Source organism: Cornus florida, unplaced genomic scaffold (assembly GCF_030987335.1).
Source record: "Cornus florida cultivar Cherokee Brave unplaced genomic scaffold, ASM3098733v1 CherokeeBrave_3.0.0_Hap2_Chr04, whole genome shotgun sequence".
NCBI classification, from domain to species: domain Eukaryota; kingdom Viridiplantae; phylum Streptophyta; class Magnoliopsida; order Cornales; family Cornaceae; genus Cornus; species Cornus florida.
This window is the reverse complement of record NW_026775574.1, coordinates 13901986-13974074: the sequence shown is the minus strand read 5'-3', so window position 1 is coordinate 13974074 and position 72089 is coordinate 13901986. Positions and strand designations below refer to the sequence as shown.

Sequence of the window (72089 nt, the reverse complement as noted above, 5' to 3'; positions counted from 1 at the left end):
AATGACATGAGGTATTTACTACAGAATCATGTTCCAACTATTTAAACTGCTAAACAAACCATAGCATTTAAATCTTCCACAAATAGCCCATACATTGATACAATTACAACGATTCAAGTAACAATTAAATCCCAACTAAGTATAGTTAATTTTAGTTAACTCACCATACATATAATACTGTGCAAATATGATTATATATTATTAAATCATATATAAAACCTTGCTAAGTTCCAGTACATAAAACTAGCAAAAACAGTGTGCAATAGTACTAGTTTCCTTAAACTGTATGTTACTCCATGTCTTAAATAAATTACAAATTAATGTTGCACTATTGTTTTAAAGGTTCACCACAGTCATATTCATCCTTTAAACCAAGTTAAACAAATTAAAAACACCCTACGAAGTCAAACAACACCCAAAAACCAAACTGGAAGACTGTAGGTGAGAGCAGGCTCATGAAAATTACAGAGCCTGCTCTTTCTTCAACAAGAGCCGGCTCCAAGACCCTTAGGAGCCGGCTCCTAGCATGCAAGAGCCGGCTCCACACTTTAGGAGCTGTCTCTAAGGGTAGGAGGAGCCGGCTCCTCCTCTTTTGGAACCTGCTCTTCTCCCCTTAGTTGCCGTCGTCCGTTCCTTCTTCATCCTCTTCGACTCCGGTGATTAACAGAGCCTCTATAGAGTTCCTAAATCCTTGTTCTAGGTTCAAACTCAGTCCTAGATAAATTTTACATCTCTTTGATTCAACCCTAACATATTTAGAATCTAAGTTTTAAAGCCACGAACACGAAACCTCTGTTAAAAATCTTTAAGCAAGTTTTAACAGATTGAAACCCATATTAATTTTTTTGAAATCAAATACTGTTGTGTTGACTTATTTTAGAGTCTAAACCCAATCCTAGATTTACTACAAGGCATCCAAACGTGCTACAATTCTCAGTTAAAGACAAGCTTAAATCATAAACTACAGAAAGAATAGATAGCAGAATTATTAACAAGTTTTGCAAAGCCGTTAATTCACGAGTACTAAACCAGATTTGTATACTCATAAAACATGTTGTTATGTTTATTTACAACTGTTTTAGCCTTTATTAAGTCCCTGGGGTCTAACTAGGCATTCACAGAACACGAATTAAAGGGAAAGAGTAAGAACAATACTTGCCTTTGAATTTCAGATTTGAAATTCTAGTTCACCATCTCTGTAAGCTATGTTCGTGTCCTATACTGCAAGTCTGCTCCTCCAATGCCTTGGTTCAACCCCAAAAACACCTCTCCTTCCTCCTTCTTGGTCCAATCTTGGTCTAAACCTCCTCTCTTTTCTCTCTCCGTATCTCACTATTCTTTGTAGAACTCTGTTACGTAAATAGGTTTTATTGAATTTTCTAAAACCCTAAACCCAAATGCGATTATATTTATAGACTTAAACATTAACCCTAATCCATAAATAACTTGGCCCATTGAATATTCTAGGTTTAAAACAGTATCGGCTAAACTAGAATCATAAAACCCTAAATTCAGATAAAGAAAATAAAATAATTAAATTAAAGCAAATAAATAATTAAATGCCCTAAAACAATTAAACCACACCAAAGAAATAAACAAATACAATTTAACCAATTGATTACATAAAATACAATTTAAATAATTAATTAAATAAAAATACTATTTAAATAATTTATTAAATTCCAGTACTGTCCCTTTTAAAATTACGGGTATTACATGATGGAACGTAGAAACATGCCTAGGATTCCTGAACATTAAATAAGGACTAGGTTTGGGTTTTAATAAATTTAAATAGACTCAATCATAATGATGCTTGCTATTGAATGTTTTAAACAAACGAATGGATTTAATCTTTTAAAATATTTTAGCAATTGAGATTAAATGTGTAGGATGAATTGGATATAGAGAATCCTTATTTAACGGTATAATAAAATATCATCATGTATAAGATTCAGTTAGTGTAGGACATATAATATAGAAAGTTTAAAGAAATAATAAGTCATTCCTATTATGTGATAACTTGATATCATATTTATCATAGTTATTTATGGAATGTTTGATGTATTTCCTTAATTGTTACATCAATTGTTGGATTGTGTGGTTTAAAGCACCGGTATGGGACGGTGGCATTTTAGGGATGGATTAACTTATCAGTTAAGTCCTACCTATTTTATATAAGGGAATGGATTAACTAAAATGTTAAGTCCTACTTATATTTAAGTCAGGTCAGCTAAACAAGTTGAATGACTTATGGAGGATTAATTTATTATATATGGGAATAGATTAACTAAAATGTTAAGTCATACTTATATTCAAGTCAGGTGAACAAGTTGAATGACTTATGGAGGATTAATTTATACTAGATAGGATGGTTACTAGATTTTATATATATAAGTATGGTGCCATGATATGAGCTTGAGTCTCAGGATCAATGGTTAGGGCGCGTATATCGCCAGGGATGTGTAACTAGATATAGTGTAGTTGTGTACCCTGGTAGGTCTAGGTACTCGTGCCCACTATATGTGCGTTTTACATGTTGCCTACTATTCAGGTTGAGACAACCCTATAGTCTAGTGAGGTTCGTTTAGTGTGTATATATATATATACGGACTACTAGTTACTGTTGGATTGACTAGGATATATATGTGTATCGGATCTCTGCTTGGACTGTAGTAGAGTAGAACTTGTTTGTGGGCCTGACCCACCATTATTTTTCAGGTGTTCATCACGAGTAAAGGTTGTTTGTGCTGAGCGGGGATCAGTCTACTTCATTCTTCCGATGCTACATAGGAGTTCCTTTATGATTCAGTTTCCTGTTTTAGATTACTGTCATTTGTTTAGTTTGGATTTTCTAGAGGTCCACACAGTATGAATTCCCGAGTTGTATTTTGGAGGATCAGTTGTATCAGAAGAGTTTATTAATTAATGGAAATATATTATGAGGTTTATTATTAGATTATCATTTTAGTTTCTTGTCAGCATTTTATTTATTCTTCTTTATTCTTTTGTACTCTGTGTTCGTTTATTATCAATTTGTTTTGATATCCTCGAGTATTCAGGCGTGGGCCTGGCCAACCCACATTCGAAAATTCGGGGGTATCACAGTTGGTATCAAAGCACTCCAGGTTCAAGTGTCCTTAGGAGTGTCTTTCGTTATGTGACTTCCGCGTTGCGTCTCTTAAAACTTAGAGCCCATATTAGGATTCGTTGTACTTTATTTACGGTTTGTTAGGAGGAGCTAATGTCAATTATATTTTGTAGTCATAGAATGGTTGGCACTAGAAAAAGGATGGGTTCAAGGCGAAAGCAATAAAGACCCAAAGGAGTAGAGGAGTATGTTATCGATTTCGTTGCCAGAAGGCAGAGTTAAGGATTGACGGTTTAGGTTTGTTTGGCGTTACTTTAAAAGTATAAGCCAATGAAGGATTTAGGTGTACGTGATAGGTCACCGCATATCGGGACCAACACGACTTCAGTTGATCTCAAAAAGGAGACAAGCAAGGAGTATGAGCCGAAGAGGATCCTAATGAAGGAGATTTATATGTATCCAATAGATAAGGTACTAAATCTTGAAGAGGGATGATTGCGCGAGGTGATCTAAATTGCTAGTAGTATAGCGAATGTTATTAGTAGAATTGGGGTTGATCAATCTACAAATAATTAAATCTTTCTTATCATCTCTAAAAGAGGTATATAAGAAGTATTGTTCAGAAGTTTGGGGATCGGATGTGTTCTTATCAGAACGAAATACATAATTTTTAAATCACATACAAAAAGGCATTGGTATTATGTTGTAACGTTCTAATTCGATTTATAAAGTCAAGGAAGACAGTTTACATTCCGCATATAAGGAGGATGAGGGTTAAGCCCTTGGTATTTGCTTAGGAAAACATTTGTGCTTTTAAGCGATGTTTTAAAGGATATGTTTCGAGGTTGAATGATTATTTACGAAACTATAAAAGGAAATTTTGAAACAATCTAGTAAGGTTGATTTCAAAGGAGATTTTCTTTTCTAGAAAGAACGATGTCCTAAGTAGGAGTATATTTTGTTCTATTGTGTTTATCATACGTGTTTTATTTTATTTTTTTGTTAATTACTCAGGATTTGATATGTGGTTTAGTTGGGGACATAAATGTGTGATCAACCAATTATTGTTTTAATAATATGGAGTCATAGCGCTATTTACGCTAAATTTGTGAGTATACGGTCATAGGATTTGGTAGATACACATAAATCTAACCAATCTATTGGACCTGGATATGTGTCATTATGGTGTGTTTTGGGATGAGATAATTAAACCATCACTACGAGTCAAACAATCTAGAACGATTAATTTGATATACTTTACGTTAGGTATGGATTCGTATCATATTACAACGCCATGATATTGGTGATTGTTAATATTTCGGTATGCGTGAGGTAGTAGTAAATAAAGATCACTAAAACGCCATGATGATATATCAGAGGTGTTGGATTTACTGAACATCTTCTTGAAAATTTCAGAAGTTGTTACCAAGTCAGAAGGAGGATTTAGTACTGGATTAAGTACTTATTGGAATGACACCGAGTGAGGATAGGAGACTGAATAAATATTCATCAGTAAATTCTTAATCAAGAATTTATTCAAGAGGGTGTGTCATTGGGAGGAATTTGCCGGTGTTGCACATGGAGGAGGAAACTAAGTCTCTTCATTTCCATAAATAATATGGAATTATTTTTTAGTCACAATTTGTAACAATTAGCTGTTGCAAGGAAATTGATGACTTATGTAGAGGATGGGAAGATTTCATATTCTTTTGAAGTTAGATAAAGAAGTTGGATTGTCATTAACTTGTCTTAAAGAAGCAGGGTGTGTCAAAGACAAGATGGTGAGACCAAATACTTATATAAAGATGAGGTGCATGGTATGTATGGAAATGTCGTAGTTTGTTGACTTTTGTTGAGTTAAAGTCATAGTTAACTATTGATAAATTGAATTACCGATTGATTTTTAATATCGACAAGTTTATCACGGATCAGTGGTGGATAGATTTAGTTACATAATTCGCTTTTGAAGATGCTCCAATTTAAACAATGGGTACAGACGAAAGCTGGTGGTACCAGACTAACGATACTTTCTGTAGACAAATTTGATGGAGGATGCAAGGATTGAGTTTCACAACTCTTAGTTCTTTATTCACCCTAGTAGAAACATGATGCTTCACAGTATGAAGCAGATGTTTGGAGGACAGGCAAGAAGAGGAATATAGTGTTTTTTCTCTAAGTCTAATATTTATTAAATAGTAGAGATGGACCATCAGAGATCACTGGATTCTTGCAGCTATTTTCTATACTGAAGTGGAAATGACAGAGCATTTTCACGGATTTAGTTGAGGGATTGCTGATTTGATGCAAGGGTTAGGATTCTAAATGGGATATTGGTTGACTGATAAAATTAAATCAGTTTCATTTTGTCTATTTTGATCGAGCTGGTAAGATATCAGTTCATATGAATATAACGGATCACGAGACGGCTTAGATGGATGCAAAGTGTGAATAATAACACTTGTTATTACCAAGGTAGTTCAGGAGGTCAGTTTTGAATATCGGAGCTGACTCTAGAGAAGGTGTTACCTTACTCAGATGGAGTTTAAGGTACTGGAGAAGGGGTTAGTAGTTTCTATAAATAGTGATATGACTGTCGGGCGACTGAGATGGAAATTTATAATTTTTCTTGGTACACCCAGACGGTTAGAAGGTACATCACGACATCAAATGTCAGTTTTGGTGAACAGGTACAGATAGGGATGTGTATATAATTGCCCTAAGTGTAAAACCTGCTACAAAGGTGGAAAGTTGATCATTAGATATCATAGGAATCTTTAGCCACTTCCTATAACAAATATGGAATTTGAACTAAACAGGAGTGATAATTGGTGGGAAGAATCGACATTGATTTGGAATTTCAATTTTCCATATGGAATCCGAGTGGTGGATTGAGAAAGATCGCTTGAGGACATAAATTTGAGTGATGCTTATTTTAGAACTTCATAGCAGTTATATAATTCAGTGATAGTGGTGTTATAGCATGTGGATGTCCATATTAGTGGATGCAAAGTGCTATTTCGAAGGAGCTTTATGAAGATTTTAGAGCAGCAGCTCTACTTCATATATATAGACGGAGGAATTAATCGAGAGATTAAATTAGACCATAAAGGATATGTTTGAGGCGTATATCCTAGATTTTCATGGACTGTTGGAAGTGTTTACTTCACTTGTCGGAATTTTGTCTGTGATATTGTTGGCACAAGGAAGTTAGTGTGACAACTTTAGAGGTTTTGTATCTTTCACAATGCATACCTCTCATTTGTTGGTTGGAAATGGAAGTAAGGGTTGTACAATCAGACCTCGACTTCATTTAAAAATATGTCGGAAATAGATACTTCCCTTTATATTGAACTGCGTGCGGTTGGGAGGCAACAGTAGGATGTTGTAAATAGTTAAACTCGTATACTAGAGTTTTTCTATCAGGGAGTAGTTTGCTCGTTCAGTTTTCTATGTAGGAAGAAATGCGATTTTTGGAGAAAGGTCAATTTTACTTATTACATTGACTTTTAGAAGATTGTGTTTCGCAATTGAGGCAGTCACCTCTGAATTAGCGTTACCAAATTATTAGCGCTGGGTGCATAGGAGTTTGTGCGTATATTCTATGGCACTTGGAGGTATGTAGATCATTCCCTTGTCGACATAGGAGGATTACGTTGTTATTTAATACAACCTACGCATTGTATGATTATTGTGTTTCTTAAAATATAGAAACTCTGTATACCACTTGGTATATTGGAGTTAAGTGGAGCCCTTATAGTGAGGTTGCGTCTATTTGGGAATATGAGGATGTTTTTCGCTCACAGTTTCCAAGCATAATGGAAGAAAGTAAGGGCGCATTCCGAGGACGGAATTCCTTTTATTAGGGGGGAAGAATGTAATACCCCTAATTTTAAAAGGATAGTCTCGGTATTTATTTATTTGTTTTAATTGTATTTTTTAATTATTTAATTAATTATTTGACTAATTGCTTATGTGTTTAATTAAATTAGGTATTACTTGATTATTTGATTATGTGTCTATGTATTATTTGTATTTATCTATGTGTTAATTGTTTAATTAGATTATGTGCTTAAATAGTGTTTTGATTAATTGTAAATTAAATGTTTTCTTTTCTTTTATTATTTTATTTTATTTTTCTTTTATGGTTATGGTTAGTAGTAATGGGCCAACCAATTGGATCCCGTGGACTACTTGGATAGGAGGTTAGATGTGTATAGATTATTACCCATGGATAATGTATGTATATATATGGATATATATTATATACATATATAAAAAGGAAAGTAATTTATTAATTATTTTTATGGTAACTTGGGTAGTAATATTTAATCTGATATATATGTTTTATATTTAAATAATAAAAATATACATAGATTTGATACGTGTTATGTTTTAAGTTACTTTATAATATTATGGTAACTTAAGTATTATTGGATAATCCATTAATAAATAATGGAATGTGTATAATTTATTTATTTAATAAACATATACATAAAGTATATACGTAACATATTTTGCTTACCTTTTTAATATTTTATTTTCATTTTTTTTTTAGTTGACTTGGATTGGGAAAAGGATTAGGGTTATTTTATTTAGCCTATAAATATATAGCTATAGGTTGTAAAAGAGAGTTAGAAATATTCACGTGATATATACTGGAGAGATAGTGTTAGAGAGAGAAGGAGGAAAAGGAAGGAATGAGGAGAAAAACCCTATAAAGAGAAGATCAAAGAAGAAGAAGTTTAACTTTCGATCCGAAAGTTTAAGGCAAGTTCTTCTTCTATCTCTTTCCCTTTGATTCGTGTTTCTGTACATGCCTAGGAAATTCCAGAATTTATTAAACACATAAAATTAAATAATTATGCATGTTTAATTGGGTTAGAACATAGGTTTTATGAAATTGATGCATATCTGTTCTTGTGTTATGAATTGATAAAATGCATGGTTTTGATTTGATTTCTTATGTGAATTTTTACATATTTAAATTATATATTTTTCATATCTGTGGAATGATGGAACGTAAAAACATGCCTAGGATTCCTGAACATTAAATAGGGACTAGGTTTGGGTTTTAATAAATTTAAATAGACTCAATCATAATGATGCTTGCTATTTGAATATTTTAAACAAACGAATAGATTTAATCTTTTAAAATATTTTAGCAATTGAGATTAAATGTGTGGGATGAATTGGATATAGAGAATCCTTATTTAACAGTATAATAAAATATCATCATGTATAAGATTCAGTTTGTGTAGGACATATGATATAGGAAGTTTAATGAAATAATAAGTCATTCCTATTATGTGATAACTTGATATCAAATTTATCATAGTTATTTATGGAATGTTTGATGTATTTCCTTAATTGTTACATCAATTGTTGGATTGTGTGGTTTAATGCACCGGTATGGGACGGTGGCATTTTAGGGATGGATTAACTTATCAGTTAAGTCCTACCTATTTTATATAAGGGAATGGATTAACTAAAATGTTAAGTCCTACTTATATTTAAGTCAGGTCAGGTGAACAAGTTGAATGACTTATGGAGGATTAATTTATACTGGATAGGATGGTTACTAGATTATATATATATAAGTATGGTGCCATGATATGAGCTTGAGTCTCAGGATCAATGGTTAGGGCGCGTATATCGCCAGGGATGTGTAGCTAGATATAGTGTAGTTGTGTACCCTGGTAGGTCTAGGTACTCATGCCCACTATATGTGCGTTTTGCATGTTGCCTACTATTCAGGTTGAGACAACCCTATAGTCTAGTGAGGTTCGTTTAGTGTGTATATATATATATACGGACTACTAGTTACTGTTGGATTGACTAGGATGTATACGTGTATCGGATCTCTGCTTGGACTGTAGTAGAGTAGAACTTGTTTGTGGGCCTGACCCACCATTATTTTTCAGGTGTTCGTCACGAGTAGAGGTTGTTCGTGCTGAGCGGGGATCAGTCTACTTCATTCTTCCGATGCTACATAGGAGTTCCTTTATGATTCAGTTTCCTGTTTTAGATTACTGTCATTTGTTTAGTTTGGATTTTCTAGAGGTCCACACAGTATGAATTCCCGAGTTGTATTTTGGAGGATCAGTTGTATCAGAAGAGTTTATTAATTAATGGAAATATATTATGAGGTTTATTATTAGATTATCATTTTAGTTTCTTGTCAGCATTTTATTTATTCTTCTTTATTCTTTTGTACTCTGTGTTCGTTTATTATCAATTTGTTTTGATATCCTCGGGTATTCGGGCGTGGGCCTGGCCAACCCGCATTCGGAAATTCGGGGGGTATCACACCTGCTATCTGTTCACTGGAAACGAAACTCTCCAACAAATCTCCTTCGCAAATTATGCTTCTTATCAATGGTCTACCACACATGGGAAGAACAGAATGATCCAATCTTCAAAGGGAAATCTTCTACCCAAAGAACGATTCTATCAAGAATTACCTCCACCATTACTGTTATTCTCAAATTGGATTTCCTTCGTGATTGCTCCTCCTCGAGACAAATTCTCTTCGACTAGAATCTTCCTCCCAATTGCCGTCGTCCTCCACCTAGACCACTGGACTGAGTATTGCTGGCGTCTTCCGGCGTCCTCCACTAGGGTTTAAACCGGATTGTCCTCTAATAACGTCCATTAATGGCCAAACAGGTCGTTAATTGCTGTTATTAGATTAGAAAGTTGATCCTGGGCTCTCCCCAGTTGGGCCTCCATTTAGGCTTGTTACCTTTTTGGGTTGTATTTAGCCAAAAGGCCCACCATTGTAATTATCCTTTTTTCTATTTATATATTTGCTTAAAATTCCAAAAAATATATATATATATACCACTTGGCTAAGCCCATTTTAGTATATTCTTTTACAGTTCAGATAAATTTATGCGCATGTATCATTTACAAAGCCACAGCATGGATTGGATTGTTGAAATAAGTAAATTAAGTTTTAAATTTTTTATATATAGCAGTACCTATATCTATATGCTATTTATACAGGGAGCCCAGATTCATTCGTACTTCCTTTTTCGATTATTAAATGCGCCTCACTTCACTCTTAAATTGAAATAATACTTGTGTACCTAATTCAAAACAAAAAAAAAAAAGGTGCATTATGAATTAAGTACATTTATCATATCTGTATGTATATGTCTCTATATATATAAATGCGTGTCTATATACAGAGAGACAGAGAGAGAGAGAGAGAGAGAGAGACATTGTGTGAGCTGACATGGTGACCTGTGTAAGCATGGTTCTGTTTGGTCTGTAATTTGCATTGCTTAACCAGCAAAATTGGGACTATAAAAATGTGTAAGAAGAAAACTGACGTACCATGAATTTCAGGGTCACGTGATCACACTAGCATACACGAAGCGTGCTGCAACATGGTACGGAGTTACCATCCTGTGTGCAACAGACCCGCCCTAACCCTTGCACCTATTTTTTTGGTCCCACTTGCTTCTTTCATTGTCTCTAATGGCTCTTACAAGATTCCAATGGGTGCTTTGTGTTTTTACCTCTTCAACCACTGAACGATGTAGGATTGGGGTTGTTTTGATTATTTGTCATTGTGATATATATATATATATATATATTATTTGTGATTTTGAAAGCATGTTCAATAATGTAAATTTTATTGTAATATTTTTGGATTAAAAACATTGAAAAATATAAGGCTTGTTTAAAATGTAACTAAGAAAATAGTTTTTTGTTTTCGAAAAATTCAAAACAAAAAAATGTACAAAAAAAATTCTGTTTGATTTAGTTTTTTGAACACTGTTTTTAAAAAACTCAGTTATAAAAAGTGTTGGCCTAAGGATTTTATCTAAAGGTCAATCTTATGTTTTGATGATTACCAACCATTAATGATGTTTAAGTACTAATGTTTTCATTGAGTGATATATAGTTGATCAATATTCAATCCTCAATGTTGAGCTAAAAGATCCATTCCAAACATTCCAAATACTCAAGTTATGGATTCAAGGAAGCCTTAAAAGTTGCAAGAGATCAAAGGCATATTCAATCAAAGAAAAACTCGAACTTCAAAGATCATTCAAGCATTTCAAAGATAGAAAACAAGTCTTCATCAAGCCTAAACGATCATGATCAAGAATGAAGAAAAGGGGTAGATAAGATGGTGAGAGCTTAAGATTTAATGTCAAAGTATTTTTGAATTCATTTGAAGCTCATCTCTATAGGACCATACATATCATACATCATATGCTCCTACATCATTAGCAATAGACTTTGAACTTCAATACACATATTTAACATATGAAGTCTTTGCTAAGAATGAGTTAGTTCAAGCTTGCATAAGCTTTGAAAGAACTCAACTTAAGATAGAAATGCTAGGACCGTGCACATTAATCACAATACTTATTTTGGTCTCTAGAAAGAAAAGGAAAAGGCATTGAATTTTATATTTCATCTTTAAAGCTTTTATTGCCATAATTTGGTAAATGACTCTAGGACACAATGCACTTGAAATTTAACATCTTCATATGTCCCTAGACTCCTAGAAACAGGCCTTGAACTAAATTGAATCATTCATCAAAGTCCTAGGTGCTAGAAAAATGAATATCGCAAAAGAAGCAATTTTCAGCCTAGAAAATTTCCAGACCAGCTTGCACTCAAAATGCTATAACTATTTGTGTAGTTGGAATGTTTACATAAGGCCAGTGGAATTAGAAAGCTGACTTCGAGCTCTTGAGTTTAGACTCAAATTTTACCTAAAAAGGATTTGAATTGAGAGAGATATAACCATCACAAGATGACTGATTCTGCTCTGCGAAAATTCTGACCAGGTTGCACTAAAATGGCCATAAACATTTCTGTGTTTAGAATTTTTGAGCAAGGCTAGTGGCATTAGAAAGCTTACTTCAAGGTAATAAATTTAGACTCAAATTTCACCTCATTTGGAGTTTCATGGACTGAGTATGTCCATCTGAAGTCATGAACTTTTTCTGTCCAAACCAATTCAGCAGCAGCCTTCATGAAGCAAGAGCCACCTCTATAAGAAATAGAGCCAGCTCTCTCAAGGCTAATAGAGCCTGCTCAATGAAATTTAGAGAAGGCTCAATGGGAATTAGAGAAGGCTCAAAGAATAGAGAAGGCTCCATGAAAAATTAGAGAAGGCTCAATGAGATGGAGAAGGCTCCATGAAATAAAAGAGAAGGCTCTTTTCAATTCCAGTAGGCTTTTTAACGAAGGACTAATGTTTCCAACCAAAGAGCAGGCTCCAAAGAAATATAGAGCAGGCTCTCAAAGCTAGGGAGCCGCCTCTCTTGTTTTACAAAGCAAGCTCTTTCTAAGGGAAAAATGATTCTTCAAAATAAAAAGACGGCTCACTTGTTTATAAGAGACGGCTCTTTCTAAGGGAAAAATGATTCTTCAAAATAAAGAGACGGCTCACTTGTTTACAAGAGACGGCTCTTTCTAAGGAATAAATGAACAAAGAGACGGCTCACTTGTTTTAAGAGCAGGCTCTTTCTGGGTTTTGAACTGCAACGGAATTATTTTCATTAAATGTTTCCCAACAACCTGTAACAGCTATATTGAGTCTCAAAATTCTATAAATACAGAGGGCTAGCATGATAAATAAACTACCATTGTTGAGAGACATTATATTGCATCAAAGAGAGCTGTTGTTCTCATATCTTCTCTTCTTCTCTCTCATTTCACGCTTATTCTATTTTGAGAGATTCAATCAAGCATTCAAAGGGCTTTTGCTCTTATTTGAATCCTTATAGAGTTTGTGCTTTATTATTCACTTGAGAGATTATCAGAACTTATTTTCTTCACATATTTCATCTTCTCTCATTCATTTCATTCATAGAGTTTGAGCTTCATTTATATTCATCAATACTCTAGTTGTGAGCAAAAAAAAATTGTACTACTGTCTTTAAGAGATTCATTGTACACTTCATTTCTATTACAAGTTATTGTAAAGGGTTGGTGTGACCCAAAAGGAAGCCTAGGAGAAGGGTGTTCTCCTACTAAGAAAGAGAAGCAAAGTCTTGCTTCAATTGAAGGTTTGCTCTCCACCATTAAGGAGAAGCTCTAAGGAATTTGGGAAGTCTCAAGAGAGATCTTGAGCCGAGGAGTAGGAGTTTCCGAACCTCGCAAAAATCGCCTTGTTATTGTTTGCAATTTCTCTTCCCTTATCTCTTTTACAATTGTGTTAAATTGATTACTTTCATATCTTGATTATTACATAATTGATTATATTGTTGATTAGAAATTGTATTTCTATAATTTGCAAAAATTGACCATTGACTCTATTCACCCCCCTTCTAGAGTCAATTCTTGGGTAACAATTGGTATCAGAGCCTAACTCTATTTAAATGACTTAATCGTCTTAGAGTACGATCATGGCCAACAATGGTAGTATCACACACTTAAAAGGACAATCCAATGATCAACCTCCTTGTTTTGATGGAAATGATTATATCTATTGGAAAATTAGAATGAAAGCCTTTCTAAAAAGTATTGATATTGATTAATGGAAAGTTATTGAAATTGGTGATCATATCCTAACCAAAGTTATTGAAGGGAATGAAAATCCTAAATCAAAAAGTGAATGGGATGAAAATGATCATAGATTAGTTCAATGTAATGCTTTAGCCACATGTTATCTTTATTGTGCATTGAGCAAAAATGAGTTCAACAAAATTATCTTTTGTAAAACGGCTAAAGAAATTTGGAACTCACTTGAATTAGCATATGGAGGATCAATTAGTGGTAAGGAATCATATATGCCTATGCTTATTGAAAAAGATGTGTCTTCCATCATAAATGAAAATGAATCAAGTAGTGAGATGCATTCTAGTTCTACTAACATTACTAATCATTTGAACTTTCTTAGTAGAACTTACTCTTATTCCTATAGTGAAGAAAATGAAGCAATGCAAAAGAAGAGTATAGACCTCCAAGCTTCTAGCAAATAAGTAAGTAGCATAAAAGAGGTGGTTAATCTTTGTCTCATGGCCGACAAAGATGAGGTAAATTCTAACCATGATGATTTTGATATAAATATTTCCTATAATGAGTTAGTGGATGAGCACAATGAATTACTTGATGCATTTAAAGAATTACAAGGTGTACTAGAAAACATGCTTATGAAATGTGATTCCTTTAAAAAGGAAAACCATGATCTCCTTCAAAGACATGAAAAGTTCAAATGGAAAATGACTTTTTAAAAAAGGAAAATCAATATCTTGTGCAAAAATTAGAAAAGATTCAAATTGAAAATGAGTCATTAAAAAATGAAATGAAATGTGTATTTTCTAAAGAATCTTCATCAATTGATCTTATTCCCGAAAATGAGTCTTTAAAGAAAATAATTCATGATCAAAATGATATCTTAGCAAAGCTTACCAAAGAAAAGGAGAATTTGAGTACTATACTTAGAAATCAAAGAGATGTCTTTTTCAAAAATGAGATACAATATGATCCTCACACTAAAGATGCATGCTTGTTAAGAATAAAAAGGCCTTTGTATGATAATTTGTCAAGAGTGGTACCCAAACCTCTAAATGCAATTATTGTAAAAGATTAGGACATGTGATTCATGATTGTTTATATAGAAAGAAATTGAGGTCAAAGAAGATTTGGGTTCCAAAAGGAACTTATGTTCCATTGCCTAACTCATATGGACCTAGGAAACTTTGGGTACCAAAAGAAGAATATGCAACCCTTTCTTATAGGGTTAATTGAGGGCATCAATTAAGGATTATGAAGGAAGCATCACTCTTGGGAACAATTTCAAGGGCAAGGACAAGTGGATTCTCAAGTTGGTGCCTAGAGCACAAAAGAAATATCATGCCAAGAATTTCTCAATCACAAAATGGAAAGGATGCATCACTTTAAGAAACTACCACCAAGCTAATGAAGTTAGTACCATGGGTAAGTAATTCCTTTCTCATTAATATGCTTTTATATGAAGAATTCAATCATGAAATTCTAAGCATGATGCTCTTGATATGCTACTTGTTCCTAATAGATGTAAAAATGTCTATGTTTTGATATTTTGCATAAAAGTAATTTGTTTTGGCATATAAGTTATGAACATGCTAATATAAAATGATTCTCTATCTTTCAAATGATCTTTAGATTAACTTTGCCCAATCTTTGTGAAAGATTTATTGGAAGATATGCCATCAAATAAAAGCATACATTATCTAATGTAGACCATCAATGTTATTTCATGTGAACCTTATCAAATGTATTAAAGTAGCAATGTTTTAAAAAGTCTTCTATATGCTTTTGTGATCTTAAATGTTTTATCTATACTTAATTGTGTCACTTCCATGCATATAGAAAATGATGTTGTTCAACTTGAGGAACAAATCTCATTGGAAGAGAGCCATCTCATTAAAATGAAGAATGAGAATTTATATTGCTTTCCTAAAGGTTGGAAGTGTGTGTGTTCTATATAAAGGCTATTATAGCAAATTGAAAGGATGAGCCTCAAAGTAAAAAAAAAAAAAAAAAAAAAAAAAACCCTAGAAAAGAAAGCTAAATGAGAGTGTCTCGAGAGGCCATTTGAACACATGATTTCCTGTATTCTTAATAAAGAGTGAAAGTTGGATACATTCTCAGAAATTAGTGAGCAAGTGTAAAATACATTGAAGTGTTGATGAAGGCCTAATAAACTGAAAATCTGGTGCAAAAGGTAACTAAAAAGACTTAAATTTGCTGGAATCACTATCTTCGCTTGAAGAAGGTTTAAACAAGCTCTTATATCATGTTTACATCTGGAGAAGGTGATCACTTGAACAAAGTTGAGTTGAAGTAAATTTTTGATATCCCTAACCCTCATTTAAGCTTATTTTCTGGTTTAGCCTCTGATTTGTGTAAGGAAGTGTTAATATCTTGCTGTGATTCATCTGTCAATCATTCTAGCAAGTGCATTTAGTTGAATAGAGGCTAGTGAAGTTCAAAATTTTCATCAAAACTGACCAACTTGAAGTTTGGCCTTGTAAACCTAAGTTGTTAAGGTTTAAGGCCTGAAAATTTGGGATTTAAACTGTGAAAATTGTATACCATGCTTATCTTATTGTAACTTCTGCCTTAGCAAGTGTATTAACATGAAATATAACTGAGGGCTTCGAATTCAAGGTAGTGTTGCAGTGATTTTATAAGTTTTGTCCCTGAGTGCAGAGTTTCTACAGAAACTAGTCTATAACTGATTTTGAGGCTGAAATTAAATTGTGAAATGAATTACTTAACCTCTGAGCTCTTGTGAGAAGATGAACCAAATGTGTGAGAGTGTATTCTAGGCTTGAGACCTTATAGAATACCATTTATGCCCTTGATTCAGAGGCATCACAATGGCTACAAAACTAATTCTGAGCTAAACTGTTTTATTACTGATTATGTGCTAAAGCTAGCAACAGCAGAGCCAGCTCCATTTAGAGGAGAGACGTCTCTTTGAAGAAAAGGAAAGCCATCTCTACACAAAGCAGAGCAGGCTCCACAGATGATCTTAAAGTGCTTGCTCTCGGGATCTCTTGATTTTTAAAGAGAGAGCCAACTCCCTTTATATAAGAGCAGACTCTGCAAACTGAGAGAGCAGGCTCTATAAAAATAAGAGACGGCTCCTAACCTGGACCAAAACCTGCATACATTTTAGTTGCTCTCGGGATCTCATGCAGAGTTTAGTAAGAGCTGGCTCTAATTCATTAAGAGCCGGCTCCATGAAAGGCTCTAAGAAGTGCAACTCTCAGCATCTCCTTTGAAGTATACAAGAGCCGACTCTAAATTTACTAAGAGCCAGCTCCAAAAATATTTGCAGAGCCAGCTCCAACATTTCTTGAGGCGGCTCACACATGCTATCAAAAGCTCTAAAAGCCTAACTCTCGGCATCTCAAAGCAGACATCAGAAAATGCTAAGAGCCGGCTCTATAAATTTCTAAGAGCCGGCTCTATAAATTTCTAAGAGCCGGCTCCATTAAATAACATAGAGCCGGCTCAATATATCATGAGAGCCGGCTCCATTAATGGATATCCTCTCCCTGATTTTGGGTCATCCAATTTAGTGCACTGTAGGATGATATATGTATACTTATTCTAGGCATCTTCACAAGTAAGGTTCCTTCATCAAATTCTCTTTAAAATTCATATATTCTTGCTGTTTAAATGAAATTTCAATGATAATTTCTAAATTCACTCTCTTTGATTCTTCATTCCATGAAACCCTTGATTGGACTGTAGCTTTCTCTTTACTTGTAAAAGACTTATTCTAGTAAGAATTGCTTAGTCTATAGTCTGCAAAGTCAAAATTTATGCACAAACTATCATTTGTCCCTTGGTATCAAATCCTAGAAATATATTGCATAAATTTTATTATCAAATTCCATTTGATTTTGAAATTTATCCTTGAATAGCTTACACATATATCATCTATGTTTCATTTGGGCACTATATTGCAAGGTTCTACAGGATTTCCACTAATAAGCTGAATTTATTAATTTTAATCCCTAGTCATTGTTTTATAATTTTTTTTGGGGGAGGTTTTCAAGCATAAATTTTTTAGCACTTGGTATCAAAATTTTGACTGGATGTGAATTTTAATCTAGGATGTTTTATTGTTTCAAAATCCTTTTATTACTTCTATATATCTTCAATAAAAATGAATTTGGATTTGGAATTTACATTGTGTCTTCATTGGGTTTCCATTCTATTTGTTCTTTGTATTTTCAATCCAATCCCTAAAATTATCAATGGCTTCTATATATGTAAAATAAAAATTTGCTTCAAATTTCTTCCTATTTGTTTAAATCTTTCATGTTTCTCATGCACTACTACTTCAAAATTTGGCAAGAACCTAGTTCATCCTCCTACCTTTTTGAGATGACAAATGGGGAGAAAGATGTGTGATTCATTATGCTTGTTATGCTTGCGTATATTACTTTTCACTTATTTTAGATGCATATTGAAAGGGGGAGTCTTATACACTTTAATGAGTAAAATATTTGTTGTAAAATCAAGCATACTATGATATTCAAGATATGCATATTGATAGGGGGAGTATTCTTTCAAATGCAACTCCACTTTGACAATAAACACATCAATGTTTTGTCATCATCAAAAAGGGGGAGATTGTTGGCCTAAGGATTTTATCTAAAGGTCAATCTTATGTTTTGATGATTACAAACTATTAATGATGTTTAAGTACTAATGTTTTCATTGAGTGATATATAGTTGATCAATATTCAATCCTCAATGTTGAGCTAGAAGATCCATTCCAAGCATTACAAATACTCAAGCTATGGATTCAAGGAAGCCTTAAAAGTTGCAAGAGATCAAAGGCATATTCAATCAAAGAAAAACTCGAACTTCAAAGATCATTCAAGCATTTCAAAGAAAGAAAACAAGTCTTCATCAAGCCTAAACGATCATGGTCAAGAATGAAGAAAAGGGGTAGATAAGATGGTGAGAGCTTAAGATTTAATGTCAAAGTATTTTTGAATTTATTTGAAGCTCATCTCTATAGGTTCATGCATATCATACATCATATGCTCCTACATCATTAGCAATAGACTTTGAACTTCAATACACATATATTTAACATATGAAGTCTTTGCTAAGAATGAGTTAGTTCAAACTTGCAGAAGCTTTGAAAGAACTCAACTTAAGCTAGAAATGCTAGGACTATGCACATTAATCACAATATTTTGGTCTCTAGAAAGAAAAGGAAAAGGTATTGAATTTTATATTTCATCTTTAAAGCCTTTATTGCCATAATTTGGTAAATGACTCTAGGACACAATGCACTTGAAATTTAATATCTTCATATGTCCCTAGACTCCTAGAAACAGGCCTTGAACTAAATTGAATCATTCATCAAAGTCCTAGGTGCTAGAAAAATGAATATCTCAAAAGAAGCAATTTTCAGCCTAGAAAATTTCCAGACCAGCTTGCACTCAAAATGCTATAACTATTTGTGTAGTTGGAATTTTTACATAAGAGCTGACTTCGAGCTCTTGAGTTTAGACTCAAATTTCACCTAAAAATGATTTGAATTGAGAGAGATATAACCATCACAAGATGACTGATTCTACTCTGCGAAAATTCTGACCAGGTTGCACTAAAATGGCCATAACTATTTCTGTGTTTAGAATTTTTGAGCAAGGCTAGTGGCATTAGAAAGCTTACTTTAAGGTAATAAATTTAGACTCAAATTTCACCTCATTTGGAGTTTCATGGACTGAGTTATGTCCATCTGAAGTCATAAACTTTTTCTGTCCAAACCAATTCAGCAGCAGCCTTCATGAAGCAAGAACCACCTCTATAAGAAATAGAGACAGCTCTCTTAAGGCTAATAGAGCCTGCTCAATGAAATTTAGAGAAGGCTCAATGGGAATTAGAGAAGGCTCAAAGAATAGAGAAGGCTCCATGAAAAATTAGAGAAGACTCCATGAAAAATTAGAGAAGGCTTAATGAGATGGAGAAAGCTCCATGAAATAAAAGAGAAGGCTCTTTTCAATTCCAGTAGGCTTTTTAACGAAGGACTAATGTTTCCAACCAAAGAGTAGGCTCCAAAGAAATATAGAGCAGGTTCTCAAAGCTAGGGAGCCGTCTCTCTTGTTTTACAGAGCAGGCTCTTTCTAAGGGAAAAATGATTCTTCAAAATAAAGAGACGGCTCACTTGTTTATAAGAGACGGCTCTTTCTAAGGGAAAAATGATTCTTCAAAATAAAGAGATGGCTCACTTGTTTACAAGAGACGGCTCTTTTTAAGGAATAAATGAACAAAGAGACGGCTCACTTGTTTTAAGAGCAGGCTCTTTCTGGGTTTTGAACTGCAACGGAATTATTTTCATTAAATGTTTCCCAACAACCTGTAACAGCTATATTGAGTCTCAAAATTCTATAAATACAGAGGGCTAGCATGCTAAATAAACTACCATTGTTGAGAGACATTATATTGCATCAAAGAGAGCTGTTGTTCTCATATCTTCTCTTCTTCTCTCTCATTTCACGCTTATTCTATTTTGAGAGATTCAATCAAGCATTCGAAGGGCTTTTGCTCTTATTTGAATCCTTATAGAGTTTGTGCTTTATTATTCACTTGAGAGATTATCAGAGCTTATTTTCTTCACATATTTCATCTTCTCTCATTCATTTCATTCATAGAGTTTGAGCTTCATTTATATTCATCAATACTCTAGTTGTGAGCAAAAAAAAATTGTACTACTGTCTTTAAGAGATTCATTGTACACTTCATTTCTATTACAAGTTATTGTAAAGGGTTGGTGTGACCCAAAAGGAAGCCTAGGAGAAGGGTGTTCTCTTACTAAGAAAGAGAAGCAAAGTCTTGCTTCAATTGAAGGTTTGCTCTCCACCATTAAGGAGAAGCTCTAAGGAATTTGGGAAGTCTCAAGAGGGATCTTGAGCCGAGGAGTAGGAGTTTCCGAACCTCGCAAAAATCGCCTTGTTATTGTTTGCAATTTCTCTTCCCTTATCTCTTTTACAATTGTGTTAAATTGATTACTTTCATATCTTGATTATTACATAATTGATTATATTGTTGATTAGAAATTGTATTTCTATAATTTGCAAAAATTGGCCATTGACTCTATTCACCCCCCCTCTAGAGTCAATTCTTGGGTAACAAAAAGACCTATTTTTATAAAATAGTCTTTTATAGTTCTCTGAAAACTGTTATCTGTTTTCTGAATTTCTGAAAATGATTTTCAAATTAACAAAGTAACATAAGAGTAACAAAATAGCTAGTTAAAAGAACAGTGTTTGCAGGGGCGGAGCCAAGATTGCAAAGTAGGGAGGGCTAAAAATAACTAAACCCATGATTGCTTAGTATGTCATCCATGGTTTAAATACATAATTATCATGTATCAGTTATTCAATTAAACCCAATAATCTACAGCATTTTAACACATATACACTTCCAAACTCTAACGTATTTCCACAATTAAGAATCTATTGAAGTTTGCTTCATACAAGTATTAAAACAAATAACTACAAGAATGTAAGATATATATATTCCTTATCAATAAATTCACCTTAGAAAGTAAGACCTATGTGCTCCGCCCCTGACTAGTTATTAATGTATTATATAATAAATTATCCAATATCCCCCCCCCCCCCCCCCTTATTTTTATTTTTTTTTTCTGCAAAAATAAAATTTAATATCTCACTGGATTAACAATAATAATCCATGATATCCATCCAGTTATGGCTTAGTACCTTACACACGAAGAGTTTAGGTCTTTTTCCATAGACTAACAATGTGTTTGATTTACTAGGTTGGGCCCTGTTATATTTTATTATGGTTTATTTTGTAATCGGACATGTCCATGGTTTGTGGGCTTGCTCATATTTAAGGCTTGACCTTTGAAAATTTTATAACTCTTTTTATTTATAGAAATATTATGGATTGGGCTGATAGGAAGAGGAATAGTAGTATATAGGCTTATAGGAATCATAGTACTAAATTTTTTTTTTCAACTGGACCTGGGCTATAGCCCAGGTTAGCCCATTACTAGTTCCTCTCTTGAGTGTTTGGATATTGGTCACTGCTAATTACAATACGAAAACACTAAGAAACACGAATTTGGTATTTTATATTTAAGACTTCATTTTGTTGACAAATTGAGTATACTCAAATGACAATAGTAAATTACAAAACGTGTTAGAGATGTTTTGCTTTACCACATTGCACACTACCTATAACAAAAAACACTTATCGTGAAAGACCAAGTGAAATGATGCCAGAAAAGTGTACAAAAATATTTCCTTATACGCAAAGTTGGTAGATTGATCTAATTAAGTAGGTTAAGTTTAAATTCAATTTCATCTTCTGGAATTGTCTTGCAATTTTATTAGACAACACTTAGGCTTCATCACTAAAATGTACACAATTCTAATTGCTGATATAGACCAATAACAAATAGACATGTCTTCTTTAATTATTAAATCAGAAATGGTGTAGCACATGCTTACCAAATTATATAGATGACGGTTTGATAATTAAAATAAGACTTGTCTATTTTTTATTGATCGACGTCAACGGTCACAATAATGTACTTGTGAGAACCTAAAATATTGTTCCAATATTTTAAACAATGGGACTCAATCATATTTCTTTCATTTTATTTATTTATTTTTGTATATACTAGTAATACAATAATAATAGATTTTCCTCAATTAAAATATTACCAAAATGGTGTAATATTTACAATTAATCTCTGACATATGATGTATGTTATTAGTATAAAGGATGATTTTAAAATTTCGTACTCAAAACTAGGCATCGAACAAAAGAATTTCTCTCCTGACTTGGTTCCCCACCTTTGCAGGTAACTGCATACATAAGCCCAACATTTATCTATCCATTAGGATTACATGTAGATGCATTTGTAACAACCACAGTTTTGTCCTCGCACTAGATTTTTATTTTGTTTTTATTTTTTATTTTTTATTGGCGATACTTAAACTGCCTATTGAACTGGTCCTGGCTATTGAATTCCTCTATCAATATAGTTCAAACATCAACAGTATCTGTGTGAATTTATAGATATATGATGACAGTCTTAATTAATATAGTAGGCCCAACATTTATCTGTCCATTAGGATTTCCTATTGATGCATTTGTAACAACCAAAGTTTTGTCCTTGCACTAGATTTTTATTTTATTTTTTTATTTTTTTTATTTTTTATTCCCAATAATTAAATGGTAAATGGAAGCAACTAAGGACTAATACGTATTGTAAGGGGGGATCGATATAACTTGGGCCTTAGGCGAAAAAAATAAACAGTTGATTTTTTCATATCATAATATGCTATATATTAATTATTAAATAATAATTAATTAAAAATTATCATTGTTTTAAAAAATATGAATAAAAATAATTACAAGATTCACAACTCACCAATAAAAATATATACAAATTTATAATAACAAAAGTTAGGAAAACTAAAAAATAATTAAAAAAAAAGAATCTGATTTAAAAATTTGAAAATTCTTCAATAAAAGAAAAGTGTGTTCAAATTGAGATTTGAAACCAATGAATACTGAGTCCAGAATGAGAGAGGATTGGGAAAGGAAGTGACTTGTAATTTGTCGAGTTTGGTGAGAGATAAGAGAATGAACGTGAGAATTAGGAATAAGAAAAATAAATAAATAAAATAAAATAAAATTTAAAGAAAGAGAATTTGAAAAGTTTCTTCACTTCCTAATAAAACGGTTAAATATTTTTTACGGTGCAACTTACCCAAAAAAATATATATAAGTGATGATAGAAAAACCGAATTGTTTCTCCCGAATATCCATCGAATCTAACGTGAGCGTCTTTCTAACGTGAGAATTTATTTTTTCTCTCACCTCACGTGGGCTTGGTGGGTCATCCGCCGTTCACCTTCAACCTCACAAAATTGTCCTGTTTCTTCAACCTCACAAATCGCAGCACTCAATGGCGAGCCTGAGAAGATGCTTCCAGTCAAAACGCAATTTCTTGCAATGGAAGCCCATGCAATCCCTCTCATGGCTCATCGCCGACCGTTAATTTTGCTTTTATTGGCTTTCATTTGATTATTGGTCTTTTTTTTTTTTTTTTTTTGGTATTGTTTTGCAAATTTGTTGAATTGGGTTTGGGATGAACAGACACATTTGTGGGTTCTTGGGCTGACTTTGATTCAAATAAAAGAACCCAGAATAATATTTCTTAAGGTTGAGCTGCGAAGACCCTGTAATTTATGTTTTTGGTTTGTGCAGTTCCTAATTTAGATTGTAAGGTGTAGCTGGTAATCATTTGGAATTTTTGATCTTCTCGTTGATTCTTTCTTCTTCAACCTCACAAATCGCAGCACTCAACGGCAACGAGTTTGAGAAGATGCTTCCAGTCAAAACCCAGTCTCTTGCAATGGAAGCCCAAACAATCCCTCTCAGGGCTAATCGCCGGCCATTGATTTTGCCGTTGGAATATATTGAAAAAAAAAAAAAAAAAAAAAAAAAGAACTTTTGGAAAATTTTTATAATGGAATAATAAACCGATTAAAGGAATTGATTTGATTAGAAGCCGGTCGATATGGCGCTGCTCTTCGTTGCTTGATGATGCAAAGTTTTGAAATCTATAACTAATCGTTGCTTGATGATGCAAAGTTTTGAAATCTATAACTAATCGTTGCTTGATGATGCAAAGTTTTGAAATCTTTAACTAAGAATTTTCATCAGATCTCCCCTCGCTCTATATGTATTTATATTATATATTTGTTGTCTGAATGAGGTAACGATTATAAATCACGTGTTTAAAGAACATTCGGTGACAATTCGGGGATGATATTTTTGAGAGATAAATAATTTCTCTCTTTGAATGAAAAGGCGGGAATGGATAAGGAGAAGAAGTTATTTTAGGAGATAAATTACAAAAAAAAGAATAGTTATTTGAGGAGATATATTCTTCGGAATTAGTGTTTAATTAGGAAACAATTACAATATATTATATAAAAAAAGAAGAAGTTATTTTAGGAGATAAATCTATTATTATTGTATTTATTTATAAAATATAATAATAATAGATTTTTCTTAATTAAAATATTACCAAAATGGTGTTATATTTACAATTAATCTCTGAAATATCATTCATGTTATTAGTATAAAGGTTGATTTTAAAATTTCATACTCAAAACTAGAAATCGAACAAAAGAATTTCTCTCCTGATTTGGTTCCCCACCTCATCGTGTTCGCATCATGAATTGAAGAAAGTCAAGAATCATCGTGTTCTCTCAACAGTGTATACAGAAAAGAACGATCCAGATCAAATGTTGGATTTGTACTTGTGGTGGACCTGTTCCCACCGAATAATTTATCCCAAATCTAAATAAGTTTGAAAAATGAAAATATATGTACTTTCAGGCTATAAAATGGCAAGAACAGTCCTCTCAAAGGGTTCACTTCACCGAACTTGAAGTAAATCAGCCCTTTCCATCACTGCTCTCTCTCTCTAACAATCTTTCCATTCCTTTCTCTCTCGAAAGATCCAGCTCGTCCCTTTAATTTCCCTACCTTTTTTTCCCTTCCAAACTTTCCCGGAAAATCAGCCCCCAAACAGGAAAAAAAAAAAAAACATTCACAACTCTCTCTAACAATTTTTCCATTTATTTCTCTCTCCAATGATCTAGCTTGTTGTTTTCCGTTTATTTCATTCCTTTTTTCTTTTCTTTCTCAACTTTCCCGGAAAATAATCCCCAAACAGAAAACACCACACCTCACTGTCTGGAAATGGATGCTTTTGATTTCGATAACGTGAAGGTCGAGAATGCGAACGCGATGCTAAGATTTCATCGCCTCCAAAAAGTCGCCAAACTGTTTCGACTCCTCGAGCTCTGCCTCGTTCTCGTTCTCATATCCTGGACCTCCACTCGCCTGCCGTTCGCCGTCAAAATATCCGGCGAATACTTCCGAAAGCTCCTCGCTATCATCGTTAGCCCTATCTTCATCTTCGTCCTCAGCAATGGGATCGTCGTCACTCTCTTCGCAAAGTCCGGCCAATTATCCGGCCAGACGCCGACCGTCGTCGACAATGCCGAAACATATCTCTGCGAAGAAGTCATGAAAAACAGCGAGAATCAATTCGATTTCAGGTCCAAAATTTATACTCCGGTGCCGGAACCGGAGGAGATCGTGTTCGTGGATAAACAGATCATATGCGAAGTAAACACAGTTACTTCAAACAACGAATCTACAATGGTGGCCAGTCCGGTTATGGAATCGAAAACTTTTAGGAGGACTCGGTCGGAGAATTTGAAGAGAGAGATCAGTTCGGAGAAGAGTCACGAGAAACTCCGGCGATCGGATACTGATAAGTTCCTCAACGACATGTATTCCGACGAGTTTCTACCGGAAAAGCCGTGCTTGTTCGAGAAACTGAGCAACGAGGAGTTTCAGCGCAGGATAGAAGCCTTCATTGCTAACAAGTCAAGTTCCATCAAGAAGAGAAGATGGTAATTGTACCTCAAAATCACTCTTAACTAATAAATAAATAAATAAATAATCAAAATTTACCTTTATTTTTTTGAAATTTTCATCAGTAACGTGTATATAAGTGATCATGACCGTGTACTTTGAACGGTTTCATATACAGTGTTAGGTGGTGGTATGTAGTATGTAAAGTAGTATTAACTTGTTAAGGAAAAACATAGTAGGGACTTTGTGGATAAATGTGAAATGATATGGGGATTATATGAAGTTCCAGTGATCTGGGCCGTTTATTTAGTATGTCATGATGCTTGATATTCAATCTGAGCCGTTGGTGACTTTGAGGAGCAAGTGGATAAAGATATATTGTTGTTCTGGCATATTATGGTATGAGTATGCTTTAAGGATTTATTCTCTGTTTTGGGTTCTTATATATATATATATAAATCCAAATTCTATTAGTGACTCTCATGATGTGCATGAGTTATCCTTTGCTATCAATGGTTAGTACAAAATAGGAGTTTGATATAGGGGAGAAAGAGGTGTCCAAACTAGGGCATTTATCAACCCTACATTAATAGCAGAATAATGTCCTTATCCTTTCTTATGGTATGTGGTTATGCATTTACTGACCTAAAGACTCTCTCTTCTTTTTTTTTCTAATTTCTACTGATTTTTTTCTTTTTTTCTTTTTCTTTTTTCTCAACAATGGTACATGGATCTCTTAAAACATTTCATAATTTACTATTGGACTTCCCTGTCCCACATGCACAGAGCCTTTATCAACAAAAGTCTTAGAAAGACTTAAACTTTGAAGTTTGATTTGTTTGTCATTTAAAAAATAATTTTTAAGAATTCAAGAAAATATTTTCATAAAACTATAAAAGATAATTTTTTAAAAAAAAAAAAAAAATTATATTTTAGTTTTCTAAAGGAAAAAAAAATTATTATTAGAAAACTGAACCAATTAGACCACTACTTTTTACTTTAAAAAGAGTAGAATTTGATTTTTGAATTTCACTTATTTCTTCCACTTCTTCTATCAATTTTTAAATTTTCTTATTTCGTAAATATCTAGCAAGTTAGTCAGTTTTTAATGGCGTGTTTGGTAGATAGGGCGTATAAGAATTGAAAGGATTATAATAGTTACAAGAGAAATGAAAGAAAATAAAATGATATTATTAATGTTATGTTAGTTGGGATAACTATAAAAGACCAAGAAAGAAAAGTGTGCAACTAACCAGTCTATATGAGAGGGTTTGTTTCTTATTATATGAGTATATGGGACAAAACAAGAGTGAAAGACAGTGGCCACTTTTGTTGGATGATAGTCCAAACATTATTTAAGGGTTAGCAAATCACTCCTCCATCCACTTAATTATTCATTTCCTTTCCTTTCCCTCCTGATCATTTTTAAACTCTCCCTCTCCTCTTTTCCCTTTCCTTCCTATTCCTTCACTAAAAACTTACTCCATTAACAACCAAAAAGAAAGCAGCTTCATTTGAAAAGGTTAATCATGAACTCTGCAATTAAGAAGCAATTAAAGGTATGTTTTTAACCATAATTTCAGGCTTAATCAGTCTCTTCTCATAGAAGAACTTGAATCTTGCTAAGAAAAGACTCATTATTGTGAATGTACCACAATTATTTTCTTATTGGAATGATTGAAATAATCTAATCTGTCACACCAAGTCTCTTCCACTGTGGTTCCGTTAAGCATTAATGTCCCCACTTAAAAAGATGGTATGCTTGTTTATTCTTAAGCAGCAAAATTTCTGTTACCACATAAACAAATTATATAAAATAATAGAGTTTTCTAGTGGATGGTAGGACTAATCATATATTATATGAATATATGGTAATAATGTTCTACCCTTTATGTACTTTACTTTCACCATCTCTATAATCTCTCAATCAAAAAAAAAAAAAAAAAAGTCACTTTAATTGATGTTTCTAGTGATAGATTAGATTCTTAGTGAAGTGATGTGCATTTCCTCTCCTTGTATTCCTCCCTTTTTCTTCGAGTAATCATGATCAATTCCACTATGAATGACAATTAGGGATTTTTTTTTTTGTTTAGAATTTATTTACCCAACTAAGACAATGCTTTTTGCTTGTGATAATGTCTATTTTCAAGGACATGTCAAACACTTTGCTTGTTCTTTTTTCTTTTTGTTTCTCTTTAGTGTGTGTGTGTGTGTGTGAAAGACTAGAGAGAAAAATTGGCTAGGAGTGTTCCAAGGGGGTGCTTAGTGGTGGGCACCAAGAGAGATGCTTTTTTGTGAAGGAATGCATATTCTATGATTAGGGTTTTGATTTGTCTATTATTAGTTGGAGAAGTTATTTTGCTAAAGGGGAACATGAACATCTTCCCTTTGTCTATTGATATGTCAATCTCATTTTCTCAAGTGGCTTGTTTGTTTTCTGGGAAAGTGAAGAAAAAAGAGAGGGAAAATTAGTGGACTTAAACTATCTGTGGTTGAAATTAAATTGAATATCAAAATATAATGAATTAAAAGTGATTCTTATGTAGGTCATCTGTGAACATAATCAAAGAAGAAAAACCATGTGAGGCTATCAGAGGATGCTTATCCAAGTGCTTTTCAATGTTTTGGAGTTTTATGCATTGAACCTCCAATTTTAAAATACATGAGAACCTGATGCTAGTAAATAAAAATTAATTTAGCTACACATATTCCCACCCTTTTCAATCTTTTTGTAATTATGCTTCATTTATAAGTGGAATGATGTATAAGTATATGTCATTATCCTAAATGTATAGCCAAGTGGGATGATAACAGTACTCTTGATTCTAATGGATTGAGTTGTTAGAAATTGTGATTGATAAAGAATAAATAATGAGAGAATAAAAACTAAAATTGAAGCATTGGAAAAGAAAAATAAGGAAGCAACTTTATTTTATATTGTCTGGACAGGCTAACTCAGCTGGTAAGGTTTTTGGAGATACTCTCCTTAAATCTCTAGTTCGAGACTCATCAAAGTTGATGCCCAAACTTAAATGATGCACGTAATTTACAAATTATTGCATGAATTCGGAGCTTGTAAATCATTTGAAAGTCTAAAGAGACTTGCGAAGATGTTGATTCTTCCTTCGCTATACTATATAAGGTATGCCTTTGTGCATCCATAGAAAATATGAAGCACTCTTTGGAAGGGTATTAGATTCATTCTATTTATGTCTTGTTTCTTCTGCTAACTAGTCTTTAATCTTATCAAAACTGACAAATTAGGAACAAAATATATGATATCTACATGTGATGTCAAAGACAATCTAGGTAAGGATTTTGGATACTTCGTCCACTTCGGCAACAAAATCAAGACTAAATTGACAATGAGGTTGTCCTATTCATTGTTCCAATGCCATCCATAAATAAGGTTATGGTATATATTCTCTCGGGTCAGCACTATGTCAATTATATTGATTAAAAAACATACAACAAAAAGCCTGAATTTGCACCAAATTCCAAATTCTCAATTCTCAAACATAACAAACTATATATATTATATATACATTAGAGCATGGAGTTCTTTTTAAATAGTCAATTTGCTCACACCCTTTTACATGGTTGGTGTTCCTGAGTGAGGTTATGTGGTTGGATTCTTGCATTTAGGATGATGTAACTCATGTGTTTGTTTTTATTATCGTTGCTCTTTTTTCTTGTTTAAACTCCTGTCTCTCCTTTCAACATTCAAAGTCGAACCACTGATGAAAACCCCTACCATTGTTTGTCTTTTGATTTAATATGTTTAATTAGGGCACTTATATAAAGTCCGACTCTTGACAACCCAACTCTAGGAGGAAGGCGATTGTGGGATCCGTTATGTGACTTTTCACGTCATTTGAGAGGAGAGGTTGTTGACACATCTTAAATATATAGATGCATTTTGAAAATCGGAAGAATGGAGAGTGCAAAGCAGACAGGATCTACACAAGGTGCAAAAATCCTTCGTATGATGTATTATTTCACGGATTCAGTGTTCCATTGCTCATTGAACATGATTGATTGTATTACTTTGATGTATTTCACGACGGATTGAATGAAAATCTAGAAATTTCCTTTGTTGAGAATTGCCTAGAGAGGCCTCAATGGAATTATGTAAAAATCTTGAGGGTTTAAATGTGTTTGATTGGCCTGTTAGAGGGAAAAATTATAGTTTAGTGGTGCTTGAAAGAGAAGTGGGAAAGAAGGTGTAAATTGACGAAGCCCATTCACGGCCCATGTGCATGGAGAGAGTGTGGCTCACCCAGGGCTGTTTTGGCCCACTTGTGTGGTATTTGGTTGAATCTGATTTTATGGGCCCACAACCTTTCTGACTAGATTTTGACATCCCACTTTGGGATTTCAACATCTAGACGTGTTTTGAAAATTATGAGCTCGAAGAGTTTGCAAAGTGAATAGTATCTATGTAGAGCGTACAACATTCTTCATTTTTTAACATTGTAAAAGGGAAGCTTGGGATCTTAGGCCCAAGAACTGATTAGGCCCATATAGCTAAATACAGCCCCATTGTAACAACTCACAAATCATCGCCTTTGCCATGTCTTTTTTGGGCCTTAGATTTTGGGCCTAGCTCTTCAAAGTTTAACTGCCTTGGTCCAGCCATGTCTAGGTTTGTTCATATCATAAAATTACAACCAAAATGTTGAATCTCAAAATATAGATGCAGGATGGACTTATATATTAAATTTGCATTAGATAATAAAAATACAATCTTTTTTTTTTTTTTTTTTGACAAGACTGGTACATCCATTCGTTCCTACGGAGACTCGAACTCTCGTTATTAGAGGATGAAAACACGAGCAAATTGCAAAGCTACCCACACAAAGCAAATCGTTGCAAAACATTACATTGCCACATTATACATATGACATTACCAGATAAAAGATAGTCTATATTAGGTGAATCTAAGTTGTCCGGCCAAGCTTGATGATCATCCTGTTTTAGTCATGGCAATGACCACATTGACGAACTGGGTTTTCTCCTTGGACATTCGGTTACCTGCGAAAAACCTCATCCATCATGGCTTCGCCGAAGTGGCTGACGAGCAAGGGCTTAGCCACAGCTCTCATGCACTGTGCAACATTGTATGATCCACCATCCTTGAAGCCATTAGACAAGGACAATCCATTTTCATAGGCGTTCCAATCGACTTCGGAGGCTTCCAGGCGGTCGATCGCAAATGATCCTTCTTTTTCAACTGCAATTTTTACTTCTGATGGGGATGGTGTGTACTGAGGAATGTTGAAGGAGTCCATTTTCTCCTCTTTTATCAGCCCCTGCAATCAAAACTTTATTTAGATCAATTTGAAAAGTATAATAATTGCGTAGCGGAAGAGTCGAAAACTTAACCGAACACTTCTAGACACATTAGAAATTATTATACGGTCCGGATTAATCATGTGCGGTCATATAAACAAATGTGTCAGTTTTATGTCAACTTTAACTCAACTTTTATTTATGTGTGAAAACGTTGATATCACATGAGCAGTGAATTAGAAGCCAACAAGGGTCCCCTCCATTGCAGATGTGATGGAGTTCTAAGTGTTTTCATCTCTTCAGTCACTCATTTGAATCTCATGATTAGTTATTGTGTAAAATAATATTAAAAGTTAAATTTTATGACATAATTTCTTATCATGAATTTTAATATTCTTTGAAAAGCCGAAAATGAGTACTAGCTTTTAAGGTTTTTTAAATTTTTTTACCTAATAATAAATTCAAATGCCAAAAGGGTCATAAAAATGGGGCCAAAAGAGTGTACTATTTTATTTTATTTATTTTTGGATCTGTTAGTTTTGTAGGTTTACCAAGTCGGTTGTTAAAATAACTATCTTACAACTCTCTGTCATGTAAAGGGATTTCAATTCACATGTGAACCACTTGGCCCAAACATATGGCCCAAACTCAGACCAACATTATGGTATTCGCCCACCATTTTCAGTGTTGTGTTATGTTGTGTCGTGCGGTTGGGACTTTGATCTTGAGTCACTTCACCTTTCCTAAAATATCCATGCTCCCTAATAATTATTTAGGGTAATTCAGTTGACTAGAAACGCATTCATCCACTTGCCTTTGAGAGGACATAAACTATTGAATCTTTAACTTCAAAAATCAAGCCAATACTGTTAGGCGATAATTATTATTCGAGAGTTTAAAATTGTTAAAAACAAAAATAATAGTAATAATAAAAAATAAATAAATAAAAACTACCTCAGAAACCATTTCTCTAAGAGCCATTGCTAAAAGTTCCCAAATGTAGCAACACTCTTTGCTAGATGGATCTTCACTTTTCCTCCCCAAAATTGTTAAAGCCATACGTCCTCTTCTCACCATTTTCTCGGAACGGCACTTGAGAAACACCGAGAAATCTCTCTGAAACTGCTCATAGTAGGCTTTGATCACTCCCGGTGGGCTACTACTTGCCATGTAAATGTTACCTTTGTTACCATCTATCTCTTCAGGAACCTGATAAATTAATGAACTGAAAATCAGAAAATAGTGGAATATATATATATATATATATATATATATATATATATATATATGTTTGGTTGACTGTTTACGATAACTCTATTAAAACAATTTTGTTTTCAGAAAACTAACCAAACAGATACATAAACTTGCCTGAGATAGCCATTGGAGACTATAAGAAGAATGGACAAAATGCAGACTTTCTGTAGGGAAGAGCCTCCCGTAGAACGAACCGGGGACCGCGGAGACAAAACACGGGCCAAAAGAAGACCCCAATTTTGTTCTGATTTGTTGTTGGAAACTTGGCAATAAGGACTTGAAAATGGTGTCGAAATCATTTCCGGGAAGGTCATTCAAGTTCACGACGAATTCCGGCGATTGATGGCCTAGTTCTTTGCATATCTTGTCCACTGTCTTGATGAGTTCAGAGGCCACAAACAGAGTGTTTGGTCCAGACTCCAGAGGAACAACCCAAGTCTGCTATGCAAAGTCTCTTTGGTAATGTGCTGCATTAGAGATCAATTATGGCTTTCTCTGTTAAGGCTTTGTCATTGCTATTACCATCTTCTGTTAAAGCCAAAAAACACCAAATCAGTATATATATATATATATATATATATATATATATATTACTTACATTCATAATATGACATGGGATGATTGAGTGTATGACTGTATGTATATACATTCTTTTGAGATGAAATGCATGCATGGAAAAGATGGGTATTCGTGTGAGAGTGGACCGAGGTTTCTCAGTAGTGCAGCACAAGTGTAATGCTATCGTAGAGGATCATTTCACACACTACTGTGTGAAATGGTTCTCATCTTTCAAAGCAGTTCAACGCCTGTGTTGTACTACAAGAATCTCAATTTGTGAGTGTAATTTAACCCATTTTTACATATATGTGTGTGTGTGTGTGTGTGTGTGTATATGTATATGTATTCATATGGACTGATAGAATAGACATGTATACCTGAACCAAAGAGTTGTTTGCATAACTTGCGTCTCCAATCCCACCATTCATGTGGAGCACGTCAATCACTTCCATCTCTTTCTTCTCTGCTCTCTCTCTCTAAATATTATCACTCTTTTACTCTGTTTGATACTTTGATACTTGATAGTCTTCTGTGGGGATGTTACCTATTTATAGTTACAATTGTGGTGATGGACGGTGGTTGTGATTATTTTACTCCAAATTATTGCACATAAAAAACAAAAAAACTCTTAATGTCAGTGAGGTGCACAAGCTCCATATGCAAAACTCTTACCTTTTTTTATTTTTGGTTTCACACCAACCAATTTTTATTTTATTTTATTTTTTATTTTGGATACTAAAGAAAACATTGTAAAGCCGAAAGATTCCCCCTCTTTATATCATCTTCCATTTTTTAAAATTTTATTGTAAGGCACCATTAAAAAATTTTAGTTTTCACTTCTTTATCTCGGTCAAACTATATGCTATCATATATTTTTTTTTTACTATCTCTATAATTTAGTAACTTGAAAATTCATTTTTCAATATATATATATATATGGTTGGAGCCTTCCTAGCTCTTTCATCAAGCCTCATGTTTCTTATTCTACTTTTTATGGTTATTTTTTTGTTGCTTAAATGGTTTGTTCAACTGTAGGGGTGCAACTGGAGCACGTTGGAGGCTTAACTCGAAGTATGAATTCTTCAACCCTAACCTAATTCAATCCGACAATCAAACCGAACCCAATCCATTTTTAATTGTTTAAGCTCGGGTTGAATTTAGGCTCGTAAATCGAACTAAAATTTCGGACTAAATTCAAGCTTCCAATTCAAGTTGATATTGTAATAACAAATAATACAACTTTTTCACCGCTAAAATAATTGAAGATAAATGGATGACACAATAAATGGATCAAAAGCTAAAAAGTTCCATATGGCATGTGTTGCAACCAATTAAGTGAACCCACAAAACAATCAATCACATACAACCAACACAAATATATATATATATATATATCAAGTTCATCTAGTTTTGTAATTAAGGATGAGATTCGAGTTGTCCGACACAATTGTTGGAATTTATATGTCCTGGCATAACAAATTCCTATTTGGATTAAAGTGACATATGTTCCTAACATATCTGAAATATTTATGCTTTATACAATTGGTGAATTCAATATATTATGTTTCAATTCATTATAGAATTGATAGTGTCCACTTGATTATAAGAGATATTTATATATGTATGTAATGGCGATCAATACATGAATATAAATAATAATCATAAATAGTTCATAGACGGTAATTATGGATGGACTCAGTATTAACTAAGACTTGAACTGGATCCGTATTAGGTTGAGATATATTACGAGAGCTGTCGTATGCAATTACTCCCTATCACTGTCATGTCATTTAACTCTCAAACATGAGAGAAATATAGACTCTTTTATTAATTAATAATTACTTTGATTTGTTCAGCGGATATTTCGGGATCTATAGATCGGCACTTTGGGTAGTTATGTAATTAATAGTTAAAGGGTTATATTCTCAATATTTGCATCAGTGCTACTTGTATTTATTTTGTATTGATTATGGTTGATCACAAATTAAATTCGAAGGCCTTCGTATGTTTTAGATAAAATGATTTATTATATATTTATTTATTTAAATTATTATTTTTGTCAAACAAATGTTTTATTATGATCAAGTCAGAAATAATCAAAGGTACCAAAATAAATATATTAATTAAGTAGTCAGATTGATGGTTTTATTTATCCGATAACTAATTATGCATAGAGGGGTCAAATTGCAATATTGACTTAGATGTTATTTACTATTTAATTGGAGTGCAATTAATTTTTTTTAGTGGAGTAGAAAATAATTTGAGAATTAATTAAATTGGGTCCATGGTTTAATGGACCAGACCAATTATTAATATATAGTAGCCAAGAAAGTACTAAGCCCAAAGAATTCTCACACATAGCTTAAGTTGATATTGGAGTCCTATTAGAATTGAGATGTGTGAATTAGAGATTGAAAATGATTTATTATTTCCTTTTTCTTATCTTTATGTTGCCTATATATATATGGGTCCATGTATATTTTAGGAGAGACTTTTGTAAGAAAAAAATATATATATATATTTTCTCTCTCTAGTTTTTAGGGTTTGTTTTCTCTTCTAAAGAAGGCTACCACAAGCCTTGACTTTAAGGTCATTCATCGAGATATATTGATGATTCCTAAAGGCATAATCATTACCAAGAAGATGAAAATCCAAGTAGGAGGCATCTAGGAAAGGGATCTACAATAAGTGAGAACATTCACTTTATAGGAGAGATCTAAGGTTTACTCAAACCTGGATGTAAATATTCAATCTATTAATTAAATGATACATTATATTTTATTTTTGCATAAAACTTGTCTCTATGTGATGAATCAAGATCTATGTATGAAAATCCCTCAAAAAGTTTTTAAAACTTGCAAGTTTCCTTACAGTGATATCAAAGCATGGTTTGATTCATTACTAGAGATCATATTTTTATCAAAATCATCATTCATGGATCCAAATTATATATGCATATATATATATATATATATATATATATATATATATATATATATATATATTGATGTATGTTGATGTATGATGTAATATGTTGATATTTATTGATACATGATGATGTATGTATAATTGTGAATGAATGATGATGTATGTTTGGGCAATGAATGAAGCTTATAGGTTAATTGAATGTAATTTTATCTTTGGATGAATGTAATTAAAGTTTTGATTTAACTGTTTGAAAGTTCAATGATGTAATTTAATTTTTTTCATTGTATTTCAAATTGTAAATATTTATTAAAGCCATGTAATCTTCATCAAAGGATGCTATGAAGCTTCAAGAAAGTTTAATTTGGCTTCAGAAATTTTTTGAAATTTTTTAGAATTTTTTTGGAATTTTTTGGGCCAAATTATAATTTCTGAAATTTTTTAATATTATTCTGGATTTTTCGGCGGTTTTCCTGCGACCGGAGAGTTGCCGATGGCGAGGTCAGCGCCGGAGGGGAGGTAGCTGATCCGGTGCGACGCGCTTCACATGCGCGCGCACCACCAGCCTTTAGATCATCATCATACGACTGAAAGGATTTGGTGCTGCAGGGCTTATGGTGCGCTCCATGCGCACCAACCATACGACGCGTAAGGAGCATGCGCCAGGCAAGCCAGTGCCACATGGCGCGTAGCAGCATGTGCCACACGCTGCCAACTACCACAAGCGCGTGCAGGCGCATGTGACACGTGACAGGAGCGTGGGACGCGCGTGGGACCATCTGGGACAGTGTTTTGGCTCCTGCAGGTGCATAGGTCTTAACGGTGGACCTTTATGCTTGTTTTTAATGATTATTTTGTACTGTTTTTGCTCTTTAATGAGTAAATTATTGTCCCAAAGTGGATTTTAATATTATTCTCCATTATTTAAAGATAGTGGGTGTGACAGATTTTTTCTTGTTAGATTTAATTTACTTCATGATTTTTAATTATCATAATTAATTATTTGATTATAATTGAATTTACCCACTTAAAATATTTCATAGGTATTTGATTAATTCATGATTTTATTCTATGGTGATAAGAAAGGAAGTGAGCAAGTGCCGAATTTTGGTGGGGATAATGAAAGGTGGTTTGATGATTTATTGTATAGATATATATATATATATATATATATATATATATATATATATAATATGTGTCTGATGGAAGCAACAAGAAGCTTGCTGCCAGCGAAATAAGCAAAATGGTATATAGTAAGTGGTTGCGGGTCCCATAGAGTACGTTGGATAAAGGAGATGCATCAGCCGAAAGTGGAAGAAGAAAGAAAAGACGAAATTGTGTTAATAGTTTCTTGCGGGTCCCACTGGGATATTTGCTTGGCTAAAATCTATTTTGGCTTTGACTACTCACGTGGCCTTGTATTTGGTGGCTGATTTTGTTATCTGTTAAGTGATATATATTGAATGAAAAGAAAGACTAAAGGAAAAGTAAGGATTGGTGGGCTCACTTAAGAGATATTTAAGGAGCAAAATGGTTTCTTTTTACATTGTATATATATATATATATATATATATACTGTCTGATTTAGAAGACAGGAGGCAGGTGGCGAAAATAAAGAAAAGAAATGGGATTGTTAGCGAAGTGGGAAGAGAGAGAAAAATTGTGATGATGGTTTTATTTTTCAGGTCCCACCAGTTGAACATTTGACCCAATTAATTTTGCACATGGTGATATTATGAAAAGATATTGTGTTTAAAAAAAAATGATATTCGTTTGGCTGTGTCGGTGGAATGAATTTGCATATATATTGAAGTGTGTTGTGCATTGAGCAAACAAGCAAAAACAGTAAGAAAAATATAGAGGAAATTTAGTGTGAGAGAGTGAACCGAGAGTTCGAGAAACAAAGAGAGGGCTGAGACTGGGAAGTGCACAGAGAGGCCCGAGAGTTGCAGATGAGGTCTTGAAGTTTGAGGCTTTGATGATCTAGTGAGGAAAATTCTTTTTCAAGGTAGGGGTGCTCTAATTCATGTGTTCTTTGTCCTCGGTGAATTTTTCCCTCATTAATTTGATACTAGCATGCTTAATTGGTGTAGATCCCTTGAGATGTGATACAAATGTTGTATATGAAATTTTATTATGCAAAATAAGTTTGCCATGTGCTAATTGCTATTTTGTGATGAGATGTATTTAAATGATAAAAATTGTATATGTATATGTTGGATTTATTGTATGAGTGCATGTTGGCAATTTTTTTTTTTTTTTTAATTTTCTATTAAAGCATATTATGTTGTTGTAGTTGATTACGCATGATGGAAGATTGTGATTTTTTTTTTATTGGTTATAGCATGTAACATTCATACACCTAATTGGGGAAAGAAAGGGAAGTTTGTTATAAAAAGTAACGAAATTGATTTTTGGGAAATTGTTTATTTTGAAAAACAAATGGAATTGTTTTGGGAAAGTATTTTTAAAAGTGTTTGCGAAAACCGGACGCCTAGGAGGCGCCTAGTGATCCGTGATGTTAGTGTAGTCTAGAAGGGAATGTAGTTGAGCTAATTAGGCTGGATGCTACGCCTTGGAGGTGCCTTGTGGTTGTGGATAGTTAGTCAATCCTCCTTTCGTGACGCCTCGGAGGTGCCTTGGGTCGGATTACACTAACGGTTTGGTTGTTGAAACAGAATTGTTTCGGAAATAGGGAGTGGCATTTGCATAACATTGCACTTCGTGGCATTGTAGTAAAGCTGTGATCGGTTGACATTTGCAATATACTTTTTATTGTGGTTGGGAATATGTGCTACCCTATGGTATGATCCCGTTCCTTTTTACCTCTTTCTTATATGGATTTCACGGGGTCATAAGAGATATGTCTTAGACACTTCCTATTGAGCTTATGCTCACACCAATATTTTAACATTTTTCTCAGATCATGGGAAGGAAGTGGCGGACGACGCTCCACCACAAGTTTAGATGGGTTAGTAAACTGTTCTGACATCTTTTGTAGCTGTGATTTTTTTTTTTTTATAAACCCTGGGATGACACGTATATCATGTATGGACTTAGGAAAGGACGGTGGTGTCCTTAGTTGACCTCGGGTTCGGGTAAGGACCCGGTTAGCGATTCGGATCCTCGGGTTCGGGTCGTTACAGTGGGAGTTTAATGGGGTGCAATAATTATAACACTTAGTAATTATTTAGATTTTAATGTTAAAAGCTAAATCCATTGGTCATTTCATTTACTTGCTTTATTATGTCATTTATTTATTTATGTGATGTATGAAATGCATGGAATATATAATTATTAATTAATTAGTATTCATGGATTGGATTGATATTTATTTAAATGACTTAATTTATATTAATTAAATTATGAAAAATAATTGGATTTATTACTAATTAATTAGAGTGCACTTAAAGGGAAATGAAATTTTATTTTTTTAAAAAAAAAAGGTATACTTCAAATTAAATATTAGTGAATCATTTAAAATCCAAATATTTTTTAAATTTAATTAGATTAAAATCAAGGTGTTTTGCATGCATCATGTATATGGATAAATGAAAAACCCTAATTATGAATGATTAAAAATTGAGTGGGAGCAGGGATTTTTATACATTACCCCATGGCCTTCGTTATTATAACCATTGTAATTAGATCTTCAAAAATAAGGCCCCACGCATGATTCGAAGAGTCTAAAAATTACAAGAATGATTGTCTCATGAAAATAAAAATATTAAATGTTCATTATAATTAAATCTTTAAAAAGAAGGCCCTACGCATGATTTAAAGAGTCTAGATTATAATGACAAGATATTTAATATTTTATTTTTCGTTGGAACATTAATAACATTATACACTCAATCTAAAATCAATAGTGTTTGCTCCCCAACGGAATAGTCTACATTAAGTGATTTTAGAAAGATTAAACAAAATCAGAAATCATTTCATATATAGAGACAAGACATTATCTTAAGAGATATGAAAATGATGGGATTTGCCCTCCAATAACAATAATGAACTTCGTCAACCGAATAAGTTATTGGCATATTGGTTATCCGATTTTTCATACAGTGGTTAAGAGACTCACATATTATTTTAATGGAAGTGCTCGCCAAATAGCAAATGAATCTTGGCAATAGTAATAATGAACTCCTCCATCAAGATAAGTTATTGACGTATTAATTGTATGATTTATTATGCTACGAAATTGAGGGATCCGCATTAATTAAAAGGGATTGTTTACCAATAGTGATAATGAATTTCTATACTATTGAGATTTAATATACTATGTGGTTGACAAACTTATTTTAATTTTAAATATATATGATAGTATTAATATTCTCCTTGCATATTGTATGAACGCATTTATATTCAGATTTATTATGTCTAATCCATTTTATCTACTTGCTTACATATTCAATGTAATTGGACCTTATTTATACAGTTTGGAAAAGGAATTTAGATATTTTATTCACAATATTAAGGGTACAAAATGTGTTTACTACTCCCATACCTAATTCCATTTTACTTTAAGATATCCGAGAGAACATTAATGCTTGTAATAAGTGACATAAGACAAATGATATGACTCGGTGTAATATTTTAGAGTTTATCTCGAATACGCTCTAAAGTTAATATTTGTATTAATTGCTTTAAGCATCATGTTAAATCTCAATGAGATGTTTTGGTAAGATTAGATAGAACGTATGCCTAAGTACTATATCAGATTTAAATACCATCAAGATAGCCTAAGGATTTCCAGTAAAAGATCAAATTTTGAAAAATGATTGTTTATTATTTAAAAATTTAACTGGAGGTCAATAGTGCTGACTTGAGTGGTAAGTTTCAAGTTGACATGATTATTACTTTGTTACCAAACTTGTTTGACTCTTTTAGAGTGAACTAAATAAGAAACCAGTTTGAGTTTACACTCGCTAATATTCTTATAGAATTGGTAACAGATGAAGGGATAATCAAAAGTATGGGCGTTCCTATCAATCTAACATAGTCTATACCATTTTCTTCAAGGGCCAAGGAAGGGCAAAGGAAAAAAAAAGAGGATGATAATAGGACTAGGTTAGCACAAAACATGGGTATCTAAAAGGTCAAAGGGAATAAGGCATTGTATGTTGAGGGCGAAGGAAACTGTTTCTTTTGCCGCTAACTAAGACACTAAAGGACGAACTGTCAAAGCTACGACGTGCATAGAAAAATGTATATTTAATCATTGAGCCATGTTATGTGGTTGTATCTATTAATTCCTGATGGATAGATTCTGGAGCCACTAAACATGTTTGCAATTCGTTGCAAGGATTTCAGGAATCCAGAAGCCTCGATGATATGGATATATATTTGTCTTTTGACTGGATGCCAAGGTTGTAGTTAAGTCAATGAGAGTATTATATCTGAAATTAGAGAGTATGAGGATATTAGTATTAGAGAACTATCTTTATGCACAGATGTTAGACGCAATCTAATTCTTGTTTCACTTTTGATTTATAAAAACTGTGTTGTTATTTTATAAAACTGGTTTTATAAAATTAATTAGATGTGTGATTGCTTCTGGTGCATTGAAAGATGGTCAATATACTATAACCATAAGCACTTAATATTTGCAGGATGTAGAAACTAATGTTGCATCTTTTAGATTGAATGTTAAGAGAAAATTTGTTATTTCTGACTCATTGTATTTTTAGTGTCTATTTTTGGGTTGTAATCAGTCAAAATGAGATTCAAAGATTGGTCAAAGATGGTTTATTACCTAGTGAGGCAGGGGAGCCTAAACCAAACTAGTGAATCCTGTTTTGAAAGATAGATAACTCTAAGGGCTTAATCAGCTAAATGAAATAGACATAAAGAACAATTGGAGTTGGTACACACAGACACGTGTGGTTTTATGAACATCTAAGCAAGATTATTCATGTTTTGGATAAATTTACTTGATGCAACACAAGTCTTAAACTTTTGGTATATTCCGAAAGTGTCAAGACTGATGTGGAGCACAAATTAGGTAAACTTATCAAAACACTTCGATCTGATCGTGGATATGAGTATTTCTTAGGATAGTACAAAGACTATATGTCAATGAGGGTGTTGTGTACCAGTTTTTTCTCAATTGGCGCTCAATGAATTGAGGTGTCAAATAGGAATAATAGAATTCTACTTAAACATGGTTAGATCTATGATCAGTTATGCTACATTATCTCTTTCATTTTAGAGTTTAGCCTTATCGATACCGATGCACATTATGAACTGCATTCCATCTTAATCTATCTTAAGGATACTTTTTGAGCTGTGTTTTTTACTAAATTTTAGTTTTAATCACATGCACATATGGGGCAGTCTTGCACATGTGTGCTTGATATCTACAAGTAAGTTAAAAGCAGATCATAAGTATGTTTGATTTGATGGCTACTCTAAAAGCACTAGGATATATTATTTTATGATCTCAATGATAAAAGTTGATTGTTTACACTCACTGTTTATCTATAAGAGGATCATATTATGAATCACATACCTAGTAGCATTATGTTAGAGAATATGGTATGAGTACTAAATGTACCACAAATGAACACACTTATTATAGAAATTAAGAATTATATATGACTTCCTTATTGATGCGTCGGCATCATTTAGTAAACAGATTCTTGTATTGTTATATCATGTTTTTTTTAAGTGAGACCTTTCTGAACATCCCTGTTAAACATGGGTTAGACCCAGTATGCTACACGAAAGCGTGAACCGATATGGATACAGATCGTTTTGGCAAGTTGCTATGAAATCAGAGTTGGAATCTATGTATTCTAATAAAATCTGGGATCTTGTAAAACTTTCTAGTAGAGTGATACATATGGAAGACAAGTTAATCTATAAAAGGATATCAGAAAATTTCTTAGTGAATGAACCATATGTGTATAGGGTAATGTCATTATTTTTTTTAATTATATATATATATATTGATGACATCCTACTCATTTATAATGACGTGGAAGTTTTGTCATCAGTAAAAAGGTAGTTGTTCAAATATTTTTAAATGGAGAATTTTCAAGATGTAAGTTATATTCCTAGGATTAAGCTTTTGTAAGATTGGGTTAAAAGGAAAATAAGCTTATCTTAACAAATCCTATATTAATAAAGTTTTGACCAGGTTTGGTATGCAAAACTCAAAGAATGAGTTCTTACTTTATTGACATGGATTGCTCTCTCTAGTAAGTAATTTTCCAAGACTAGGAGAGGAGATTGGGCAAATGAGATTGGAATAATATGCTTCGGCATATGAGAGTCTCATATATGCCATGGTCTATACTAAACAGGACATCCGCTACATTGTAGGGATAATCAGTAGATATCAATCCAATCCCGGACTTGATAACTGGTCTGTTGTGAAAAATATCATTAAATACCTTAGGAGAACCAATGATCTCATACTCATTTATGGATGTGATGATATGGTCCTAGTCAGGTTTGCTGATTCTGATTCTAAATTAGATGTAGATATTATAAGGTCCATGACTTAGTGTATGTACACTCAATGGAAGGGAAATCAATTAGTAGATTATTAAGCAGATTTCAACTGCTGACTCAGACCTGAAGGTGGAACATTGCAGCCTTAAAGGTAGCAAAGGAAGCCTTTTGGTTTGATCTCACTGATTTAGAGATTGTGGAGCATACTAGCCTATCTATCGAGTTATATTGCGATAATAGTGTAGAAGTAGTCCAAACCAATGACCCAAGGTTCCATAGAGGAACAAGTTACGCTGAGAAAAAGTATCATGTCCTACATGATATTGTCTGGCAAGAAAATGTACTTATGGCTAGAACATTACATTGGAAAACAACTTTGTTGATTTATTAACAAAGGTGTCATCGATTGATAGTTTTGATTGTCACCTGGATAACATTGAAGTTAGATGCAATTCGAATTGGCTATGAGGGTAAGTGGGAGTTGTTGTGATTTATATACCCTGGCATAACAAATTCCTATTTGGATTAAAGTGACATATGTTCCTAACATATCTGAAATATTTATATTTTATACAATTGGTGAATTCAATGTATTATGTTTCGATTCATTATGGAATTGATAGTGTCCACTTGATTACAAGAAATATTTATATATGTATGTGATGGTGATCAATACATGAATATAAATAGTTATCATAAATAGTTCATAGTCGGTAATTATGGATGGACTCATTATTAACTAAAACTTGAACTGGATCCGGGTTAAGTTGAGATATATTACGAAAGCTGTCGTATACAATTACTCTCTATCACTGTCATGGCATTTGACTCTCAAGTATGAGAGAAGTATAAACTCTTTTATTAATTAACAATTACTTTCATTTGTTCAGCGTATATTTCGGGATCCATAAATCGGCATGTAATTAATAGTTAGAGAGTTATATTCTTAATATTTGTATCTGTACTACTTGTATTTATTTTGTATTGATTATGGTTGATCACTAATTAAATTCGAAGGCCTTCATATGTTTTACACAAAATGATTTATTATATATTTATTTATTTAAATTATTATTTTTGTCAAACAAATGTTTTATTGTGATCAAGTCAGAAATAATCAAAGGTACCAAAATAAATATATTAATTAAGTAGTCAGATTGATGGCTTTATTTATCCGATAATTAATTATGCATAGAGGGGTCAAAGTACAACATTGACTTAGAGATTATTTATTATTTAATTGGAGTGCAATTAATTTCTTTTAGTGGAGCAAAAATTAATTTATGAATTAATTAAAATGGGTCCATGATTTAATGGACCAAACCAATTTTTAATTTATAATAGCCAAGAAAATAGTAAGCCCAAAGGATTCTCACCCATAGCCCAAGTTGATATTGGAATCCTATTAAAATTGAGATATGTGAATTAAAGATTGAGAATGATTTATTGTTTCATTTTTCTTATCTTTATGTTGCCTATATATACATCGGTCCATGTATATTTTAGGAGAGACTTTTGTAAGAAAAAAAAGAATATATTTTCTCTCTCTAGTTTTTAGGGTTTGCTTTCTCTTCTGAATGAGGCTACCACAAGCCTTGACTCCAAGGTCATTCATCGAGGTATATTGGTGATTTCTAAAGGCATAATCATTACCAGAAAGATAGAGATCCAAGTAGGAGGCATCTAAGAAAGAGATCTACTATAAGTGAGAACATTCATTTTACTCAAACATTGATGTAAATATTCAATCTATTAATTGAAAGATACATCATATTTTATTTTTGCATAAAACTTGTCTCTATGTGATGAATCAAGATCTATGTACGAAAATTTCTCAAAAAGTTTTTAAAACTTGCACGTTTCCTTACAACAATAATTCAAGTTCAACTCGAAATGAAGTTGGGTTATCACTTTTTATTCAAAGCGCAAACCGAATTGATTTATACGCTCTAAGTTTGAAAATTTTGGGGCTGAGCTTAAATTGGTCTGAATTGGGCTCACCCGAATTGCAGCGCCCCTGACAATAATGGCAGTGGTGTCTTTGTTGAAAGTCCAACAAGGTATTTAATTAGACAACACAATAATGAAAGTACAGTCTTTTTCATCCTAGTCCCATTCTACTCTCATAATATGAATAATGCTAAGTGGAGCTCGGCCTTTCATTATATGGATTTTGAGAGGAAGTGTTGGAGGGTTCCCGGTGCACCAAACGACACCGTTTTGATCAAAAATGGATGGTACACATGAGCAATAATGAATTTTTTTAATAATTCTGAGAGATGGAAGTAATAGTTATATTCTATAGGTATATAATTGAAAAAATAATAAGGGTATAATACTTAAAATAAAAATTAGGGCCCCCCGCGTACATTTAGGGCTCATGAATGTTTTTGCTTTTAGTTATCTTCTTGTCTTATATAGATACGATACTGACACATGCGGGACACAGTCCGATATATGTTCTCACACAACTAAAAATATTATGAATTTTAATTATTATTATTATTTTAATTGGACATGAGTCACAGGAGTGGGAAAATGTCCCAGAATCAGCCACATAGTTTTGTAATTAATTTTAAAAATTTAATATTATAGAACATATTATGAGTTGTTAGAAAAATAATATAAATTCTAAAAAAAAACGAAAACATCATCTATTATAGACTAATGATACTTTTTTACCTTCTAAAGTAAAGGGTTAGAAGAGTTATTTTATTTTATTTTTTTTTATTTGTCATGTTGATGTGTCCATACTTCGTTGAATTTTTTTTTTTTTTTGAATTAATAAAAATCAACTTGACCACCAATAGTGTAGCTAGGAAATTTCTTTAGTGGGGGCAATTTTTAATAGTAATAATATATATATATATATATATATATATATATATATATATATATATATAATTTGAACCAAAATAATATATATAAAAATTAAAACATTGATTCATAATATTTCTATTCAGTACATTCACAACTGCCCTCGACGATTTTTCATATTTTAAAAGCGTTAAATAATAACATCATTATTAACAATACTAAATATGTCTCTCTCAATATACACAATCATCATATCATTCATCCATTGGTCTTCCATTCAATTGCCCAGTTGAGTTTTCAAAATATTCATGGCAGGAAAAGCCCTCTCCACTGTGGCAGTATCAACCGGCAAAATCAATGCCAATTTCAAAAGCAAGTAAACTAATGGATAAGCCTTGTCTCTTTTTGTCTTAACCATTCTTCGAGCAAGATCACCAAATCCTTTTAAATTTGAAAACTCCTTATTAGAGCACATATCAATAATATAAGTGTTAAGTTGATCACCAAGTTTCAGGAAATCTAAAGGAGCAAAATCTCTTGGATAAAATTCAGCAAGTTGGATTAGTTTTTCCTTGTCAAAAGAAGCGAATGAATCATCTAGACATAAACACGATATACAAATAAGCAACTCAGTGTTTGACTCACTGAAACGACTATTCAACTCTTGAAGTTGCATGTCCAACACAGCATAGAACAATTACACATGATAGTAATGCAAATTTGTGATTTAATTAGCGTTATGTCGTGATCGCCTTGGAGTTACAAGTGTATCATTCATGTTGGAAACTTCAATACCATGTTTTTCACAAAAAGAAGAAACTTGATCAAGTAAAGAATCCCAACCATTCTCTCTCATCTTTTGAAGTTCTTTCTTGCATACTTTAATCAAGGACATAACATTTACAATGTCTTGATTTTTTTTTTTTTATAACGCTTTTGACAATTCATTTGTAACTCCCAATATAGCCCTCATTAAATGGAGAGTAGAGATAAAACTGAACGACTGCATGAGTGTCAATAAAATTTTTGCTTTAGATCTCTGTTCAACATATAATCCATCATCTATAATTATCTCGAGCACATCAATAACAAATGAGAACATGGAAATCAAGTTGATTAAAGTATCATAGTGAGAGCCCCAACGTGTATCACTAGCACGCTTCAAAGTGGTATTCTGATTAAGACCCCATCCACTTTCAATTTCACCATTATTGAGTGTTTCAATAACCATGGTAGCTTGTTTTTCATGAAGAATATCACGATGTTTACATGAAGCCCCAACAACATTGACCACATTAGCAACATAGCTAAAAAAAGTAGTGATATCAACATGATTTTTTACAACTTTCACAAGAGCCAACTGTAGTTGATGAGCAAAACAATGGGCATAAAAAACACATTCATTTTCCTTTAAAATTAGTGTTTTAAGACCATTAAATTCGCCTTGCATATTACTAGCTCCATCATATCCTTACCCGCGCAATCTAGTTATACTTAGTCTATGCCTACAAAATAGTTCATCAATTGCCATCTTAAGCGAAAGAGCAGTGGTACTTGTAACATGTTCCACACGTATAAAATGTTCAATTACATCACCATCCATATCCACATAATGAAATACAATAGTCATTTGTTCCTTTGTGGATATGTCACGAGATTCATCAATCATGATAGAAAATAGTTCATCTCCAATATCACTAATAATAACATTAATAGTTTCAATGGCAACAGCATTCACAATATCCTTTTGAATATCAGGTGAGGTTAACTTAAGATTTTGAGGAGCATTCTTTAATGCTACTGATTTAACATCCTCATTATGATTAGCAAGAAACTTTAAAAGCTAGAGGAAATTTCATTGATTACTTCAATGCTCAGATTCATCATGACCACGAAATGCAAGCCCTTTGTTCTAACAAATACCAAATGCAATCAATTGTTGCAGTCAAACGCTTTCGATAATCAATTCGAGTCTGGTCTGATTGCTTGAAAATTATTGTTTAAATGTTTTGAGATTGATTCTTTAAAGCTTCATATTGATTCCAAGCTTGGTTGTGGGCATTATTTGGCCCTCCAACATGAATTTGAAGTCTATCTTTTTTCTTCCAATTTGAAAATCCTTCACTAACAAAAGAGTCACCACCTAATTGTTCTCCTATATTATGCTTAAAAAGATAGCAATATAAACAAAATAATGCATCTTTTGAAATGATGTATTCTAACCAATTAGAATAATCATTAAACCAATCAGGATTAAATAGTCTAAACGCTGATGCTTGTCCAAATTTCTTTTATGGAAATTTATGTTTCTGAAGCTGACAAGGATCCTTTAGTATATATACTCTGCGAATTTGGTCTTGAATATTGGGATTGTAATCTAATCCTAGTTCATAACCCAGGATTTGAAGGAAGATTTGGTAAGTCAACTTCCATACTACTTTTTTTTGGGTTGTTATCATTTCTTTATTGAGGTTGATATAAAGGAAGATTTGGTAAGTTAATTTTCATACAACTTTTTTTTGAGTTGTCATCATTTCTTTCTTGAGGTTGAGGGGATGGTAAGTCTTGTATTCTTTTGTAATATCTTTTCAGATTATTCATTGCTTCAAAAATTAGTTCATTCAAATAATGAAATAAATATACTAAAAAAACAATCATATTCAATGAATGAAGAATAAGAAATGAAAAAGAAAATAAAGTAGTTACTTAAATCTAACTGTTCTAATATATTATATGACATCTGTAAAAATAAATAAAAATAAAATTACATGATAATTGATAACCAATTTCATTCAAAAAAATTTCATGATAACAAACATTCTTAATAACTATCATGTCTGTTAATCTATTCATAATAAAAATTCATTCATATTAAAAATAAAATAAAAAGCAAAGATATGAAGATAACTAACCTTATAAGTTAAAACCTTAGAAGTTAAAACCATATAATCCAATCAATCGAAAAATTTGATAGAGTAAGTGAATATGTGATTTTATTGATTTGGGGCAAATAAAAAAAAATTCTTTAAGTCTTATTTATAGAATAAAAATTAGTAACACAATTACACAAACTAAATTTTGAAAGAACAAGCCCTAAAATAATTTTGATAGAAATAACTAATAATTTTTCTCATTAAAATTATAATATCAAATAATAATTGTAAATTTAGTTGATAAAAAAAAAATAGTGCGACTTACCGAGTTTATATCTACTGGTAAAGTGGTATGCTTGCTCTGCTTGCTTTTTTTGGATTGTGAATTTGTGAAATGTTGAAGACTCGTGGAAAGAAAAATATTGAAGACTAAAAAATTGAAAATGCATTGGAAACAACGCATTTGCTTATGGTAAAGTAAAAAATGTGAGAATATCTTGTATTTTTTGAAAAAAGTGAGAAAGAATATAATATTTTGATAAAGTCAAAAAAAATATCATATTGTTTGGGAAAATAGAATATAATATTTTGGGAAAGTAGAAAAAATATTATATTCTATGAGAAAGTGTAAAACAGTGAATGAGCTTTTGATTATATATATATATATATATATATTGTGTGTGTGTGTATATATATATATATGTGCACAATTAAATTTTAGAATACATATATAAAAATCTTTTCATATAAAATTTAAAAAAAAAAAAAAATTTTAAAAATTAAAAGTTCAGTGGGGGCAGTTGCCCCCACTTGTCCTTCTACGACACTGGACACTTGTAAGTATCATAATAGTCATTGACTCATAAGTTGTAACGCCATTGATCTATAAATACTAGAGCTTATTTGTCACATCAACCAAACAAAACAATCATGTTAAAACATTCTCCAAGCGACACAAATTATCTGTTCCTTCTCTATCTATCATTCAAGAAGAATAGTTATCAACACAACTATAATCCGGGAACGTTATCTAAGTGGTACATTGTTAGGCACTCCCTATACTCTTAGATTAAAAAACTGTCAAAATTTTGTAAAAAATTAGATATGCTTATTGTATTGTAAAACACATTAGGTTACTTATCAAATAATAATAATAATAATAATAATATTGTTGACGGAAAAAACATTTTATTTCTTCGTAACTTATTCCATTCAATTCAATATCATCAATCTATCAAAACAAATCATACATCCATTTCTTTCCTTCTTTTCACACAAGTTCTAAGACACTAAAAAAAATTTGAAATCCATAATTACTAATCAAAATCAATCTTAAATAAAAAATAAAAATAAAAATTTAACATAAACTTTGCAACAAAATAAAAATCTTCTTTGCAAATAAGTTTTTTTACACGCCCGATCCAATGGATTTGATCTCAATCTCGATCTATATCAAACATCAAATATATATATATATATATATATATATATATATATTACCTTAAAATAAAAATATATATTCATGATTAGAAATATGTTTTTTTCTTTTTTCTTTTTTGAAATTCTGTATAAATCGTTAAATGCTAAAGGATTTTTTTTTTTCCCTATATGAAACTGGAACCACCACTGTCCATATGATAATATGTTGGGCTACCGGGAAACTCTTCAGAAACCTTTGTCCTCTTGAAATCACTGCTCCAAGTTAAATCTTCAAAATCATCATCATGGATTCTTTTATGCACAAACTCTCTTCATCCTTGAAACATTAATCTTATGAGTGCTTTAGAAAATCCAAAATATCCTTGAAACATTAATTTTATTGTTTTTGCTTGTTTTATTTGAATCAGTCTATTTTCATCTTTTAAGAAATCTGATTTTTATTTGAATCAGCCAATAGATAAAAGTGTAATAGTCAAAACTCAAACTATTTTTAATAATGTGTTCACCAAAAATGTTTACTAATGCTCAGTAAATTCACCATGTTCCATTAATAATGAAAGTTCTATAGAATTTGGAATCTGATTCACCATATTTCATTCTCAGCCAAGTGGCGCATTCATCAAACTCACTGTGTTTCATTCTATATACACTTTATATATTTGTTAGTATCGCTTTGTATTTCTCTATCTGGATCTTTGGTGTGATTGGATCGAATGGAAAACAATACCAAAGTTGAGTTTTGTAGATTCACGGTCTCCAGTCTACAAAGAAGATATATATATATATATTGAAAATGCCAGAAAAATACTCTCTATTTAGAAAGGATAATTCTACCCTTTAAGAAATTTTTCAACCCATTTTTCCTCTATTTTTAGTCTATTTATAAACTGTTACAAATTTTTTAGAAGTTTCTTAACTAATTCCTTGTGTTGGGCTGATCTCCTGGGCTTTCTTCAGTTATGGGTTCAATTTCTTTTATCTGAAATCAGGCTTCTAACACAATCTTTTAGTCCGGGGCCTAACCGGTGAAGTCTTGGTTCAGATTGGTTGCTCTTGTCAGACCCGTTTCTAGCGATCTGAATCGCACCCGGCCTAGGCCGTTTTTGGTATCCTCGTATATATATACACACACTAATATGTGTATTTATACATGTGTGAAAGAGAGTAAGAAGTTTTGCTGTAATAATTAGGGTACTTTTTTCATCTTTTAAGAAATTTGATTTTTTTTAATAAAATATATTAAATAAGTAAGGACATAAATAACATTTCACACGCTTTTTAAACTAAAAATTGACACGAATGTGAGTGAAGGTTAAAAATACGTACCGTGGAATAGCAAGCTTCTAAAATTGATACAAGACTCTCAACTCATAAGTGTGTTCCGTTTTATCTAGTAGCTTCCATGTCCCCATACAAAACAGAAGGCCCATCTTTGGCACCTATATTCTTTTTTTTTTTTTTTGTGTTTCTAATCTTATGAGTTGTCATTGATGATAAAATTATTCTCTTAATCACCACTTGATCCTCAATTCATTGCATGCGACGGCTCACGAGTATCATCAGTGTAAAGACGCATAAGTGCGACAGTTGTGAATCAAATTATGTACTGCATTCAATCTTATTTCAATAGAAATTTGTCACCCTATCAAAAATTTGTTTGGGTCAAGGGTAGAAAGCAATCCTAAAGTGTGTTTACAGTACATATGACACCCTCAAATATAAAAAAACACTCTTAAAGTTTTAATTTGCTGCAAATAAGTTACCTTTATAAATTTAACCCTAAGTTGATTAAATTACCTTTACTGAAACATTTTATAAAATATATAAAAAATAATAATTTTGTAAAATGATGGAAAATGATATTATTAGAGGACGCCCTCTCTAACAAAAAACACCCATAAAGTTTTAATTTGATACAAATGGGCCTCTTTGACAAATTTAGATTCTAAGTTGACTAAATTATCCTTACTGAATCATTTTATAAAATATATAAAAATAAATAATTTTGTAAAATGACCGAAAAAGACACTATTGGAGGACGCTGATAATGAACAAATAAAGATAAACATAGAAAATTAAAATTAAAATTAAAATAAAAGAATAAAAGTAAAGTAAAGATAAAAATAGAAAATAAAAAACGAAAATAAAGTAAAAACTAAAGAAAACAAATCTGCTCCAAATTTCAAAAACTAGTGCACACTGATATTGGAATTTTTTATTTTTTTTAACAGTGTTGGTACGAAAAATAAAATAAAATAAAGAAAAAAAAAAGTAGAAAACAGTAAACTGAAATATCAAAAAATTCAAATCTTTATTCCACAAATTCTCAATTTTCTTTTTTTTTTTTTTTTTTTAAAAAAAAAAAGTTTAGATATATATATATATGGTAATGTGCAGATAATACTCCTGTACTATGAGATTAGCATATATAACTTCTTGGACATTTTCAGAAAAGTAAAAGAGTAAAACAAATATTACAACACTAATTTATGTCAAATTTTTGATAGAGGGGTATTTTTGCACAATGTAAAAAAATTAAGGATATTTTTGCATATTTTTTCAAATAGGGGTAAAAGTGTTACGCAGGGTATACTACTTTAGAGATATTTTTTGAACTTGTCCCAAATTTGTGTTAGAGTGTTTTTTATGTGACAAGGAAAAGTTTTTTTAGAATTTTAAGATATTCTAATCTACAATTTTAAACAAAATTGGCTAAATTGATTTGTGATCATTTATTATTCAGAATGTGATTCCATCATGTCATATGAATTATGTTCCATTATTGTATTCTCTATAATGTCATAATTCTAAGGGGCAAGTGCATAAAATACCGTCAAGAAAAAAAAAAAAATAAATAAAGTGTAAAAAACACCCATAATGTATATTTCGCGTAATACTTTACTCCTATTTTAAAAAGTGTGCAAAAAAGACCTATATTATTTTTACATTATGCGAAAATACCCCTCAATAAAAAATAGGATTAACTTCCGTTACACCCCTTATACTTTGTCCAATCTTCAAAGAGACCCCCTCACATTTGCAAAAATTCAATCAGACCCTATATTTTTTTTTTTGACACATATTAGTCTCTCCCCTCAGTCAACGGTCAAAGATACTTTTTGCCTGCATAAGCAAAAAATTAAATTTTAAAGCTTAGGGTTATATTTGGCTACAGACTATATACCATCTTTAAATTATATCAAAAGTCATGTTTGAATTATGCCCAGATTGCCCGCAACGATTATCTTTTTCCTTCAATTTAGTAAAAAATCAATTCAAAAAAAAAAAAAAATTGAAATTATATTACGAGTATATTTCCTTATTTATCCTTATAAATGGAAATAGTGTTATAAATGAAAATAAGAATATTATCCTTATAAATATAATTATACATTATATTTGGTTTTATATTTATAAGGTTATAAGTGGAAATAAGATTTTTTTTTTTTTTTTTTTTTTTTACAAGGCAAGAAGGAATCCTTATATTCAAGCTAAATACACTGGAATTACAAGTTTTAGATGTCGAAACAACCATTGATCAAAAAGATTAGTAAGAATTAAAAATTCCTTTGAATATTCATCGATATTTTTACTCCCAAATTTGATTCCCAAAAACACACAATATATATAAAATCAAAATCTTTTCTTCGTAGAAAAATTCAGAAAGTTAAGCTCTTTCTTGTAGACGGTACGTATATTCATATATTAGTTTTTTCTCTTCTTTCTGATCTGATCTATTTTTTCTGGATAAATTTGTTTCTCTCTCTTCTTTCTCTAAAAAAAATGATCTGTTTGTATTGCCAATCCAAAAAGAAGAAAAAAAAGAAGAGGAGAAGAGAGAAGAAGCCTTTGGTTTTCCGGCTTGGGCTTCTAACCCATTCTGGAAACTCTTTTTTTCTTGCTTTTAGTCGTGTTCCAAAGCTATTTCTAGCCGATGCCCAACTCATCTAATTTGTGAACCAGCAAAGAGGAAATGAATCTTATGGTAAGAAAGCTCACCTTCACTATCAAACCCATCAATCAAATGCCCAGGTTCCTTATTCTAAAAACCACCCTTATTCACAACTTCTTTTGGGGAATCGCCCTTAGATGATGAAAGAAGAGGTTTGACTAAAGGAATCAGATAATACAGAACTAAAAGCAATGAGTCTAACCTTCATGTATGAGAGTTCTTTCAGTGTCAGATTCTTCCAAGAGTAAAGATGAGATGTTGCTCTACTTCGCGCTAATTCGACTCCTCCCCAATTTTGTAACCCTAACTTTGCTATTGAGATATGAGGGATGAGAGAAGATTAGCTGATTGTTTCGTTCAACAGGTAAAGCTAATCTTGGTGGGAGTTTTAAAATATATTGTTTGATTAGTGTATATAAGAAAACAACAAAATGGTAAATTAAGCATTATATTTATTTATTTGTTTTTGTTAGCGGACAATGGAGCCCTGATTGAACTTTTACAAATGTGGGAGTTTTTTTGAAGATTGGACAAAGTACAGAGAGTGTAATTGAAGTTAATCTTAAAAAAAATGACATAAATTAGTATTATAATACTCATTTTTTTCCTTTTATTCTTTCAAAAATATCCAAAAGTCTCATAATAGAGGAGTATTATACGTATATAAAATGCAATACATATGTTTGAAATTATTGAATTTTTTACGACGGTTACCTTTGAAATTATTGTATTCCAATTCTTTACAAATGTTTATACATGAATTGCAATAATTAATTAATTATTTATTCTGGGTATGACATTGTTAAAAAATTTCTATGATATATATTTTTAAACTCAATCTTAACATAAAGAATCCTAACTTAAATACAAAAATCATGCCAAAATAAATAAATAAATAAATAAATATATATATATATATATATTTTGAGGGTATAAATAAAAAATAAATAAATTATAGGTTACCAATCCATAGGTCAGTAACCCAAGGCAACTGAACCATTCTAGTTTGATCATATATAGTGTGATTAATTGACCCGGATCATGGATAAAATTGATTTGGTTACTCAAAAACTAGTGAATCAAATTGATTTGGTTACTCAAAAACTAGTGAGACGAGGTAGGGTTACATCTTCAATATAATAATAATACAATTTTACATTAATTTTTACAATCTGACATTTTAAATGCGCCTTCTAACAAAGAATTTGAACGTTCAAATTCAAATATAAGTATTATTTTCATCATTCTTGCTATAATCATCAGTTGAATGTCTCCACTCTTCTCGCTTGGTATTAAGAAAATTATACACATCTCACACTGAGTATTTTTTTCTTATTAGTAAACAGATTTTTTTGTTCATCATTAAAAAAAAAAAAAAAAAAAAAAAAAAAAAAAAAAAAAAACTAATTTTATGTTTAGTGGCATCAATTATTGAATTAAACTTTCTTCAATTCCAATTCGAAAGCACGGATTCGGTGCACCCAATCACAATGTAACTTAGTTTTGTTAAAGTGAAAACTTGAAATTTCAACCTAACACTTTGGCGGGTGGGTATGTGTATGTTATGTTTGATTGGATGGAAGAATTGAGCAGGGATAGATAAGAGGTGGATAAACTAATTTTCTTATATTTGATTGGAGAAAAGGTAAAAGAGGGAGGAAGGAAGAAGGGATCCTCCTTCATTTGTATTTTTCTATCCGTCCAAAATTGGTGGGAAAATGAGAGAGAAATAAGTAATAATTGACAGAAATATGGGATTTTCATTTATAACATTTCTAAATATTTGGGATAGATATACAAATTTTACATTTTTAAATAAGGAGGACATATTAGTAAAAAAAATATGAAAACCCTCTTTCTCTTCCTTCCAAATTTTCAACCAAACAAAAAAAAACGTGTCACCTTATTCATCACTATTACTATCAATTCTATTCAACCAAACAAAAAATAAAAGAGACGTCTTCCCTTCCCTAGACATGTCTCATTCATCTTATAGTTTTTTCCAACCCTCTAATCAAACAGAGCTTAAAAGAAGGAATTGATGGGCAGTACCAGTACAGTGGGTTTGGACTTGGCCTGTAAAACACTACTTGTAATCTAGTTTAAGACAAAGTATTTTATATCTCACATTTCGTGACATGGACGGTCAAAACATTCTAAAATTCATTACACCGTTAAAAAGTTGTAGAGATTAGTACTTAGAATTCTCTAAAGTAATTTAACACTGTTAAGAATACTTTTGGAGAATTTTAGAACCCAATACTAGAATACTTGCCACCAATAAATCATAATCATGCATTGAAATGTGATACATCTATATAAATAGGAGAGCTCATTTTTCCCCTCCAACCAAACAAGCATGGTAAAACATTCTCCAACCAACACAATTATTCCATTACTTTTATATTCTTTGTGCCAGTTACTAGTGTGCTAGTAAGATGTTGAAAAAAATATATAACCTCAAACATATCAGTTGTGTTTTATACATAAAACATATCACCCTTTTGGCACAAGAACTACCATCGTGAACATAATTGTAATAATTGTTTCGGACATCAATTTCTCTAGTGAAACCCATATTAATTTATTTGAAATTTATGTTGACATCAATTCTAATTACCACCTATCCAACTTCAATAATAATAATAATAATAATAATAAAAACGTTATTTAAATTTTGAAATCCAAATTCAATAGATCATTCGTTTCTGACTTTCTATGCCAACAAGTTCATACACAATTTTATTTACCGTAAATAAAAAATTGACACACTAAATTCATACACAAAAATTATTTAGCGTATAAAAAAATTCATACACTAAATTTGTATATAAATGTGCTAATTAAGTACATTTCTGAAGACATGCAAATGTGCTTATTCAAACAGAAATAACAATTTGTATCATAAGATACAAAAAAAATTTCTTATTGTACTCAGAGGAATATTGAGCTCGGAGGAAAGGCGTGTTATTTCCCCCTACTTTGCTTCACTCTATTCCATGTACTAAAAGAAAGGAAAAGTCTTACATCCATTTTCCGTTTCTTTTCGTTCATTTTTTTCCCTCCTGTCACAAAAGTTGTAAGAAACCACAAAATCGAAATGCTGTATACTAATCACATTCAATCATCAACTAAATAAAAATTGACATAAAGTTTGCAACCTATTAAAAATCTTCTTTACAAACGGACTTTGCAACAAAATAGATACCATTATTAAAGTAATTTTATGACAAACAAAAAAAAAACTTGAAATGCTCAGTTTGTTTGGATGTAAAATATTTTTTTAGAAAATATTTTTATTTTTTAGTTTGGTTGTCGTAAAATATTGATGAAAAAAAAATGTTAAAATTTAACAAAAATAACATATCCATCAATTTTTGGTAAGTTATTTTACATGCCTACTCGATGAACTCGACTTCAACCTCGATATAGACCTTGTCAAATACAAGAAAAGTAAAAATAAAAATAAGAAATTTTTACTTCGAAACAAAAGAAAAGTAAATCCAGCTTGATTATAATCAGTCTAAACCCTCACAATACTAGAACTAGGAAGTGGACTTCAATTGTAACTGGGAAGGTCAGTCCCTAGTGCGTAGGGTTTATACCTGGTCTGAGCCGTATTAAATTAACCAAAATTTTCGCCCGTCAAAATAATACGTAGTGTTATATCCTGTTTCTCAATTTTGGAATCCAACTTCAATAAAAAAAATATATATATATATCTTTTAAATTTTGTAATCCAACTTTAATAAGTCATCCGGTTTTGGTTCTTTCCAACAAGTTCATACACAAAATTTATGTACGGTAAATAAAAAATTCACAAACTAAATTATGCTCATATACAAAATTTATTTACCGTAAAAAAAAATAAAAATTCATACACTGAATTTGTATATAGATGTGCTAATTTATGCGAAGACACGCAAATGTGTTTATTGAAACAGAAATAACAATTTGTACAGTAAGATCCACTATGTTTTCTTATTGTACTCAAAAGAAGAGATATTGAGCTAGAAGGAAAAGCGTGTTGTATATTTCTCCCTATTTTTGCCTCACTCTATTCAATCTACCAAAAGAAAGGAAAAGTCTTGCATCCATTTTCCTTTTCTTTCCTTCCAATTTTTTCCTTCCTTTTCTTTCTTTCCTTCCACAAAAATTAATATAAATTTTGCAACCTATTAAAAATCTTCTTTACAAACATCCTTGTAAAAAACCTTGATTAAAAGTAAATCCAACATATTTCTAATCAGTCAAAACCCTCACAGTACGGACTTCAATTGTGACTGGGCCATAGTGGCATAATTTGCAATTTGGGCCCAATATAAAGTAGGATTAGATACAATATATAATTTGAAGTCCTGGTTCCAGATCGGCCCAAAAGCCGAACAGGAAAGAGAGTGTTCTGGGCCATGAGTGGGCGTGTTTGGCAGAGAAGCAATGAGAGCAAATGGACAGAGGCACGTGCAAGAGGGTCCATGAGCCACCACCGAGTGGGACACCCATTTCCATCAAGGTGTTGTACAGTATTAAATTATTAATCAATAATAAAATGACGATGGGGTTTATCTTTCTTTGATTTGTTGTTTAAGATAACCCACATGTCAATGGAATTGAATCTATTAATCATGATTATGTGATTAAGAATGGGCATTCGCTGTATGGTAGGCCCCCAATATGCACAAGGAATATGCCACATGAGATAAAAATGTGCGTCTATAAATATATTTGGTAATTACCTAATATCAGGGTTCGAAATACTGGTACCGGATGCCGATCGTGATATAATGAATTTGGGTGAATATTGTTATAAATTTGCCGAATCGATTTATTGATAAGGATGCGTAACGGTATCGGACCTTTAAAAAAAGAGTTACCATGTATCGTTCGATATGGTGAACCATGCCCCATATATGAGTTTGCAACTTTCACTCTCCTATTAAATTATAGGATTAAAAAAAAAAAACTCAAATCTTGGTTGCAAGTACTACTGAGCGTCTCCTCCCTTTGGTATAGGCCTTAGGATAAGAAGGGAGAGGGGGGAAGGTAGGCGCGTTTCCATGCACGACCTCCCCCTTCTTCCCTTTTTTCTCCGTAGGGCGGTACCTTGAATTCCAATCTTCCTCCCACTACGACTCAGATTCCCATGCCAGGGGAAGAGGGGGAGGTTCCGAGGCTCTGCTTTCTTTGTCCTCGCGTTCCCCCAACTTCCAAGCTCCTCGAGCTTCCCACAGCGGGTGGCTAGGGGAGAACAGTCAGTAGAACCCTCGGGCCCCTATCCCGAGTATTGCGGGAAATGAGGGGCCTTTGAGTTATGGTAGGGCCTATCCGGTTGGAGCGGGGCGCCGCCAAACTAAAAGAGTGAGGGGTAGCGACCCTCTCCTCTTATGAGCCCAGTGCTCACATACCAGGCCCTAATTGCTCGAGGTTCTTAAGGCTTCCAAAGTAAAGTCAAATGGGACCCAGTATAGCCCATTCGGTGCTGACCAGTCATGCAATATTATCATTTAATAGGGACACGTGGCGTCCCTTGTGGTAGTGACTATCTACACAGTCAATTTTCATCTTTTAAGAAATCAGATTTTTATTTGAATCAGTCAATAGATAAAAGTTTACTAGTTAAAACTCAAATTATTTTTAATAATGTGTTCTCCAAAATGTTTACTGGTGCTCAGCAAATTCACCATGTTTCATTAATAATGAAAGTTCTATAGAATTTGGAATCTGATTCACCATATTTCATTCCCAGCCAAGTGGCATTCATCAAACTCACCATGTTTCATTCTATATATACTCCATATTTATTAGTATCATCTCTTTGTATTTCTCTATCTGGATCTTTGGTGTGATTGAATCGAATGGAAAAAAATAGTGTAGGTGCAAATAATTCGTCTGACTAAAAAGTCAAAGGAATTGATACAACTCACTCGAGATAAAAAAAAAAAACAATTAATAAGAATAATTCAGAGAGAAGCTAATAATGCTTGATGCCCGTTATTAGAGGTCTACGCTTCTATTTATATACAAAAAGAAGATAGAATTATGGTAGGACTCGTATTGTTTGTCCTTTAATTCATTCCATATACAATTCCTTACCAACATAGTTCTTCCCTTTCGTAGTTCTTCCTATACCAAGTTTCCTCTATCCAGAGTTTCCTTTTATGCAGAATCCTTAAGTAAAAAGAATTTGATTCAATTAAATTGGATTTGGATATAAATGGGCCGGCCCATAGAGCAAGAAGCTAATATGGATAACCAGTCTTCCGGCGGCTTTATTTGGACTTTGATGGGCCAGTTTGGAGAAGAGTTTGAATTTTGACTTACTTCAATGAAGTGGCTAATTTTTATTGGTGGAGGGATTTTTCCTTCCACACTTTGTCTCAAATTCCCTCCTAAATTGAATTACAACTCCTAATTAGAAGGGAATTGATTTTGCACAGTTGCCAACTTTTGCAAGAGGCAGTGTTAAAGAGTGGCCATTTACATTATAACCAAAGTACTTCTTCACAGCTTGTTCTTGCCTTTGCTACGTTTGCTTCTTCGTCGTGACACCAGGTTAGTTCCTCATTCACCTTTTTTATTTAGTACCATGAGCACTTCATCCACCCATGATTAGATAGAAATTATAGATTCCGAGTCCACTCCTTCATCATCTCCCACTTTTCTTAGAGTTCCCCCTCCTAGGGTTTCAAACCCTCGCGAATCTGCTAATGAATCTGTCGTGCGAACAGGTAATTCCGCCCCACAGGTAGAAGTGTCTACTTTTAGATCAGTTAGCATTTTCTCAAAAAAGGAAAGAGAAATGGTTTTATCCGTCCGGCGTATTGATTTCTCCATTAAAGAAGTGATGGAGGAATTTGAGATCCCCAAATGAGTAGAAATTGTTGAATACCCAATAAACGCTGATTTCAGCTTAGTAAGGGTGTTGGAGAGAATGAATTGCTTTTGTCCATCGGACACCTCCATGCTCTTCGCTTTCCCCTTCACCCCTTTTATCACCTAGTCTTCAATAAATTAGGTATAGCCCCTCTTCAAGTAAACCCTAACTTTTTTCGTATAGTCTCGGCTCTTCTTATTTGTCGAAGGTTAGAGAGCCTTGACTTAACCTTTGCTTAACTACTAATCACTTATTCGATTGCCAAACATCAAATTGAGCTCGGCCGCTACTATCTTACTTCCTCTCTGGCAGAGGATATGTAAAGACCTCCTTACTTCCGAGAAGAGATGGAAAAAAAGAATGATTATTGTCAAAGGGAGTTGGTTTGTATCTCAGTTGAACAAACTCCTCATCTCTCGCAAATTTGGGATTTTAGGTATAGAAACTTTACCTTCCCTTCATAAAAAATGCTCCGGTTGCTTCCCATGTCAAATTTTACTTTTTCGTTATATTTATGAATTTCTTGGTGATTTTTCAGCAACATTCCCCTCTTCTACAGCCAAGAAAAGACTTGTTTTCCTTGAAGAGCAAGTTTGGAACGACCCTCTTTCCGTAGAGGACCTTCTTTCCTCCTCCAATCTCAAGGAACTTGCTTCTAGCGCTTCCTCTGCTGATATTATGGATTTGTCACTTCCTTCATTTGACAGTTTTCCTCTAACCGACGAGGAAAAGAAGAGAGCCGAGGCTGTTAAAAGGAAGGCAGCAGAAGAGCAACCCCTTGCAGTCATCCGCTCGACTGAGAGTGAAAAAAAAACTAAGGAACCTCCTCTAAAGAAGAAACCCAAGTTGAACCCTTCTTCTTCGAGCAAAGGCAAGGGCCTTAGTCTTTCCAAGAGTAAGGGAAAAAAGCTGAAGAAGCCGATCCTGAAGAAAAGGTTAGAGCTTTCGTCCTGGCTGAAACTGGAGAAGCTTGGAGGCCTACATTCTCTTGGGCAGACAAATCAATACTTCATTCTGGAGACTCGGTAGTCACCGACCCCTCTATCGTATTAGCAGTCGCTCGTGGAATGTGGCTGCCCAAAGATAAGGAGATCATTGGTAATATGGGGTTAGATCAGTTGCTTCCTTCTGCCCCAGTCCATGCCCTAGAGGTTCGTCCTTTATTTATTTATTTATTTTTTTTACCATTACCATATTTTCCCCTTTCATCTTACTTATACTCTTATTAATCATGTAGAGTATATACCACACCATGGCCTTGTGTGCAACTGCTGAAGCTTAGGCACTTTCCATTCGAAAGTTGGAAAAAGACTTGGCTGCTGCTGAGAAGAAGCTCTCTAATGCACACTTGGATGTAAGATGGTTCATTATACGAGGGACGTGTACAAAGGTCGGCTTGCCACCGCTGAAGCCAAACTAAAGGAGCTGGAAGCTGAGAATCTTAGCTGAAGGGAAGCAGTTAACACTTGCACTACTGCTGTAAAACACATGCAGGAGCGTTATTCCTCTTTGGTGCGTTTATCCAGTGCAAAAGCCTTCCGGTTTGGCTTCGCTTAAGGCTAAGGCGAAAAATTAAAGGACCCGGATGCTTTTGATGTAGATATGAAGGTGTTCTTTCCTTACGCTGAGGCTCCGAAGGCCCACGAAGCTGAGGTTTTATTCGCTGAGATGGTAAAGTCCAACCAAAGGGATCTTCCAACTTTAAGCTCAGTTCCTCCAGCTTCATCTCCCAGCCCGAATGTTGTTGATGTTTTTGACTCTACTCCTTTTGATCCCAAAAAGAAGTAATTTATGTAATTTTGTTTCGAACTGATGTTTTTTGTGTTGTAAACAGTGGCTACTCTAACCTTCTTTATTCAGCATGACTATTCTTTAGAATTTCCATACCTATGAATCTTTTAACTTTGCATATTTCTCTGAGCAATCTTTCATGCCTTATTTGTTTCAAGGTCTAAGGACACAAAAATGATAAAAAACAAGAAGAGGGTTTCCGTGATATCTAGGTCACTACTGAAAATTATGGCATCACTCAATGACTTACCTATCAAGGGAACCCTTCTTGTTACGTATTAGTTTGTAATATGTGTATATCAAAACCTCCTTGTTCTTGTATTTTTTCAATGTGGGATAACTTGTCTAAAAGACTGTAGGCAAGTTGAACTAATTTTGTAATTGATATCTTTTAGATCTGAAGACTATCCAAAAGATAAGCTTAAAAAAGAGTTACCCATGATATGTAGATCTCTGATTGAGCAATTTCACTTGAAGATCTATTTATCAAGGGGCATTTTCCTTGGTGATCATTAGTTATGGGATACAGCCATACATGGCATTCCCTATTCTTGTTTGTTTCCGATGTGGGACAACTTTCTATGGGCTTAGCACTGTTGGGCTACGTGTTTAAGCCCAATGTTAAGACATTTATAAAGAGTACTTAACCCTATTTGGGTTTGGACTTGCTGGTCTCTTCGGACTTTGAGATCCGAGGTATTAGATTCCTCAATAGCTGTATAGGGTTTAGAGAAATATGTTGATGTCTTTGGATGCCTGAGATCCAAAGCTTATTGTCCCTCGACTATGTGCATTAGGGTAATTCAGCGATGCTTTTGGACACGCGAGGCCTAAAGCTTGGTGTTTCTCGGCTATGTGCCTTCGAGGAATTTAGCAGTGCTCTCGGACACTTGAGGTTCGAAGACTTGGTACTCCTCAGCTATGTGATTTCGAGGAATTCAGCGATGCTCTCAGACACTTGAGGTCCGAAACTTGGTGTTCCTCGGCTGTGTGCCTTAGATGAATTCAGCGATGTTTTCGGACGCTTGAGGTCTGAAGCTTGTTGTTCCTTGGTTGTGTGCCTTAGAGGAATTCAGCGATGCTTTTGAACGCTTGAGGTCCGAAGCTTATTGTTCCTCGCCTGTGTGCCTTAGAGGAATTTAACAATGCTTTCGGATGCTTGAGGTCCGAAGCTTGTTGTTCCTCACTTGTATACCTTAGAGGAATTCAGCGATGCTTTCGGATGTTTGAGGTCCGAAGCTTGTTGTTCCTCGGCTGTGTACCTTAGAGGAATTCAGCGATGTCTTCGGACGCTCGAGGTCCGAAGCTTGTAAAAGAGAGAAAGACCATGAAAAAGAGTCACCGAGACTATGCAACTTTCCATATATGTGATTGGAAGTCGGTTTGTCTCGGAGACTTGTTTTCTGGCACTTATCTATAGTGTAGTATGGGTATATTAACTACACACTTTTTAATCCCTAATCGATGTGGGATAAAACAGAATTAAATTGCAGGCCAGGAAATCTGGGCTTACAACAAAGAGTAAACAAAAAGAGCAAATTAAGAAACCAATAAAACAAGTAACAGAGACTGGCTAGCCTTTCAAACCCGTAGTGAGAAATCTGTTTGTCTCAGATACTCGTTTCCAGGTGCTTACTTGTATAGGCAAACAACTATATTAACCATATTAGGTTTCTATGTTTAGTCGATGTGGGATTAGAATTTTTGTATGGGCCACATATCTTGGGCTATGAAAAAAGAGTAAATTATTGCAAAGAGTGCCCGCTAGTACTAGGGCTTGGGCTCAATCTTTGCTGGGCTGTTTGTGCCACCAGTAGGCCCACTTTGCAATATGTTTGCATACTTAAGTGTATGCCTACTTAAACACCTTTGGTAATTTATTTTTTTATCGATGTGGGACATTGTACACATTTGTTTTGTCTTTCGTAACATCTTATAATATCTATTAGGGTATCAATCTTGCCCCCTTTTATGAAAGAAAAAAGAATTAGATAAATGGTACCCCACATTGAATAAAAAACGAAAAATTTAACATCTATTAGGGTATCTAATAATATCTATTAGATATACTTGTGTTGGTTAAATATTTTTACATCATAACGAAGATGCTAAAGGATGTAGTAATCCAAGAATTTTATTACGTAGGCCATAGTTGGCCATATTCGTAAAAAGAAAAATAGAAGAGATGAGTTTCCTTTCTAATGATAGTACCTTTTGAGGTGTATTACATTCCATGGGCATGCAATCACCCGCCCATCAGCTTCAGCTAGTCTGTAAGCACCTTTCCCCACCATTTCTGTAACTCGATAGGTCCAGTCCAATTGGGTTGCAATTTCTTGGCGTGTGCTGTCTCCTGTTTCAGCACCCAATCTCCTACTACGAAGCTGCGAAATCTAACTCGTTTATTGTAATTGTTTCATAACTGCTGCTGGTATGAAGCAAGTCGAATTGTCTCAGCGTCCTTCTTTTCTTCCAAGAGGTCAAGGCTATTGGTAAGCTGTTCACCATTATTCCCTTCGAGTAATAGATGAGTCCAAAGAGTTGGGTTTGCCAACTTTGTTAGGATGACAGCCTTAGACCCATAAGCCATTGCAAAGGGACTTTCCCCTGTTAGCCTTTGCGAAGTAGTTCGATAAGCCCAAAGCACGTTAGGGAGATTTTTGTACCATTTAGACTTGAGATGCTCCAATTTCTTCTTCAAACAGTCGAAGATGGTGCGATTAGTTATCTCAGCTTGCCTATTCCCCTATGGATGGCTTACTACAGCTAACTTCTGCGTGATTCCATGCTCGGCAAAGAACTTCCTTGTGCTCCTATTGTCCAGATTCTTTCCATTATCCATCATAATGACCTTCGATACTCTGAATCAGCAGATTATATTGTTCCACAAAAAGCTCTTCACTTGCTCGAGAGTCACGCTTAAATAAGCTCCTGTTTTTACCCATTTTGTGAAGTAATTCGTAGCCAATAACACGTATTCCTTTTGTTCCAGAGCTTTTGGTAAAGGACCTACCATGTCAATTCCCCACTGAGTGAATGGACACGGATTTGCCATTATATGCAAATCCTCCGCCGGTTGATGCTTCATTGGGCCATAGCGCTGACATTTATCACACCTTCGGGCATATTCCTCAGCGTTTTTAGCTAAGTACGACCAAAAATAGCCTTGAGTTAAAACTTTATAGGCGAGGGCTCTTTCGCTAGAGTGGTTATCGCAATCCCTATCATGTACTTGCCTTAATACCTCAACAGACTCCGTGGGAGTTAAACACTTCAAATACGGGCCTGAGAATAACTTTCGATATAATTGGTTATTAATGACGGAGCACTTGGTAGCCGCAAACCTGACCTTCCTGGCTTCATCCTTCTGGTCTAGAAGGATTTCGTTTTTAAGATAACTTGCCAGTGGATCCATCTAGCTTAGCTCTCTTGAAATCTCAGGGATTACCATTACTGGCAACTAAGGACCTAAATTGGGCTCTTCTAAGGTGTCAATAGGCACGATTCAGATTAAATCTTCATCCAAAGAAGAAGCTGTTTCGGCTAGTCTATCTGCTTTAGAATTCTTTTCTCTTGGCACCTAGTGAAATTCGATTTGATCGAACTCACGCGTAGCACTCTCGACAGCTTCCTTATATGCCTTCATTCTTTATTCCTTCGGTTGGTATAAGTTATGAGTCACTAAAAACTTTCATACATTTTACCTGGAGTTAACTTGCTAGCTGAAGTCTAGCTAACAAGGCTTCATATTTGGCCTCATTGTTGGTAGCAGGAAAGTCCAAACGGATTGATTGTTGTAACTTTGTTCCCTCTAGAGTTGTAATGATGATCCCTGCCTCGGCGTGAGCCAAGTTCAAGAAACCATCAGCATGGAGCTCCCACTGTGGATATGGGAGTTCCATCTCTTCAGGCTTGTCTTCATACTCCAGGAGGAAATCAACAATTGCTTGGCCTTTGTGTAACACCTTTGGCTCGTAAGCTATATCAAAAGAACTAAGCTCGATTGCCTATTTTGTAATTCTGCCAGACAGATCTGGCTTAGAGAGGATAACACACATAGGATAATTTATAAGGACCACTATATGATAAGACTCAAAGTAGTGTTAAAGCTTTCTCTTCGCATACACTAAGGCTAGTATGATCGTCTCTACCTTGTTATATCTTGTTTCAGTATCGGTCATCGTCTTACTTGTGTAGAACACTGGATGCTACTTTTCCCCGTCCTCTCGGATCAGAACTGCACTTGTAGCTGTGTCAAAAATGGCTAAATACATAATTAGAACTTCTTTAGGTTTCGGGGCACATAAGATAGGGGGTTTGGTCATGTAATACTTTACTCTAGTAAGAGCTTCTTGCAGCTGAGGTCCCCATATGTCCTTGTGCCTTGAGCGTATATCATCAAAGAAAGGTTTGCATTTATCAAATAATCAGGATATGAAGCGAGTAAGAGCTGTTATTTTGTATGTTAGGATTTGCACTTCTCCGCGGGTTTTCGGCTCTTAATTCTGTAGTAAGACTTAGGCCTGAGCCGGGCTTACCTCTATCCCTCTTTTATTAACAATGTGGCCGAGGAACTGTCCTGAAGATACAACAAAGGAGCATTTAGATGGATTCAACCTCATATTCTACTTCCTTAGAGTGTCAAAGACTTCCTGTAGGTGCCTGGGGTGATCTTCCTTCTTCTCACTTTTGACCACCATGTCATCGATATAAGCCTCGACTGTTTTGCCCAGCATCTTTTTGAAGATCTTGTTGACGAGGCCTTGGTAAGTTGCCCCAGCGTTCTTAAGTCTGAAGGGCATAACTTTGTAACAATACGTTCCATTCTCTATAATGAAGGATGTTTTCTCTTCATCCTCTGGATTCATAGGAATCTGATTGTACCCAGAATACGCATCGAGGAATGTGAGTTTCTCATAACCTATGGTAGCGTCAACCATCTGATCTATTTTTGGGAGTGGAAAACTATCTTTGGGACAAACCTTATTAAGATTGGTAAAATTTATACAAACTCCCCATTTTCCATTCTTCTTTTGAACCACCACCACGTTCGATAGCCATTAAAGTAATGTACTTTGTGGATGAATCCTGCCTGAAGCAACTTGCCTACTTCGTCAGCAATAATTTGGTTTCGCTCAGGAGTAAACCTTTTGTGTCTTTGTTTAACTGGTCTGAAGGAAGGATCCACCCTTAGATTATGACATGAGACTAAAGGGCTGATTCCAGGCATGTCCGAGTGGTCCCAGGCAAACGAATCTGCATTCTTTCGGATGACATAAATTAATACTCCTTTCTCTTAGGTTGTTGGGGAGGATCCCATATGGTGCGTGTCGCTCGCTGCAACCAAATTGTGTTAAAGTGTGGCCAAGTTTGAATTTATAAAGTGCCACTACAATCTCTAACTACTAAATATAGCTAGGGTGAGCAGGGATCGTCCCAAGGGATTAGGAGCTTGTTTTGGTTAGAAACAATATTAGATTAATAGGTCGAGTGATCAAAAGGTAGTTTGATTGGTTAATTAAACTACAATGTTAAACAAATTCAATGCAAAGCAATTAAAGTAAATAAAGGGGTAGAGAATAAGATAGAGAGGTCTTGGGACTTAGAGGTCACCACTAAATATCACCTTTCTAGACACTTAATGTGTAATGCATGAGGGGAAACATATGTTGCAATACTAATATGTGTGATTGATTGAATCAACAAGCATGGATGACTAATTAAGCATACATTGTCTAGACAACCTAATGAATAGCATAATATATCAAACTAAGTCATTAATCCTTCCTTTAAGCTCACAATCAAAACACATCAACAAGCTAGAGAATTATACTTCTTGCATTCATAAGTATGGAATATCAAACAACAAGCATGGATTGTTCTCCCATCCAAAAAAGTAAGACATCTACACTACAACTAAGCTAGGGACATGAAAATTAAACTAATTAAACTAAGGGAGAGGCACAATCCATCAAGAAATGAGTATGAACCATCAAACAAGCCACAAGAGTATTCCATTAAAGTACCATGCCTTAACCATCAGTAGATTTATGATATTAACACACATAGACATGCATCAATGTAGAAAAATCTAGAGATAAACACAAGAACATCTATTGTAGCATATATAGACATATGAATAGAATGAAATGATCAATTGGAAGTGTTAAACTACATAAATCAAGATAGAAACAAGATTTATATATATATTAAAGGTCAAGACAAGATTTACAACACAAATCCCCTCAAAATACAAAACATCAAGGTCTAGAAGGCATGCTTAGGGCTAACTCTAGCCCAAGAAGATGTTTAGCCACTCATTGATGTAGTCATCCAACTCTCAAGGGCCATGTCCATGGTAAAATTGATCTTCTTCTTGATGGAAACCCTAAACGAATGGAAGAACTCCCAAATGGTGTGTATCTCTTTAATGTCTAGACTCCTCCAACCTTTCCCTCCAAGATTGTATATATCTCTATTGTTCTATATGTGTAAAATGGCTCAAAATTCTTATATAGGTAGCTTAAGTGTCACACCCAATGGTCAAGTCTTGTGCACTGGGACCCCTTCCAATGATTGCACCATGAGCCATATTTTAATGAGCTGGACTTTGTTTTTTTTTTTTTTTTTTTTTTTTTTTTTTTTTTTTTTTTTTTTCCGAACTTGAGAGGGTTCGATCGATCGAAGTTTGGTGAGATCGATCGGACCATGGTGGCACCTTTTTGGAATAATTCCAAATCTAAGATATTTTTGGGATATTTTAGGAAAACGACAAAAGTTGTAGGTGGGGATAAGATCAAAGAAGTTCGATCGATCTAAAGAATGTTGGATTGATCGAAAATGGAAATTCTTGAGGATAAGGATAAGGGGTTTGATCCATCTTGGTGAGGCTAGATCTATCATTATGAGATCGATCGAATATTTGTCTAATCGATCGAAGCTTGCTGTTTTCCACCACTTTATTTCCACTTTGCTCCTTTCTTCCATTCAGCTTGAGATTGCTTTTTTTTATGCTCGAATTTGGCTGAATTAACTTATTTTGGGGATAAGTGCCTGAAAAGGGCAATAAAATGAAATTAGTCTAAAGTGGGAAAATAAGATAGATAAAGGTTCTAGAATACTCAAGCTTAAGGGGTTTAAATATGCACTTTTCAGTGCTCATCACACCCCCAAACTTAAATATTGCTAGTCACTAGCAATGAACTACGAAGTAAAGGAATGAAATGAACAACTATACAACTATGAATCTAGAAAGCAATAAATGGATAACGCCACTTTCGTAGGGAACACGATTGTATTTAGCACATGCAACAAGCCTTTTAAACCCCTAGGTTACCCCTAGTGGACGAGTGAAGTCTCGTGAGGGTTTCCAGAAATGATACCCACAAACATTAAGCTGATTCTCACAAAAGAGGCACCAATATTGCAAACAAGCATTGAGAGAAAACTACCTCAAGTATGCAATTTTTCAAACATTTCCAGGCAATCTCCAAAAATTTCAACATCAAGTAAACAAGTATGGTCCTCTGCACATCAAGAAAATGATCATGCAAATCAAAATAACTCTAGAATCCTTTTTGAGTGGACCGACATCAAATATGTTGCTATCTAAGCCAACTAAAGAAATGATTACATCATTACCCTCAAACTAGCACACAAATCTAGTACTGATCATTAAAACAAAGGGTGGACCTTTTATTAAAGCTTTATTGATCTAGGTGCGCTTATTCTTTTCACTCAATTTTTTTTTTTTTTAATCCTAAAGGATCAAAGATGGAAGCATGATGCAATGTGTTGATCTATTAAGCTTTCTAGCGATCCATGAGGTCAAGCATTAGGTTAATGACTCCCAAACCGGACAGCTTTAGGGCATTAGGTGTTCAAACACCCCTAAGGACTTACAAGCTCAAATCAACTAGGTTACAAATCAAAACAAACTCCATCTAATCATTTCCCAATTCTCACCTTTTGGGAGAAGTCCTCACTTTTTTTCTTTTTTTTTTTTAAATTATTAACCTAGAGTTTGGGCCTTCCACCTTTCCGCGCGAGAAATTCAGTGTTTGATGAGGCTAGAATCTCGGCTACTCAATGAATATGGTTTGTTATCCACCTTTATCAAGAATGAAAGCTTTCAATGCATTACTAGCTCAATTGGGATATAACCAAATCAATAATCAACAAAGTATGTACCCCACAAATGAATGCTAGTGTGCGTCTGTGCTAGTGTAGAATCCTAGAGTGAATCTCAAAACAATCACAAAATCAGGATGATGTGGACCACAAGTGCAAACATGATATCAATCTTTCAAAAAATTTACTCCTAAATGGCATCCACAAGGCATTCAAGGAGTATTGGATTCTCAAGTCAAACAATTTTTAAATTTTAAGTAATATAGTCCTCTAAAGATCAAAATTATAGCTAATCATGGACTAATCATAGAAAATCCCTCAAACACACAAGTCATGCTTAAAATTTTGAATTGAGAACAAACACTACAAAGAACACCTATTACCCCCAAACTTAAATGGCACAATATCCTCAATGTGCAAAGAGAACAAAAAGAAAGAGTATACCAGTGCAACTATGGCAAAGAGTGGCCAGGACTCCTCCAACCTTTTTCTCCAAGATTATATATATCTCTATTGTTCTATATATGTAAAATGACTCAAAATTCTTATATAGGTAGCTCAAGTGTCACACCCAATGTTCAGGTCTCGTGCACTAGGGCCCCTTCCAATGAGTGCACCGTGAGCCATCTTTTGATGAACTGGACTCTGTTTTTTTTTTTTTTCGAACTTGAGAGGGTTCGATCGATCGAAGTTTGGTGAGATCGA

General features: G+C 33.4%; 2 protein-coding genes, 1 long non-coding RNA gene and 1 pseudogene across 3 annotated transcripts; 2 read left to right on the top strand and 2 right to left on the bottom strand.

Moving 5' to 3' along the window:
• Nucleotides 1–25336: 25336 nt before the first annotated feature.
• Nucleotides 25337–26062, top strand: LOC132304741 (uncharacterized). The gene has a single exon (XM_059802465.1). It carries the CDS (start codon nucleotides 25337–25339, stop codon nucleotides 26060–26062), a length of 726 nt encoding a protein of 241 aa, XP_059658448.1.
• Nucleotides 26063–30986: 4924 nt separating this feature from the next.
• Nucleotides 30987–33599, bottom strand: LOC132302177 (S-adenosyl-L-methionine:benzoic acid/salicylic acid carboxyl methyltransferase 3-like; annotated as a pseudogene).
• A 4062-nt stretch (nucleotides 33600–37661) lies between these two features.
• Nucleotides 37662–39067, top strand: LOC132302771 (uncharacterized). Its single transcript, XR_009480919.1, has 2 exons — nucleotides 37662–38057; nucleotides 38973–39067. It is a non-coding gene; the product is annotated as an uncharacterized LOC132302771 (long non-coding RNA).
• A 7534-nt stretch (nucleotides 39068–46601) lies between these two features.
• On the bottom strand, nucleotides 46602–61552 carry LOC132304740 (uncharacterized). The gene is made up of 4 exons (XM_059802464.1): nucleotides 61316–61552; nucleotides 47800–48167; nucleotides 47468–47631; nucleotides 46602–46921 (listed from the first exon to the last, which is right to left on the bottom strand). The coding sequence occupies exons 1-4, from the start codon at nucleotides 61550–61552 to the stop codon at nucleotides 46602–46604; spliced, it is 1089 nt and encodes a 362-aa protein (XP_059658447.1).
• Between the last annotated feature and the right edge of the window lie 10537 nt (nucleotides 61553–72089).

Coding starts and splice junctions, on each gene's coding strand:
- LOC132304741 (XM_059802465.1), top strand. CDS start 25,337: ATGGATGCTTTTGATTTCGATAACGTGAAGGTCGAGAATGCGAACGCG.
- LOC132304740 (XM_059802464.1), bottom strand. CDS start 61,552: ATGGAGGTGTCCGATGGACAAAAGCAATTCATTCTCTCCAACACCCTT. Junction 48,168..61,315: donor CCTGTGGGGCGGAATTACCT/GTTCGCACGACA, acceptor AATTTCCTCTAG/CTTTTAAAGTTTCTTGCTAA. Junction 47,632..47,799: donor AGTATAACTAGATTGCGCGG/GTAAGGATATGA, acceptor TACTTTTTTTAG/CTATGTTGCTAATGTGGTCA.